This window comes from Alnus glutinosa, chromosome 12 (assembly GCF_958979055.1).
Source record: "Alnus glutinosa chromosome 12, dhAlnGlut1.1, whole genome shotgun sequence".
NCBI lineage: Eukaryota > Viridiplantae > Streptophyta > Magnoliopsida > Fagales > Betulaceae > Alnus > Alnus glutinosa.
Genome location: NC_084897.1, coordinates 15,945,965 through 16,003,484, shown reverse-complemented (window position 1 = coordinate 16,003,484; position 57,520 = coordinate 15,945,965). Strand labels below are relative to the sequence as shown.

General features: G+C 36.9%; 6 protein-coding genes across 6 annotated transcripts; 3 read left to right on the top strand and 3 right to left on the bottom strand.

Annotated features, from left to right (window-relative positions):
* The first annotated feature begins 3,195 nt into the window (after positions 1-3,195).
* On the top strand, positions 3,196-10,926 carry LOC133852589 (ABC transporter B family member 27-like). Its single transcript, XM_062289361.1, has 5 exons — positions 3,196-3,340; positions 6,920-6,994; positions 7,098-7,133; positions 7,220-7,294; positions 10,891-10,926. Exons 1-5 carry the CDS (start codon positions 3,257-3,259, stop codon positions 10,924-10,926), a joined length of 306 nt encoding a protein of 101 aa, XP_062145345.1. The 5' UTR covers positions 3,196-3,256.
* An 854-nt stretch (positions 10,927-11,780) lies between these two features.
* LOC133852588 (uncharacterized) lies at positions 11,781-15,042 on the bottom strand. Its single transcript, XM_062289360.1, has 4 exons — positions 14,839-15,042; positions 14,657-14,730; positions 14,215-14,460; positions 11,781-12,264 (listed from the first exon to the last, which is right to left on the bottom strand). The coding sequence occupies exons 1-4, from the start codon at positions 15,040-15,042 to the stop codon at positions 11,781-11,783; spliced, it is 1,008 nt and encodes a 335-aa protein (XP_062145344.1).
* A 3,700-nt stretch (positions 15,043-18,742) lies between these two features.
* LOC133852587 (ABC transporter B family member 27-like) lies at positions 18,743-23,756 on the top strand. Its single transcript, XM_062289359.1, has 13 exons — positions 18,743-18,767; positions 18,864-18,949; positions 19,340-19,511; positions 19,590-19,708; positions 20,181-20,291; positions 20,383-20,527; positions 20,802-20,934; positions 21,027-21,102; positions 21,532-21,597; positions 21,716-21,823; positions 22,327-22,434; positions 22,533-22,730; positions 23,515-23,756. The coding sequence occupies exons 1-13, from the start codon at positions 18,743-18,745 to the stop codon at positions 23,716-23,718; spliced, it is 1,551 nt and encodes a 516-aa protein (XP_062145343.1). The 3' UTR covers positions 23,719-23,756.
* A 3,597-nt stretch (positions 23,757-27,353) lies between these two features.
* LOC133851876 (rubisco accumulation factor 1.2, chloroplastic-like) lies at positions 27,354-29,005 on the top strand. The gene has a single exon (XM_062288482.1). The coding sequence runs from the start codon at positions 27,422-27,424 to the stop codon at positions 28,748-28,750; it is 1,329 nt and encodes a 442-aa protein (XP_062144466.1). The 5' UTR covers positions 27,354-27,421; the 3' UTR covers positions 28,751-29,005.
* Positions 29,006-38,224: 9,219 nt separating this feature from the next.
* Positions 38,225-39,694, bottom strand: LOC133852414 (peptidyl-prolyl cis-trans isomerase CYP19-3). Its single transcript, XM_062289171.1, has 2 exons — positions 39,561-39,694; positions 38,225-38,893 (listed from the first exon to the last, which is right to left on the bottom strand). Exon 2 carries the CDS (start codon positions 38,861-38,863, stop codon positions 38,336-38,338), a length of 528 nt encoding a protein of 175 aa, XP_062145155.1. The 5' UTR covers positions 38,864-38,893; positions 39,561-39,694; the 3' UTR covers positions 38,225-38,335.
* Positions 39,695-40,804: 1,110 nt separating this feature from the next.
* Positions 40,805-49,572, bottom strand: LOC133851949 (uncharacterized). Its single transcript, XM_062288585.1, has 5 exons — positions 49,257-49,572; positions 46,977-47,266; positions 46,775-46,864; positions 41,360-41,730; positions 40,805-41,274 (listed from the first exon to the last, which is right to left on the bottom strand). Exons 1-5 carry the CDS (start codon positions 49,465-49,467, stop codon positions 41,010-41,012), a joined length of 1,227 nt encoding a protein of 408 aa, XP_062144569.1. The 5' UTR covers positions 49,468-49,572; the 3' UTR covers positions 40,805-41,009.
* Positions 49,573-57,520: the final 7,948 nt, after the last annotated feature.

The following is a 57,520-nucleotide window of genomic DNA, read 5'->3' as shown; positions in this document are numbered from 1 at the left end:
AAATATTTTAAACTACTCTATTATATAGATGGAAAGATTTGAATCTCTTATAATTTTTGTAGAAAACATTGGAGGGGACCAAGAGAGAGCCCTCCGCACGAGCAAGATTTGGTACCCAAACAAGTTGCGCAGGTGAATTGGAGGAGAGTGAGGTAAATGCGTGGGAATGCAGCAAAAAGAGTGTAGTTAGTTATGTACACTTATTTACACTATGTAATTAACAACCTTATTTTTCTGAATCCATGAGGTCACCCCAGGAGACAAATCGCTAGCTTATAAGGGGAAGCGGGAAAAGGAAGAAACAAAAAACAGAAGGAGAAGGAGCTAAGATTTCAAGATGGTCTCAGAAAAGCCCCACATATATAGTTCATACTTGTAAATAGATGCGAGTACCCTTGTATATAATTAGGGGACAAAATTAGAATTCTCATTTTAGGAGGCCAATGAGGGGCCAAGCTTAATTTTTAAACAAAAAGTGCACATATATTTTAAGTTAATCAATTTTTTTTGCCCCCCTTAATTGTCTTACTTATGTGGTTTTGTCTTTGGCTGGAACAACACTGTGGTGTCAAAATTTCATGTGATTTTTTTTTTTTTTGGATGAATAATTTCATGTGATTTTTCCACATGAAATATTTCCATCATGGCTATTAATTTCTACACCCTAGGGCACGCCATTCTTAAGCAAAGTCATGAAATATCTCCATCATGGCTATTTCTACACCCTAGGGCCACTACAAAAATACTGACAATTGGACTCGTGTCTACAGTACCGGTTACTGTAGACACGCGTCCAATTTGACACGTGTCTTATGAGACACGTGTCTAATTGTACAGCCGCCACAATTGGACACGTGTATGTAATACACGTGTCCAATTGGACACGCGTATGTAATACGCGTGTCCAATTGGACACGCGTATTTAATACGCGTGTCCAATTGGACACGTGTATTAAATACACGCGTCCAATTTGACACGTGTATTTAATACGCGTGTCCAATTAGACACGTGTATTAAATACACGTGTCAAACTGTTATTTTTTTAAATATAATTTTTTTTTATTAAATAGAATTTCAACAATTGGACACGCGTATTAAATACGCGTGTCCAATTGGACGCGTATATTAAATACACGTGTCAAAATGTTATTTTTTTTCAAATATAATTTTTTTTTTAATTAAATAGAATTTTAACAATTGGACACGCGTATTTAATACGCGTGTTCAATTGGACACGTGTATTAAATACACATGTCAAAATGTTATTTTTTTTAAATATAATTTTTTTAATTAAATAAAATTTTAACAATTGGGGACGTGTATTTAAATACACGTCCCGGAATGGTGTAGGTAGGCGCGCGGGAGTTATCCCGCGCCCACCTGATGAGCATTCAAAAAGAATTTTTTTTTTTTTTTTTTGTTTTATACAGTACTCTCGTTCGCTCTCTCTCTCTCTCTCTGCGCGCTCTCACCTCTCTCTCTCGCCTCTCTGTCTCTGTCTCTCGCGGGGTCACGCCGGAGGGCCGGCTGGGTCGCGGTTCTGGTATCCTCTCCTCACGGGTTTCGCTGGAAGATCACTGGAGCTGCCGGAAGTCAGTCGGGTTCCGTCGGACTGCAGCGTACCTGCTGGGTGGTTTCACTCGGAGGCAGTTCTGTAGGGCCCGGAACGGCTTTGCGCCGTTCCTGGAGTGGAACTCGGCGAGGTGGGGGCAGGGCTGGGTTCCCCTGAGCTCACTGAGCCGATCAGCCCTCCCTCTCACGCAGGTTCACAGCCACTCCAACCCACTCTCGATCTCTCACTCTCTCGCTCTCTGTCTCTCGCTCTCCGTCACTCTCTCTGTCTCTGTCTCTCGCTCTCTCTCACTCTCTCGCTCTCTCTCACTCTCTCGCTCTCTGTCTCTCGCTCTCTCGCTCTCTATCTCTCGCCTCTCTGTCTCTGTCTCTCGCTCTCTCTCACTCTCTCGCTCTCTGTCTCTCGCTCTCCGTACGTCAACACTGTCTCTCGCTCTATCTCTCTCTCTCTCGCCCTCTCTGTCTCTCGCTCTCTCTCTCTCTCTCTCGTCAATACCGGACCACCGGCCAGTTCTAAGTGAACCAGTTTCGAAACTGGTTATTTTAAAATATTGCTAAAATATTGCTATTTAAAATATTGCTATTTAAAAGAAAATTGTTATTTAAAATATTGTTATTTAAATATTCTGCATGTGTCAATTTTCTTTTTTTTAAAGCAATACATTTAGCCACGTGTATGTATACACGTGGCTAACAATTTAGAATTTTTTTTTTAAAAAAAAAGCAATTTGACACGTGTATTAGAATACACGTGTCAAACCGTTTTGACACGAGTATTTTCATACACGTGTCAAACCGTTTGACACGTGTATTCTAATACACGTGTCAAATTGTGCAGTTCGTGACATGCACATTTGACACGCGTATCACGCGTGTCAAAATGCACGTGTCTAACTGTTTGACACGTGTACGACACTGTACACGTGTCAAACTGCACGTGGCTATTTGCATGCATTTTTGTAGTGGGCACGCCATTCTTAAGCACAGTCATGTCGTTGCCAGATGAAGACATGTGGTTTTTGTGCATATATGGAATATCTCCATTATGGCTATTTCTACACCCTGGGGCACGGCATTCTTCAGCATAGTAACATCTAGCTAGATGAAGATATGGTTACACATAATAAGTCAATTAAAATAAAACACGTCAATCGATGTAAACTTAGTGTAAAAATCTAGTGCTTTGCTAGAGCGTGGGCAGGTACAATTTCCAAGCTATTGATTTCCACAAAACACGTGGTTGTGCACGATAGGTACAATGTGTGACGGATGAGTAAAAGACAAACAATTTTGATTGTCGAAATAATAATATTTATAAAATATAATTAAAACAAAGTGCTACGTATGACTTTGTGTTCAAAGTGAGTTATATATATATATATATATATATATATATATATATATATATATTAAAAAGGAAAAAGGACCACGTGTAGAATATAGTAGCAGCCGGAGTTTCATAGCTAGGGTGATCAGGTGCTGGTGTGGGTGTCACTTGACTTGGTCTTCTCAAAGTTAATTTAGAAAAAGAAAAAGCATTCTCATTATATTATAAATTTATTTATCATTATTAATGCGTTTGAGTTCTGAGAGGCTAATTTAAAACATTTGGCCGTTGAAGACTTGCCAACGACTTTCTGACCCACTCCATTTCCCGCGAAACGTACACAGCTTTCTCCATTGATGGCCAAGAAGCAGCACTTGGATTCGACCTCCAACTCCGTTGCTTCCTCTGGGAGTGAGAGAGTCTCTCTCTTGAATAAGGAGGTTTGCTTTCTTTCTTCTGGTTTCTGACTTTCTTTCTTTCTTTCTTTCTTCTTCATCTTAGTTTGTTGTTATTTAAGATTTATTTATATGGGTCATGTGACTCATGTTTGTTCAATATTCTGTAACATGCGTGTTTGTATAGTTTTCGGTATAGCGTGAACACAACACGTTTCTTCTTGATTCTTCGAGCTTTTTCCAAGAATTCTACAAAATGAGCAAAGCTAAGAAACACTTCCGGGAATCCTCTCCGATGCTTAAGTTAGCATTTGCTAGAAGAATCAGCTTAACTGCAAAAATTCAATCCTCTCTTTTTATCTAGAGCCTGAACTTATTTATAGGCTTTCTGATGTGGTTGGAGAGTGTCGAGGATCACGGATCTCTTGGGATCCACGTTCTTCTTCTTATCCTCCAAGTGTGACTCTTCCGAAGATCTGAGACTTATCTTCAATCCGGGAATTTCAGGGGTAAGCCACGATTTCTGAGCCATGACTTTAGATCGTGGCTAACTAATGGAAATATTCCCAACAGTTACCCTCCAATTCTCTTATCCGAGGCTTCGGGTAACGATAATTTTGTGTCTCGGAATATCCAAGCCTTGGCACCTTCAAAAAAACCTGTTATCTCCTTGATTTTAATTGGGTTGTCTCCTCGCCTTCTTGTTTCCCAAGATAGGACTACCCGGGAGCCTAGCTTGCAAGAATCCTTCTTGTTTTTTCTTCAGGGTAAAATTTGACCAGGGATAAAATCTGAACCGAGGGTAAAATTTGACCGAGGTTAAATTTGAATTGAGGGTAAAATCCGATCCGAGGGTTAAATTTGATGAAGGTTAAATATGAACTTAAGGTAAAATTTGACTGAGGTTAAATCCAAACTGAGGGTAAAATCCGGCCCGAGGGTAAAATTTGATCGAGGGTAAAATCCAACCCCCCAAACCTTTTTGTTTTTTGTTCAGGGTTGTCTCCTTGGCTCTTGGTGTAGGACTAACCGAGAGTTTTGCCTTCTGAAAACCTACAATTAAATCCGAACTGAGGGTAAAATCCGACCCTCGAACCTTCTTTTTTTTTTCTTCAGGGTTGTCTCCTTGGCTCTTGGTGTAGGACTAACCAAGAGTCTTTCCTTATGCCTTGTTCTCTCTGCAAGTTTGTCTCCCTAGCTCTTAGTGTAGGACTAACTGAGAGACTTTCCTTTTGCCTTGTTTTTTTTGTAGGGTAGTGTAGGGTTGTCTCCATGGCTCTCGGTGTAGGACTAACCAAGAGACTTTCCTTCTACCTTGTTTTCTCTGCAGGGTTGTCTCTCTGGCTCCTGGTGTAGGACTAATTGAGAACTTACGTTATCTCGACATTCAGAGGTGTAAAGTTGTAATCTTTGAGCTTCCTTACCTGTCTCTGATCTTCTCCTATAGCCTTCATGAAACCTTTATTTTTCCTTCCCAGGGACCTATCTCGGGATGGTCTTGAACTGGCCATTACCTTTTGCGTCTTTTCTTGATGGATGTATTCCTCTACCTTATCCATTAAGCCTTGTAAACTATTCGATTGCTTCCGAGCCAACTTCCTCATTAGAGGCTCCTCGAGTGAAATGCCCTGATAGAGGGCGGCATAAACTATGTCCTCGGTTGGATTTTCAACCGCCATCTTCTCTAGGTTGAACCGAGCCACGAACCCCTTATGATTTTCGCTGCTGGCTGGTGCAGTCTTAACAAGTATCTGGAGGGCTTCTTTCTTGTCCGAAAAGTTAGGAATTCCATTAGGAACATCTTGCTCAACTCCTTAAAGTTGTCCACTGAGTTGGGGGGCAGTCTTCTGAACTAGTCTCGGGCATTCCCTGAAAGAGTCAGAGGGAAGGCCCGGCATGCTACTTCATTCGATGTCCGGTGAAGGTCTAGGTGGGCTTGGAAATTCTCCAGATGATCAAATGGATCTTCGTCTCCAGTATAACTCATGATTTGAGGTACCTTAAACTGCTCGGGTAGTCGGTAGTTTGCTACCCGGATGGTGAAAGGCGAGTCAATGCCCGACAGAAGCCTGTCCACCGCTAAGGACTTGCTCTTATCCTTCTTTTTCATCTCCATATGAGTGCATCTTCTATCTAGCTCGGCTAGAACTCTGCTTTGGCCTCCTGCATCCTCTTCTCGGCCTCCAGGACGTTAGAGCCTTCCATTTTTTAATCCCCGGGGATGACCTTCCCATAAATTGTCTTCCTAGCGGTCGTCTTCTTGACGATCCTCCTCTCGGTAACCTTGGCCATTGACTTGGTTGTTACGGTCTTCTTCCTCATGCTCATCCTAATTCATCTCGGGATGGGGCTGTCACATATTTCTGAGCAACAACTCTGTGTTTTGTCTCGTCAGGGCTTCTATATGAGCTTCCAACTCTACTATGCGATCTTGTTCTCCTTCTCTCGAGGGAGGAAATGGTGAAGGCTGCTGATTGCTTTGAATGATCGGCTCTGGTTGGATAGGTTGTCGGTCATTCTGGCTTCCAGAACGTGTGTTCATCACCATTATGGATTTCTTCTTTTTATGAGAAATTGGCTTTTCCACAAATGGCGCCAAACTGTTTGTACAATTTTCAGTACAGCATTAACACGACACGTTCTTTCTTGATTCTTCGAGCTTTCTCCAAAAATTCTGCAAAATGAGCAAACCTAAGAGACCCTTCCTAGGATCATCTCCGATACTTAAGTTAGCCTTTGCTAAAAGAATCTGCTTAATTGCCAAAATTAAGTCACTCTTTTTACCAGGAGCGTGGGCCTATTTATAAGCTTTCTAATGTGGATCCACGTTCTCCTTCTTATCTTCTAAGCGTGACTCTTCCAAAGATCCTGGACTTGTCTTCAATCCTGAATTTTCAGGAGCAAGCCACGATCTCTGAGCCGTGACTTTAGATTGTGGCTAACTAATGGAAATATTCCCAATGATGCCCATATCAAGAACTTGGTCATATTCAATTGCTGTATTTAGTGATGTCATCTTTTCTTTTTCCTAGTATCTGTTCAACCAATTGAGATTTGCCTATTGTATTTGTATGTGCTGTTATATAAATTCTTCTTATTATAGGTTCTTGGTGATCACATGGTTAGGTTGCTTGCTACATGCTTAAAAAGAAGGGTTTTTTTTTTTTTTTTTTTTTTTTTTTTTTTTTTTTTTTTATATATTATCAAAATCTCGTGGTTTAGTTCCTCTTTAACTTGTTCTTTGTATTCATTAATTTTCCTCTCTCTTAAATCCTTAACTCCCATGAGTTGATTGGTTTATTTATTGTTTATTATTTATATTTTAGGGGGGGTATATATTTTCCTTTCTACAGCATTTGTTCGCCGAGAAACTGAAAATCCCAGTATTTTGGTTTGGATTTGATTAATAACAACTATGCTGATATCGTTTGATTAGGGAACCAGTTTTCTCAATTCCTAATTCATGAAAAATCCAGTTCTTCCATTTTTCAGTTCTTCCTTGTTAGTGTCTGTTTATTTTGAAAAGGAAAATATTAAATCTTTGATTGGAAGAAGACGTACTATTAAGGTCCCTTTTAATTGGTCATGAAAAAAGAGGAAGTCAAATTGCTTTGATCCATGCAGGAAAAGAGGAAAGCAGTTGAAGACCAATCGGCTGATGGAGTTGCAATAGACCTTGAGCATGGGGATGCAGTAGAGGTGACGACTAGTCATCCTAAGCAAGCTTACAAATTTTGTTCATCTCGATCTAATTCAAAGCTTTTTTTAGCAAAAAGTTATAATTGTGTTTTGGCAAATGCAGGCAGCAAATGTTGGATTTTCTAGAGTATTTTCACTGGTAAATGGGAAATTTGTGATGGGTTCTGATCATGTAGTAGTAAATGCTGAAATATGTCTAATTGTTTAAATCCTCCTATTTCACAGGCAAAACCTGATGCAGGGAAGCTAGTTGTTGGCACCATTGCACTCTTGATAGCATCCACATCAAGACTTCTAATTGTATGTCAATTTTCCTATCGGTGGCCATGCATGCACGTTCTCTTTTTCTATCATTTTTCTCTCCTTTGCTTAATTATCATCTAACACTAAATAGTGAATAGGATATTGAATTAACGGATTGTTAATTTAACTGCAAAGCTCCTTTTACGATTGCTGTTGGCTCACTGTCTCCGATCAACGAATACAATCGGACAAACGTACGTAAATATGTAAACAAATTGAATTACAACAAGTTTTAGCTAGGGTTGACCTGATGATATACAAAATAACATGTCGTGTAGCTGTATTACTATAGCCAAGATATCTAGCAGTATACTTCTCAACTCCACCAAGAAAATCTTTTTCTTTCTATTTTGAGATGAGCCTTGTACATCATCATTTGAAGATAATCCTCCACTGCCCTTTTTCATCCATCTTGTTTCCAATATGCTCTTCTGACATATTGAAGGTTAATTACTATGAATAGTACAACCTCCAAGGTCATTTGGATCTCTCTACAAACTCAACTTCTGCTTTTACACAAGCCAAAGGGCACATAAATTCCTCTCTCGGGGTTTTCTCCCATCAATATCTGAAATATAGATTGCAATGCTACTTAATTATTTTAGCAAAATTGCAAAACAGCAGCTTGTAATACTAACAAATGATCAATGTTGGTTAAATTAACAAACCTGAAGAATTCTCACCATAAACTAAGGTGGATATTGTACACTAATTAGCTTCGGAAGTTTCCTTAATTTGCTCTTACTCATGTTTGAAAGATGAGCACCAAGTTCAGTCTTCAGATGATCGAGGGCTTGATCGATATGATATGTTTAGACACCACTTAATCTAAAAGGTTAAGTTTATAAGTTTGGGCTTAACAATATTAAATTAACTACATACTATTTATTCAATACTAGCTCATAACCTACTCTATGCGCGGGATTTTTCATTATAATTTAATTTCAGAATTTAAACACATTCTCATCATACTTTTAATTATAGGTTAAAAAATGTGTGTAAAAAAAACTATCAAGAATCTATGATATTGTTAGTTTTATACCTATTATATTTAAATACAAATAAAACCCATGTAATTCTAAACATTTAAAATAATACTGAATAATTTTATGAATACAAAATAAAACAAAATCTTTCATTAAACATTTAACACAATCAAATAAATCGTCACATCATGTTCAATGCTTAATATCTCTTTGGTATTTTGAAAGTATTGATTTTCTTTTTATGCATAACAATCAAATAAATTTTTGCATTTTTTTGCTTTCAAAAGCATAAAAACACTTTCAAAAAATGGCTGAAAATGATCGAAGTAAATCACATAAATGAAAAGAAAAAAAAAATTCTGGAAAACATTAAAGTCTTTATCTCAGTATAATCCTTATTCATTAAAATATGTTTAAATCTTTTTTCCCATAGGTATACATGATTTAAAATGAAAAGTATAAAGGAAAAAAATATATTAAGAAGAATACATAGCTTAATCCAAATATCAAAGCATTAATACAAAATTAGTAGGAATCTCTTAGTATGATACCTATTATATTTCAATACAAATAAAACACAAATAATTCTGAATATTAGGAAAAAAAATACAAAAAAAAAAAAAAAAAACATTTTTTTTATGAAAGTTTACTTCTATAGGTAAACATTGTTGAAAACGGAAAGTGTAAAGAAAAAAAATAGCAGAAAGAATATATGGATTCGAATTTTAAAAATGTATAAAACAAAAGGATACAAACAAACAACAAAGTTTTTTATTAAATAAAACACTAGATTGAATCAATGTCAAATTCAACCTCCACAAAACCAAAAAAGAAAAAAAGAAAAAAGAAAGAAAGCAAAGTCCTTAAAAAGAAACAAAACAAAACAAAATTATATACTTCAACAGTCTGATCTTCTCTTGAATGTCGCCATTGGATGTTCATGATTTCACAATTCAAGATGTTTCAAAACCTAAAGAGAGGGAGAAATGTATAAATAACCAATTTAATAGAATAATACGACTTTTCAATTTAAATTTTTTAAAAAATTAATGCATGCAATAACTATATGGTCAATTAGGGTAGATAATGTAATACGTTTTTAATTTAAAATTTTGTCTCTCTATAGATTTTAATAGTAGTAAATTCTAAAGCCATAATATTGTACATAATTTTTGAACTTAATGAAATTCCGTAAGGAAAATTTTTGAAAAAAAAAATCTCACCACTTAGAATCAATGTGTGCAACACCTATTGGTCGAATATGAGTAATGAATGCAATGTGTTTTTAACTTTAATTTTTTTTTCTAAATCTCACCACTTAATGCAGCTATAATGACATTTTTTGGTCTTATGAAGATTCACACCCATGATCTTTTCATTAAAGCACAACAAATTTATTAAAATCATGACAAAACTGGTTTAACATTTAAAATTCATCGATTTTTTTACTAAAGAGACCGGTTTAGTGTTTAAAAATTATGAGTTCATTCCACGTGTCATAATTCTATGCCAATTCAAAATTTAAACACATTTTCATCATACTTTTTATTATAGGTTAAAAAATGTGTGTAAAAAAAAAACTATCACACAACTTTCAGTAAAAAGACATTAAAGGTCAAGACCCTTAAACTAACACACATCCTCTCATATCACGTTCAATGCTTAATCAAATCAAAATTTTGCCTTATTTTGCTTAATCAACACTTCCAAAAAAAAATTGAGTGAATCATACGAAAAAAAAAAAAATACCATTAAACATTCAAAAGAATTAAAAAATAAGGCCCTTAATTTTATTTTAATCCATATAAATTAAATAAAATTAAAATCTTTTTTTTTTTGCATATCAGTAGTTTAAAATGAAATGAAGTATAAATAAAAAAACAAGAAGAAGAAAACCTGTATTAAAGCATTAATAAAAAATTAGCAGGAGTCTCTGATATTATTGGTGTGATACATATTACATTTCGATACAAATAAAACCCATATAATTCTAAACATTCTAAAAAAATACATAGCAAACTAAACAACGTAATTTTTTATGAATACAAAATAAACAAATTAAATCTTTCACTAAACAAACGCAATCAAATAAACCTTACAAAATTTTGGAGAGAAAAAAATCTCACCACTTAATGCGGCTATAACGACACTTAATGCTATAATGTGAAAAAAGTTCTTATTTTGGTATGAGATATGATACATTACCACCCCAAGACACAACTACTGACTACATTTGCCCACGTGGCAACTTTTACTTTTTTCTTTTTTTTTTAAAAAAAAAACCTTAAAGCTAGCTAGGGGACCACCTTGCCACATGGGCAAGGTAGGTAAGGTGGTCAAGAGTTGTGTCTTGGGGTGGAAAAATATCATCTATTTTGGTCTCATAAAGATTCACACTCATGATCTTTTCATTAAAGCACAATAAATTTATTAAAATCACGACAAAACCAGTTTAACTTAAAAAAGACCAGTTCAGTGTTTAAAAATTATGGGTTCATGCCACGTGTCATAATTCTATACCAATTCTAAGTTGAAACTCATAATTTGGTTTGTTCTTACTGCAACATCTGTCTTTATAAAGATTACATTATTATTCTTGTTGTGCAGCCAAACTATGGTGGTATGATAATAGACATTGTATAAAGAGAAATCAAAACTCCTGAACAGCAATCAGAAGCTCTAGATGCCATCAGGAGCACCATATTGGATATTGTGCTGATAGTTGTAATTGGGTATGATATACTCTCTCGTATTTACTGCTATGAGGAAAAATAGTTTCTATTGACTCTTAAGGTATAAGAATGATTTGGACTCCAAGGGCTAGTTCAATCGGCTAAGAACCCCGATATACAATTTTCAATAAGTCAAAGCATGCTTTGGCCAGAACAGAAGAATTAAGAGCACCAAAGATTTTACCCTTTTCTTTTCGGTTGGGAAACACCCCCAAGTATCAAATAATCAAAACATCAAAACATCAAAACAAGGAAGCCCTTATTTTTATTCATCAAAAAAGAAAAAAGAAAAAAAGGTAGCCTTATTTCAGTAAACCCTTAACCGAAGTAGAAACTTGTAGGCAAGAATGTCAATTTCTTCCAACTAGAAACAAAAAAGGCAAGAATTCTTGTAACTTTTATTAACCTAACTTTGCTTTCCTAATGTCCCTGCTCACTGCACTATAATTTAGAGCTTCACATCACAAAATGCAAACATATATTGTCCCAATGACCCACGATTTTACAAGATCTCTATTTCTGATGTGTATTCTTTGTACAATGAAGTGGCCTATTTATAGTTGAATGAGGCCAAAGAATAAGGAAAATACCTTAATTACATATTTATACAATAATCGTATTTACAATAATATTAAATAATACTGTAATTGATGGGAGAATATCGTAATATGCTGAGAATATTACGAAAATATATGGCAAGTATCGTATTCTAACATCCCCTCTCAAACTTTAGGAGGCATAGCCAACTAGAGTTTGGAGATAAGATCACGTAGTCGTCCTGGTGGATGAGATTTTGGTAAAGATGTCAGCAAGTTGATCTTCAGGGGAGACTAAGTGGAGATGTAAAGTGCCATCTTGAAGATGATGTTTGATGAAGTGACAGTCAATCTCGATATGTTTAGTGCGCTCATGAAAAACATCATTGTGAGCAATCTGAATAGCACTCCGATTATTACAATGGATGGGAGAATAGCCAGACGGAGAGATACCCATATCAAACAAGAGCCAGCGCAACCAAAGAAGTTCAAAAGTAGTGTCAACAAGTGTACGATATTTAGCTTCAGTATTGGATCGAGCAACAATAGGTTGTTTCTTGTTCCACCATGAAATTAAAGAAGTCCCAAGTAAGAAACAATAACCTGTGGTGGAGCGGCAATCCGTAGGATCACTAGCCCAATCGGCATCAGAGTAGGCTCGAAGCTCAAGAGATGAATGAAAGGAGAAGTGAAGACCTTGAAATAAAGTGCCCCTTGACATAACGCAGGATGAGAAGAACAACAACATAATGAGTGGAGCGAGGGGCAGTCATAAATTGACTCACCCAATGGACGACATAAGAAATATCGGGCCGCGTAACTGTGAGATAAATGAGACTACTCACTAACTGTTTGTAGAGAGTAGCATTTGATAAGGGCTCACCATCCGTAGCAAGAAGCTTAATATTGGTCTCAAGAGGACTAGTAGCTATTTTACTGTATATCAAACTAGCTCAAGATAGTAGGTCAGACGCATATTTGGTTTGAGAGAGATAATACCCATCTGCATTCAAAGTAACCTCTAGGCCAAGAAAATAGCTCAGTGGTCCCAAATCCTTCATTCAATGTTTTGACTAAGGAAAGATTGGAGATCACGTATACCTTAAATGTCATCACCAGTAATAATCATATCATCAACATAAAGAAGGATAAAAATAGTACCTGTATTAGTAGTCCGAAGAAAAAGAGCTGAGTCATATGCACTAGGGACAAAGCCTTGTTGAGCAACCACCGAACTAAACTTGGTGAACCAAGCACGAGGAGTAGGGGTGGGTATCGGGGGAATCGGTAACGGTAGAAGGGTTTTCGCTTGCCGTCCCGATGTTGTTGGTGAAGTCAGTAATTTCACCGACTTCTTTCCGACAACATATATTTCGTCCGATATTGTTATCGGCACATCGGTGACGGCAACAGCCAGTAATCGGTTAGAAAGAGAAATCTAAGATTCAGACTCGGAGAGAAAGAGAGTTTATTTTCGCCGATCATACAAGGTACGCTAGCCTAAAAAAAAGAAGGATAAGCTTTAGACTCAAAGAGAAATAGAGTTTTGAATATGGTAGGTAAGCTTCAGACAAAGAGAGCTTGGCTATTCTGATTTCACCGAAGATGCAAGTTGATATGTTCTCTATATCACTTACCCATTTTCGCTGTTGTATACTAGGTGACTTGCAGTAGAGTTCAATAAAAAGAAAAATGAAGAATGAAAAAAAAAAAAAAGAGTAAAAAGGGAAGAAGAAGAAGACGACGACAGAGAAAGTAATGAAGAAGAAGAAAGAGTAAAAAAGAAAATAGGCGTTGTGTACTGGGTGACTTGCAGGAGAGTTTAATATAAAAAAAAAAAAAAAAAAAAGAGTAAAAAAAGAAGAACAAGTTGTAAAACAATAAACAAATATTTGAATATTTGAATAAAACAATAAATAAACAATTTGTAAACAATTTGAATATTTGAAAATAGGCGTTGTGTACTGTATGATGCAGTATTACAGTACAACACACCTCACAATGCATTACAGCTCACTTCACAACGCACGCCAACCAACGACTTCAAATATGTGCACAATTAGTAAACAAGTAAGGCAGAGAGAGAGAATAGTGCGTCTGTTCTTAGAATAGCAACAACAAGTGAGGCTTGTTAGGTTTCAAGTTAGGTTTTTAACTTAGTCAGGTAGCCCTTGTGAATATACTGACACACGCATACTGATTGATCGATAAGACATTTGCTTTCTTGGTTTTTAATGTTTGTTTCCCAAGTTTTAACATTGACACACGGTTTGCTTTACAATATGATGGACAATGCACAATAGTATATATATATATATATATATATTACTGTTGAGCTCTCAAAGGACGTGACACTGAATCTTCGTTACTTTCTCTGTCTTTTTCTTCTTCTTCTTCTTTTACTCTTTTTTTTTTTCTTTTCTTTTTTTTTTCTTTTTATTGAACTCTACTGCAACTCTTTTTCTTTGAAAAATGTCCACAAACCGCCTCACTTCAGAGCTTCCAAAAACACTTTGGTCGACTCAATTACAACAAATGTGAAATATGGCCAAATACGAGCCGACTCAACTACAAAAATGTCGGTTTGGTTCGGTGCGAATCTTGACTCCTAGAAAATTGTTTCCCCTACCGATTGAACTGACGTCGGTAGGCAAAATCTGTACCGCCTACCGGCCGCTGGATGTCGGTTGCAGTTCGACGTCGGTGTGGTGACGGCCAATAGGCGGCTGGTGGGCAACAGGCGGCCGATCTGCACAGTGCTAACAAGGAGCCGGCTTGAAACCATAAAGTGCACCACGAAGTCGACAAACCTTGTATGGCGAATGGTGAAATCCAGCTGGAGGATGCATATAGACTTCTTCCGCAAGATCACCATTGAGGAAGGCATTTTTAACATCCATCTAAAATAACTGCTAATGACAAACAGCAGCAACTACAAGTAATGATCTAACAAAGGTCAATCTAGCGACAGGGGCAAAAGTCACCTCGTAGTCTACACAATACTCCTGAGCAAAACCTTTTGCGACAAGGCGAGCCTTATAGTGTTACACAAATCCATCTGCACGAGTCTTGATTTTATAAACCCCCTTACAACCTACTGCATACTTTCCTAGAGGCAAATCCACCAAGTCCCATGTATGGGTTTGGGAAAGGGCATCTAGTTCATCAGACATAGCTTTCTACCAAATAGGGTCAGCGCTAGCCTCACGATAAAAGTGAGGTTCGTGAAGAGTAACAAGAGCAGAAAAAGAATGATAATCATGGAGATGAACAAGATGTGTTCTTACTCTACTAGAACGACGGGGTTCCTGTGAAGACTCAAGGATGTGTGATGTAGCAGGAGGATCATCAATTGAATCAGACAAATTGGAAGCCGCTGGAGAAGGTTCGTCCAATGAGCTTAATATGTCTGCAGAAGAGTCAAGGAACAAGGTAATGGAGGGGTCAGTGAAAACAGGTGCATGAGTAGAGGAGGAAGGCGAAAACGGCATTTTGCTGGTAAACATTTTATGTTCCCAGAACTCCACATAACGAGAGATCCGAAGTCATCGAGTGACAGGATCATAGCAGCGATAACCCTTTTGAGTAATACCATAACCAAGAAAGCAACACAAGCGGGAGCGCGGTTCAAGTTTGGTACGTTCATGGGTAGGAAGAGTGACAAAACAAATACAACCAAATATTCAAAGCAAAGAGTAGTTAGGGGTGCTCCCATATAGGCGCTCATAAGGAGTTTGGTTGTGGATAGTGGGTGAAGGAACACGATTAATCGTGTAAATAGCAGTGAGATCAGCTTCACCCCAAAAATGTTTAAGGAGTGAGGCAGAGATGAGGAGAGCTTTGACGGTGTCTAAAATGTGATGATGTTTGCATTTTGGAGGCCCATTTTGCTGAGAAGTGTAAGGCCGACATGAACGATGAGAAAGGGGCCCTTGTTGTTTTAAAAAATTTAGAAAAATTTATCATTATATTCCCTAGCATTATCTGAATGAAAAATTTTGATGGTACGAGAAAATTGGATTTGTACCATTTTATGAAAATCTTGATAAACTTGGGTGAGTTCAAAACGATATTTTAATAAAAATATGCAAGTATAACGAGAATAATCATCAATAAAAATAACAAAATAACGAGATCCCCCCTCAGTGAAAACAGGGGCAGGATCCCAAATATCAGAGTGAACCAAATCAAAAGGTGCAGAAGAAAAAGACGCACTTTGAGTATAAGATAAATGTGTTTGTTTTCCAAGCTGACAAGAAACACAATCAAAAGTTTTGGAATCAACTGATCCTAGATGACCCTGAGATGCTAAAAGTTGGACTTGCGGTAGAGAGGCATGGCCTAAACGAGAGTGCCATAAGCTGGAAGAGGCAGTGACAGCAGCTGGCAAGTGAGTGGGAGTTTGCAGAAACAAAAGCTCAAAAAGACGTCCAATCATATGGCCGGTCCTAATTAACTGACCCGTCTGTGGATCATGCACATCAACACCTTTGTTAGAAAATTTCAACTCTAGACCTAGTTCACAAAAAAGTTGGCCAACGGAAAGAAGATTTAAGGACAACTTGGGAACTAGATATGCATTATCAACAGATAAATGAGGCGAAGAGATGGAACCGGTGTTATTGACAGGTAACTGAGAACCATCAGCAGTATAAATGATAGGATTGGGAGAACTGGCATATTTTTGAGAAAAGATCGAAGGTGGGATCAAGGGTCATATGGTTACAACAAGCAGAGTCTAGAAACCATGAATGTTTACCTGAGGTGATAGATAAGGCTGTAGAGGAGCGAGACAGAACCTGGTGAATCATTGCCTCAACATCAAATGTAGTAAGAGCAGAAGACTGAGGTGTAGACTCAAGTGTAGAAGAACTAGATAAAGTAACTGCGACTGTCCGTTGGAAAGGAGCTCGTGACTAATTTTTGTTTTTGAGCTTGTAGCAATTATAAGTAGAGTGGCCAACCTGTTTGCAATAGTTGCAAATGATCTTCTTAAAAGATGATGGAGCTGTGGATTGTACATGAGGAAATTTTGGGGCACTTTGAGGGGCAATAGCTACGACCATATTGGGAGATTGCATTTCCATATTAGAATGTCGAGTCTCTTTGGAAATAAGTTCTGCTACAGTAGCATTCAGTTTGGGAAGAGGAGTGCGGTGTAGGAGAGAAGCTTGTATGGGTTCAAAATCCACACGAAGAGCCATCATGAAATGCATAAACTTCCGACGATCCTGATAGCTTGTGAATAATTCCACATCTTCACGACACTTCAATTGAGGCTCTGCAGGGGATAATTGTTCCCAAAGATTATTAACTTAGGAATAAAAATCAGCAATAGACTGACCTGGCTCCTGGCGCATCTGATAGAGTTTAATTTCAAGCTGAAATTGTAGTGAGACATCATGAGTACAATTGCATCTCTTTGCCAGAAAGTCCTAAGGAGTTTTTGCATCCCCAAGCCTAGGAAGTAGACTGTGAATTGGAGGAACTGAGGTGTTGATGAACCAAGAAATAATCTTACAATTGATGCTCTCCCAATCTTCAAGACGAAGGAAAAATTTGTCATCCTTCTAACCTTCTAGTTTTGTGGGTGTAGCAATATCTCCATAAACATATCGCCATAATTTTCTCCCTCTCAAGAAAACGTCCATATTTTGAGCCCACATACATATTATAATTAGAACCATCCAAAATATTGTCAATATATGGGGTGAACAAATATTATCAACATTGGAAGACATTTTCTTTTCCTTTTGGACTGGTTGGCTGTGCCGAAGGAGAAAAAAAAAAATACAACCAGGTAAGTTTCCAGGAAAAATTGGAGGGGTCACAATGGTCCCACTTAAAACCCAGTCTCCTTAGACAACAATGTTATCAGGTGACAGAACTTTCCTAGACACTGTATTTTATTTGAATAATACCTTAACACAAACACAAAAAGAAAAAAAAAAAAAAAAAAGACAGAAACACTTAAAATACAACCAGGTAAGTTCTCAAGAAAAACTGGAGGGTTCACAATGGTCCCACTTAAAACCCAATCTCCTTAGACAACAATGTTGTCGTTTGACAGAATTTCCCTAGATTTGTATTTTATTTGAATAATACCGTAAACATAAATAAAAAGAAAAAAAATGGAAAAGAAAAGTACTAAAAATAAAAGAAAATAAAACCTATGGGAATAATCCGGTGAGACGCAACACACCAAAAGAATAGTGTACCTACAGGCTGAAATCTGGTGAGACGCAGCACACTCAAGCACCCATGCACCATCGAGGGAGTAATCTAGTGTGCCACACGCACCACAAGAACGGTGCACCTGCAGCCTAAAATCCGGTGAGACACAACACACTCAAGCACCCATGCACCCTCGGGGGAGTAATCTAGTGTATCACAAGGTTAGGTACAGCCGAGGCAAGGATCCAGTGTAACGCAGCAGCAGCAGATCCGGTGCGCGCGCATGGATCTAACGCACGGGAGAGAGTGACGGTTCGTGGCAACGGAAACCTGACCTGTTGGTAGCGCGTGGAGGCGCATGAAATGTTTGTTGGAGATTATTTTTCACAAGAATGACGATCTGAGGCTGATCTGCCGATTTTGAAGATCAGTTTGGTAGAAACTGGTGGTGCATGGGCGCATGATGACGGTGTCAGCAAATAGTGGTGGCGTGTGTGGCAACGGATGGACTCCAAATTTTTGCTACGTGCAAAACAAGTTCAACGAAGTGTTCGGTGTACTATAGTCACAATGAAAAACACCAAAAAGAAACGCTCAAAGAGAAACTGCACAAACAATAAATGGAGATTTTAAGAGAGGCACCAGAATAACAGTGGCTTTCATACCATGAAGAAAAAGATAACGAAAAATAATTGCGGGAGAAACTTGTATTTTTTATGTGTATTTTTTGTACAATGAAGTGACCTATTTATAGTTGAATGACGCCAAAGAATAAGGAAAATATCGTAGTTACATATTTATACAATAATCGTATTTTCAATAATATTAAATAATACCGTAATTGATGGGAGAATATTTTCGTAATATACTAAGAATATTACGAAAATATATGGCAAGTATCGTATTCTAACAAAATGCATTTTTGCTTGCATTGAGTTGGTTGTAAGACGGCCTAAGAAGGATATTAATAGTGCATTTGAGATAGAACTATCTAAATTAAAGGATAAGTTTACCTGTATGTGTAGGTCTGGTGATTATGTTGGTATATTTGTCTTGTTTCATATTTTTAGAGCCCATATTAGGTTCTGCGTTGTTTGCTGTCAATTGACCATAGTTTTTTTCAGTTCTCTGTCCACAGGACTTCGAGAATGGTTGTTTTCTTATGCAAGCGAAAGGGTTGTAGCTCGTTTGAGAAAGGACTTATTCAGTCACCTTCTCCATCAGGTTAGACACATTAATTCTCAGAATTAAAAAATCTGGAGCAGCCATCTTTGAGATACAAAAGTACTAAAAACACACAAAATTTGTTTTTCCAAACCATGCACTGTTTTCCTAAAAAACACACACACAAATGTACGTATACCAATTTCTAAACCACTGTACATGGTGGTTTGTTCCGTTCTTAATCAATCTATCATGCTGTCAAGATTTTCAAACTGTCAATAACATCTTCAGTGTGAGATTCAAGTGTGGCAGGTTGAGCAGTATTAGAAACAATGGAAGTCAATATATATTTTAGATAATTATTACCAACTAATTCTATCATTCTCACACTGGTATTGATGTGAAACTCTGAATACCATTTTTCATGGTTGATCCTGCATCGTTCAACAGGAAATAGCATTTTTTGATGTTACTCGAACAGGGGAACTCCTAAGCAGGCTGTCTGAAGACACACAGATCATAAAGAATGCTGCAACTACCAATCTTTCTTGGGCACTTGGAAGTCTAACAACTGCATTTATTGGCATTGGCTTCATGTTCTCATCTTCACGGAAGTTAACATGTAATTGATTTTATTCACTTACAGTAATGTTCATTACTCTAGTCCAATTTTGCTTATTGTATGTTTCATCCTGCTTAGTGTTAGCTTTGGCCGTAGTGCCAGTCATTTCCATTGCTGTTCAAAAATCTGGGCGCTATCTTCGTGAACTTTCACACTCAACTCAAGCTGCAGCTGCAATGGCTGCCTCAATTGCGGAGGTTTGTGAGCAAAATATGAATTTTATATTGGAATTTATTTATTTTGAAATGCTCAATTCATGGTATTGGGAACCATGCATTTTCGACATTACTAACTTTTTTGTTGCATAAATCATTGTATTTGGAAAAATCGAAGTGCCAAAAAGAAATTCTAAAAGGCAGTTTAAGAGGCTAGATTTAAGATTATGATGAGTTTTATGCATGGCAAAGATGGGGTGCATGCAGGACAGGGAGAAGGATATTTAAAAAAAAAAATAGGAAAGATGAAAAAAAACAAAAAAAAATTAGTAACTCAAATGTAGTTCTGTACTGATTTGTGCATGTGTTCCTCTTGCTTCTGGTATCCTAGGTCAATTTATTGACGTTAATGGTTCTAGACAAGTAGAACAGCCAAGACATTATTAATTAAGAATGTTAGTCAATTTTTTAATTCAGAAAGTTAACCTTTTTTCTGAGCAATATTGCTTTTTAGGAATCTATTGGGGCTATTCGAACAGTCAGATCTTTTGCTCAAGAAGCTTATGCGATTTCAAAGTACTCGGAAAATGTTGATGAGACATTGAAGCTTGGCCTCAGAGAAGCTGTGAGTTTCTTGACAAATCACACTTGGAAGCTGTGAGTTCATATATTTGAGAGAATTTCTGAGCTTTTAAGGTTTGCTTTTTCTGCCACAGAGAGTAGAAGGCCTATTTTTTGGAGGACTAAATGCAGCATCCACATTATCTGTCATCGTAGTGGTGGTTTATGGAGCTTATTTGACAATAACAGGCTCCATGACTGCAGGCGCTCTTATATCCTTCGTTCTTTATAGCCAAACAGGTACTTTCCTCATTGTTTACTGCCTTGGGAAAATCATGTTCCAGTTTAGCTTTCATCTTAGACATAATCACAAGACACTCATAAAATTTCTAGGAAACTTGGCCAATATTATAGATTTTATGTTGTAATAGAATATTCTGAATAATAATAAAATAATAAAATAAAAAAAGAATATGTTCAAAGTATACGTGATAGGTTTCTGTCTTTCATTGTTTGTTTGAAAGCTTTATAGCTACTAAAACTTTACAAAACTAATAAATTTCTCCGTCTGCAGTTGGGTCCTCAATATCCTCTTTATCAGGAATGTATACAATAGCAATGAAAGCTACAGGAGCAAGCAGGAGAGTTTTTCAGCTCCTGGATCGCGTCTCATCCATGCCAAGATCGGGAGATAAGTGCCCTATTGGGTCAGTTAGTTGCACCACCTCCTACTTTTATCCTCTTATACATTGAGATTGAAGTAATCTTGCTCTGAGTAATATTGAAGCCTTGATGGCAGAAATCCTGATGGAGATGTGGAATTGGATGATGTCTGGTTTGCTTACCCTTCTCGCCCAAGTCATACGGTACTTAAGGTAATAATGAGAATTCGTTTCTTGTGAACAAGATGATTGCATCATTAATTTGCATATATATATTTTGACAGTGGAATCAGCTTTATTGATCTAACCCTTTCATGCATCAGGATTAGGACACTATAAACTGAAAGAAGAATAGTAAATTAAACATGAAGGAAATGAAACATTACTTCTAAGATTCAATTGAGTCTGCTCTGTTGCCCAGTAATCCTACTTCGGATTGAATTATTGAAAGAATCCAAATCAAGTTTATCATACTTCGAGCATTCTTAATGGCTTAGCTATTTTTATCTTTACGCTAAAATAGCTAGCTTATTCACTAAAAAGTCACTCCATCCGATTGTGCAAATCAAATGTAAAATGCATTTGTGATGTTAGCTCCGCCGCTGCATGTGACTCCATCTACGACCACTTTTTTAATTGCAGGGAATAACATTAAAACTGAGGCCCGGTTCAAAAGTTGCTCTTGTCGGTCCAAGTGGTGGTGGAAAAGTAATAATATTATCCTTACCTTTTCATTTTCATTTTCATTTCCTCTTGTATCATTTTTTTCCTTCATGTGAAATGGGACTTTTTTTGAATGTTAGAATTATTTATTTGTGTATTGCAGACGACAATAGCCCACTTAATTGAGAGGTTCTATGACCCTCTCAAGGGAAAGATTTTGCTAAATGGGGTTCCACTAGTGGAAATATCACATGATTATCTCCATAGAAAGGTAATTTAATTTGTTTTTGGATATTTTTCTGCTCGATCATGCATGTAATTTAGGGTTCAGTAGAGTGTCTTTGCTTGTCTATTATCTGCAAATTAAGAAAATTGTAGCTATATCAGAGATGAGGGCTGCATTCTGTATACAGCCAGCACAGAAGTTATAAGCATGCCCATGAACTGCTCTCAATCATCTACGATCAATATTATTTGCAACAATATCATTTCACCTCTGAAAGCAAAATCATGGGAAATAGGCAAGACAATGAACAAATGTGAATGGTTCAAATTTGACTTTTGTGACAAAAGTGAATGGTTCTCATTAGTATTGCGCTAATGTTGTCTTCCCTCTCTAATACATGCAAAAGATGTACTTAATCCTTGGTAGGGTAAATATTAATACATTTCCCATTTATTCAATCTGCTCTCTTCATTTATGATGTCTAACCACAATTTATAATATTAGAATCGTGAGATTCTGCGGCACCTTACATTTCTATATTTGTACAGATAAGTATAGTGAGCCAGGAGCCTGTTCTTTTCAATTGTTCTGTGGAAGAAAACATTGCCTATGGGTTCAATGGAAAAGCAAGATCTACTGATATACAAACTGTAGCTGTGAGTTTAATCCTTCCCCTACCTTTTCCTTCGGACAAATGAGCGTCTTCAACTTTTACTTTTCTCCATTTATACTGATAAAGAGATAAATGTTTCAGAAAATGGCTAATGCCCATGAATTCATAGAAAAGCTTCCAGAAAAGTATCAAACTATCGTTGGAGAACGTGGGTTGAGGCTTTCAGGAGGCCAGAAACAACGAGTAGCAATTGCGAGAGCACTACTATTGAACCCAAGAGTTTTATTATTGGATGAAGCCACTAGTGCTCTAGATGCCGAGAGTGAATACCTTGTTCAGGTAAGATTGGCAGATCTTAGTAATTCACGGATTTGAAAAGTACCAAGTGTGTGTCATATATAAGATTATAAGCTGATGACATACTGGACCAGCACTTTCTAACTTAATTAATATTCATATCTAACTTTAATTTGTTTGTAAAAGAATCCATATATCGTTTTTGCCCTTTATGTAATTCTTTGAAGTTTGAGTATAGATTCAAAGTCTCATCTAGCTAGCCTTCCCCTCCATAGGACCTTCAAATATTTCTTCCTACCCAATCATTTGTCATTCTTGTTCTTCTTCTTCTTTCTTTTCAATAATAAATAATAGAGTATAACTTGTGTCGTATGTGCACAGGACGCAAGCTGAGTGTGTCACGTCAATAATTGATGATGTGTAACATCCCCAGCTTGCGTCGTGTGTGCATAAGTACGAGACACAAACCAAAGCCTAAATAATAAGCTGTCTACTTTTGGTCTGGTCATTGGACCTGCAGGTGGAGCTGCTCAACTTTCTTGTATGAATGTTTACTAGTCTCTCTGCTGCCCCACTTAACACTTTCTTGGTCACCCATAGCTTATTCCTTTCCAGCCCCAAAACGATCAGAAAAGAAAAGAAAAGAAAATGTGCATCTTTATTTTTATGCATCAGGAGCTACATCCTTCCCTTGAAATGCTTTATTAACATGACACTGCTGGCAACCACGCCTTTTCCAATCCATGTACGTACTCTTAGAAGAAATTTTATTTTGTTCATTTATGAGACGGATCAATTAACCAATTCCAATGCTATGTATATATAGGATGCCATGGATTCTCTGATGAGGGGCAGGACTGTTCTTGTCATAGCACACAGGCTTTCAACTGTCAAAAGTGCAGATACTGTTGCGGTTATAGCAGACGGTCAGGTAGCGGAAAGCGGCAGCCACGAAGAGCTACTCAGCCAGGATGGAATTTACACTGCATTGGTGAAGAGACAGTTACAAGCCACAAAGACTGAACTCTAGTTTAAAATGATTTATAGCCAAATCTATGAATCACAATGACTAGTGAAATTACAATGCTGGCTTTTCCTACTTCACATTGCAGGATGTATACAAACCTTGTGACTTCTCAAATCTTATGGAAGTAAATAAATAAAAGCGTGCTTGAAGTTATTTTCAATAAATGGCTTTGAATTAGTCCTGGCCCAAGCGTCTCTTCATCCTCCGCTGATAGTTTGTTTCGACGAAAAATGTTTTTCGTCATAAAATATTTTCAACGAAATTACATTTTTTTTAAAAAAAATTTAATTTTTCTAAAAATATTTTATGGCATTTGGCTCATATGGAAAAATACTAACGGAGAAAAACCACCAGTAATGAGATTCTGTCACTGGCCAGTAGGATTCTAGCTACTTTCACCGGATTCCGGGGACAATGTCCAGATTCCAGCCAATTTTGCCATAATAATTTTAAGTTTAATTTATTTATTTTAATAGATTTATATTTTTATATTGTAATAGACACGTGTCGATTTCTTATTGGATATGACACAGCTAACTAACGGATTATGTTAACTTGGTAGACAGAAAACGTGTTCAGGGAGTGATTCGTAATTATAATTTTTTCACAATGACCCTCAATGAATTTTTTGTACCACATGGAATGATTTGTAATTTAGCCCAACCCCAAGGACTAGTGGTGCAATTATTCATGATAAAATAGAGATGAGTTTTTACATTGCTAGCAGTTCAAACAATTAATTACTATATTCAAATTTCATATAATTTTAACAATTCGAATAGCTAATTACTATATTCAGGTTTCATATATTTTTAGCAATTGATAGAATTTTATTTAGAAATTCTATCTTCTCACTTCTTACTCTTAATTTTTTCCAAACGACATGTAGATTTTATTTGTGTTATGTTGATGTATACATTTTGCTCCCAAAAAGTTACCCACACAAGTCTCTAGCGACAATTCCCATACCAATGCACTCATCTGGTAATCGCCGCATCTCAGTTTACCTTGATAAAACCTATTGGTGGAGGCTGCCAATTAAGCTCTACTGTGAGGAATACAACTGTCAACCTCTTGTATAGAAACATTTGGATCTGCATATGACATTTTTTAAACTCATCAAGTGCATCAACAGCCCCTTTGAATACAATATTTGGATGGATAAAAGTACCTTCAAAGACTAATGTATTTCTCCTCAACCAGATCCAGCGGGCCAAAGTTGCCAATAAATCTAATTCATCATTGCTGCAGCACATGAGAAAAGAAGCAAAAGTGGAAAGGAAGCCAGTCCCACACGAACAACTCTTAATTCTGAAAAATTAATGGACTGGATCCCCACACATCTTGAGCTGCTGGACAACTCCAAATTAAAGGGCATGAATGACAGATTCTTCCTCCCTCCAATAGTATGGACACAGATTATCCACCACAACCCCTTGGCGGAATAAGTTGAGATTAGAAGGCAGAAGATTATTGCATGCTTTCCACATAAAAGGCTTAAGAGAATTATGGACTTTAAGACTCCACAATGCTTTCCACACATCCATGCCTTTGTCTGTGTTTGAACATTCACCCCGGCTTCTTTGTTGGATATCCTTCCCCAAGTGATAGGCACTGCACACTGAGAAAATCCCATCGATGGTTTCATTCCAAATCAGCCGGTCTTGTGGTGGCCGAAGAGGGACTAAGTGGTATATTAGTTATCACCTTTGCTTCCTCCGCATTGAAAATCTCCTTAATTAGAGCCACATTCCAGCCCCTTCGGTCATGATCAATTAGAGCTGCAACCCTTGTATCTCCTGGCAGTATGCTTACAGTTACAGGGGACTGCACTGTGGAAGTTGTAGGTATGGGCAGCCACCGATCGATCCCCCCATACTTTGATATATATGAGACGATAATATACAAGAAGCGAAATTTCGAATAGGTCGTTGAGGATTTTTATTGTATAATGCACCAAACGAAATCGGTATTTTTCTTGGATGGACAACCGTAAATTGTCAAGTCTGATGCCAGTTGTTGGCCATTCTTTATGATTTACTGCGAAGCCTCGAAGAAGGTGATGAGGCGACAGGACATTATGACTCATTTCGCTAGAATTTCCCAACACCACAACGTACCTCAGTCCCACATGGCTAAGAACGAACAAACTTCTGCGATTTATAAGGCTCTAGCGTGATATGAAAGCTTGCCGGGCTTAGTAACGCAAGCCTGTAACCTGTGTAGGGGCATTATTGTGATGGGACTCTGGCCCAGCCCAATTGGTCGGATTCTGGTTGCCATTTACTGGCCTGCCCATTCCAAGCCAAGAGTTGATCCCTGTGGTTTGAGCGAAAGTTCTGGGTCATTTGGTTCCTAGAGTGGAGGGTTCTGCGTGAGGCTGGTTTCACAGAGCAGCGTTTACCTCCCGCTCTTGGCAGTGGAAGGATAACGGGTCAGTGGCACCCAGATCCAACACGGCCCGTTGGGTTGACCCCAGTTGGACCATCACTTTTTTTTTATATATATTTTATTCAACTTGAAAACCATGATTTTTTGCTTAAAAAAATAAAATAAAATAAAATTAAGGTTAAAAAACATTTTAAGATTCTAATATGGTAAAAAAATTAATAAAATACTCTTTTTAACTAAGGGCCACATTTAATAATTCTATAATAAAAGTTATTTTGAAAACAAGTTTTAAAACTATAATGCGGTGAAATTTTAATAAATAGTTTCTAACTAAAAATAATTATAAATTGAAAGTCCATTATTCACATTCCCAAAAAAAATCTATAAATTCTTGAGAGTTCCACTTATTTACTATTTTTAAAAGCTCTATTTTTACATTAATAAAATTAGTTCAACGTGCATAATTTTTCCTCCGTTGTTTATTTGAATTGAATGTTTAAAAAAATATGAAAAATCTTCAAAGTGTATAAATTTTGATCGTTTACGTTATGCATAATAGATAGAATTACACATTCGGTGAGTCTTCAATGTCCAACAATTTTTCCGCCACTATGTTCTATTACAGAAAAATCTTTATATAACTTATTTCAATTTTTCTCTTTATTTTTTTTAAATCTTATTATTTCCTATATTTACATCAAGTGATAAGTCATTTTATAGCTAATAAGTTATTAAAAAAAAAAAGTTTTAAAATACATTTTACAAATAGAAGAAAGTGCTCTAATTGATATATTAAATGAAAAAAACAAAAACTAATATAAATATTAAAATAAATTAAAATATAAAAAATGGTCTCACTTAAACTTATTGTCTTGTGCCTCAAAATTTATCAAGCCGCTCCGAGTAAACTCTGTTTCTAAGTTCTTTTGAACTTAAGTAATGATTCACCGCCATTCAAAAATATTACTTTTTAATCACCTTGTTTGTTTGGTAAGATGGTCCTCCATTTAAAAATAAAATAAAAATAAAAATAATAATAATAATAGTGAAAGATCATCTTACATTCTTACCACATTAACAAAGTGATAAAAAATAATATTTTTGAACGGTGATTAATTATTACTCCTTCAACTTTTGTGTTATTTGAGAGTTACTTTTCCAAGTAATAATCTACAGGTAAAAAAGTGTGTCTACCTTTCCATGTCTGGTTAAAATATTAAAAGAAGAAAATCCAGGGACATAAGATAAGGCAGTGGCTGGCCTCCTCCCTCCTCTTCTCTTCCAGTTTCACCATCCACACTCCACAGTCCACACCATGCTCTCCGCCACAGTAAACACCCTCCGACCGCACTTCTCCTCCACCTTCCTCAGCCCCCACCCCACTCTAACCGTCCCTCTCCACCCTCCCCTTCCTAAACGCTCCCCTAAGCCCATCTCAGCCACTCTCACCCCCCCTTCCAACCCCCAACAGCAACAGCTCTACCAGCCCTTCAGGCCTCCACCCTCCACTCCTATACCCTCCAAGTTCAGCTCCCTCGACGCAGACCGCCGCCTCGAAATCCTCGCCAACCGCCTCGGCCTCTGGTACGAGTACGCACCGCTCATTCCCTCCCTACTGCGAGAAGGCTTCTCCCCTTCTTCCATCGAAGAATCCACTGGAATCTCCGGCGTCGAGCAGAACCGCCTCGTGGTTGCTGCCCAAGTCCGGGACTCCCTCCTTCAATCCATCACGGACCCAGAACTCGCCTCCTCGTTCGACACCGGCGGTGCCGAGTTATTGTACGAAATTCGGCTCCTGAGCGCCCAGCAACGCGCCGCCGCTGCCCGTTTCATCGTTGAGAACAGGCTCGACGCCAAGGGCGCCCAGGATCTCGCCCGCGCCTTGAAGGATTTTCCTCGCAGGCGTGGGGATAAAGGGTGGGAGAGGTTTGATTATACTCTCCCTGGAGATTGTCTCTCCTTTATGTATTATAGGCAGAGTAGAGAGCATAAGAACCCGTCAGAGCAGAGGACTGCTGCTCTAGAGCAGGCACTGAAAGCTGCGGAAACTGAGAAAGCAAGAAGCAGGGTGTTGGAGGAGTTGGAGGGGACCAGTGAGGGGAAAGGAGAGAAAGAAGGGGATAGGGATTCCGCGGCTCGGGTTCTGGTGGTGAGGTTGAGGCTTGGAGAGGTAGCGGAGGCGAGTAGCGTGGTAGTATTGCCGGTTTGTAGAGCTGAGGAGAGGGAGCAGGAGGTTTTGGCAGCGCCGTGGAAGTGTAGGAGCGAGGGTGAGTTTGGTGTGGTGGTGGCGGAGAAGGGGTGGGAGAGGTGGGTGGTGTTGCCGGCGTGGGAGCCTGTGATGGAGTTAGGAAAAGGGGGAGTTGCGGTGGCCTTTCGGGATGCGAGGGTCTTGCCTTGGAAGGCAAATAGGTGGTACAAGGAGGAGCCTATCTTGGTGGTGGCTGACAGGGGCAGGAAGGAGGTGGCCGCCGATGACGGTTTTTATTTGGTGGCTGGTGGTGGTGATGGTGGGGACTTGAAAGTTGAAAGAGGGTTGGCATTGAAGGAAATGGGTGTGGAGGATAGCTTAGGGACTGTGGTGTTGGTGGTTCGGCCGCCGAGAGAAGAGACTGACGATCAATTGGCCGATGAAGATTGGGAGTGAAAATAATCGAGGTAGAGTAATACCATGTCAATCGGTATTACAAGTGGAGATTGACTGAGAGAATTCAAGTAGAATTTTTGTTAATGGTGGAAGCTCGAAGTTCAATCAGATGGACTTCAAATCAATGACCTTTTTGAAGGATTTGTTTGTTTTCTTTTATCTTTTGTTTTCAAAGATGGCTCTTTATTTGAGTACAAATCTTGTTATAATTTTGTATTATATTCTTCAATAGGGGAATCTTAGCATTTATATCCTTGCCTAATCTCCTTACTTACACTACGATCGATATAACATATATTCACTACATTTGTTTCCCTTTTACATAATTTGTTGCAAATGTACTTGTTTGTTATCTGATGCTGTCTTAAGTTTCCAAAATCAACAGTTGTGCTTACCTATTATTGTTGCTTGTGGGTGGATTATTGTCATAGATATCATCCTGTGGTTATTCTCAGGGCACCTTTGAACTACAGTTAGTGTTCTTGGGAAATTTACAAATCTATTGGGTGTCCTGAGATGATTACTTCTTTTCAAGTTTGAATAGATAAATTACAGCATACCTTGACCAATTCACGCATAGTTTGGTTGTTGTATTCAATTATGAAAAGGAGTTTGATGTAGGAGGTCATTCAGTATGTACTCTTTCAGCTTTCCTTCACCTCCCTCCCCTTCCAGTGTTTGTTGTCATATCCTAGGATCGAAAGCATTGTAGGACAGCTTGTCTGCCCATTCAGAAAGTTTTCTGCAGCGCCCTTCCTGTTGGTCTTTCCTCCATGGGAGGGAAGCTTCATGCTTCCCTCCCTACGGATTCAACCCTTCCCATCATCCCCTTCCCATACACCTATCATCCCCCTCACAAAAACCCATCATACAACTTCCTTAACCATCTCCTCCCAAAACTTTCTCTGGCCAGCATCAGAGCTTATCTCCACCCGCTGCATCAACGGTGATGGCCTCTCCATCTTCAGATCGGTCTCTCCTTCCTTCTCCCGTTCTACGCTATGGTTCCCCCGGTATCTTGAAATTTTTAGATCTGATTTTTTTCAAATTAGATCTACTAATTTCAGGTGGCCTTTTCACTCATTCCTCCACACCACTAGGTTCCATGGCCTCCCAGCTTCGATCCATTGCTTGCGGCTTCTCAAACGGACCTCTCCACGATGGAGCGTGTGCCCCACGCGCCGGACAGTTTGCCCCACCCGCCGGAGCGTCTCCTCCACGTGCTGCTGTCTATTTGTGAAGCAGCGGCTCTCCCCCAACCTCCTCCGCCTAGGCCTACTTCCGATGGTGGTTTGGCTGCCTTCTCTGATGTATTTTGAGGGTTTTATCATCTTTTATCAGCTGTTTTTTTGTCATCTTTTAACTGTTTTCTGTCTTTATAATTTCTGTGGTTGGATTTTGGTCTCTCTTGCAGACCCTTTCTCTAGAGCTTTTGCTTTGATATTAGTTGTGCTTGCTTTTCTCTACCCCTTGCATAGGGGCTGTTACTCCCTTTACCGAATCAGTGCCCGCCCAATCCTTTCATTAGGATTGTTTTGGACTGGGTGGAAGGCCTTTAATCGAGTCATGCCCCTGTTCTTCATTGGTTTGGTCTTTAGTCCAACTTGTTTGGACAATTCCTTAGCTTTTTCCAAGGTTGATAGGGCCGGGACATTTTTGGTTCTTTTAGAATTGGAAAAACACCCATTCCCTCCTCCCTGTGATAGGCACAACTGTATCAGATTTGGGTTATTGTTGGGGTATCCCACCCCTCTGTTTTCATTGCTTGTAACCTGCTCTTGTTGAATGAAAGTGGTATTTACAAAAAAAAAAAACAAAAAAAACAAAAAAAAAAAAAAAAAAAAAAAAAAAAACCCAAATTTCTACATCAACAGTAAAGACTCATCCCTAGTGTTCTACACAAATCTATCAACAGGAGAAAAAAAAAAAAAAAAAAAAAAAAAAAAAAAAAAAAAAAAAAAAAGGGCAAATGGGTTAGAGAATGTTTCATCATCCATACAAAATCCTCGAGCAAACCAGAGATATTACATCAAGAGGAAGCTATTAGAAGATGATAATGATTTCGCACAGCTTTTGAGCTCAACGGGCTTTCATAAAAGCACCCGCAAGCCTTCGATGTGTGCTTCTTTTGCAGAAAAAAATGCACACTAGTGTGCGACAACAGATGTGAAATGAAACTGAAAGAGGTTGTCTCCGTACCTGTTGTTGTGAGTGAAGATCGGCGTGAGAGATTCGAGGTTTTGCTGTGTGTATTTATAGCGGCGCGTCACGGTTCCACTACCACCACAGCGACGGCGCAAGAGCGGCAACAGGGAAGAGAACCACCAACAGAGAGGGAAAATAAAAAATTGTAGCCAATAGCCCAAGGACGAACGCTATGATACCAAATGACTAAAGAGAAACTAAAGAAATAGGAGAAATGAGAAAGAAGATATCACTTCGAGTCTTCGAGGGATCGGCCTCCGATATTTGCTTCAAGCAAAGGTAATTCTTGAATGTCCTTGCCATACGGCATCTCCAACTTTATATAGGAAAACAGCCTGAATTGAGTTTAATGAGAACATTGTACCTTGCAGAAATTACTGAAACAGTACCTTCTTCATTAATGAAATGGATTTCAAAGATCTATTAAAAAAAAAAAAAAAAAAAGAAATGCATTTCAAAGGGGTTACACTTGACCAAAAGGAAATACAAATACAAAGCATATATACCCGAAGGCGAAGAACACTGCCCGAAGGCCATTGTAGTGACTAGAGATAAAGAAACTCTACCCACTAAGCCAGAAAACAACCTGACTTGAAGCAGCTACCAGACAGTAGACTGTGACCAAAAACAAGAATCTACAACCAAATACAAACAGAAAACCCCTGGAAACAAGCATCGGAAAAACCATCGCCGGAGCCGGTGCATGTAGAGCACGCCCTTTCTCTGGGAACCCCCTTTCGTCGGACGACCTTTAGGATTCCAAATCATCACCTTCCAAGACCGGAGAAGCAAACGGTGACCCACACGTGCAAGACCAGGGAGGAAAAACCCCCGACGCGTGCTAGTCACGCACCGAACAAGAGTGAACCACACGGACTCATTGAATGATCACCATGACCGGAGAAGGCCGGTGACCGCAACAGTAAGGTCCTTATCGAAGAAATTCCAGCTGAGTCTTGTAAATCTAGCTTTGACAACATCTCTGCCGGAAATCACCAACACCCGCCGTTTTCCACGGACCTGGACCAGAAAATCTCCTGTTAGAACCAACACACAACAACAAAAACAAGGAAAAACCAACAACCACCATCGGATCTAACTCCGGGGAGACCAACAGCTACACAGCCCTAATGGTTGGGAGAAAAAATCACCACTGGAAATAAGCCAGGAGGACAAAAGCCACCCTAGCCCACAAAGGCTAGGGGGAAAAACTAGCGCTGGGAGGGAAAGGCGTGAGGCCTCCCCTTCCGGCGTAATCGTCTCACACTAAGCTCTCTCTCTCTCTCTCTCTAAAAACTATTTGTTGTGGGAATCTCCAATTGTTTTTGTGACGTCACACATCGCCTGTGAATGAGGATGTGCTTATATGTATAAAATGCACCATTTACGACACAACGCATTTTAAAGCCGTGATGACAATGAACCTATCAGAACTTCACAGTTAAGCGTGCTTCTGCGAGAGCAATCCCAGGATGGGTGACCTCTTGGGAAGTCTGGTTTGGGGAGCCAAAGCGGACAATATTGTGTCATTGGGGGTAGGTCGTTACAAATGGTATCAGAGCATTGCCCAGCGTGAGATGGTGGGAGCGTGCACAAGCCCAATGAGAGACGCCAGCGGGGACGCTGGGTCCAAAGAGGGGGTGATTGTGACGTCCCACATCTCCTAGGAATGAGGATGTGCTTATATGTATAAAATGCATCATTTATGACATAGCGCGTTTTAAAGCCGTGATGACAATGAACCTATCAGAACTCCGCAGTTAAGCGTGCTTTTGCGAGAGCAATCCCAAGATGGGTGACCTCCTGGGATGTCTGGTTTGGGGAGCCAAAAGCGGACAATATTATGTCATTGGGGGTGAGTCGTTACAGTTTTTGTATTTATATGTATGGAGGCAGTCTTGAGTATTGGTTTTCTCCAATATTAGTATTCCTATATTTCAATTTACACGAAGGTGTCAAAGTTTTTTTGTCTTTGTCATGTCATTTGTGTTAAAAAAATTTATAAAAAAAAATATGACAAAGAATCTGGTTGAAAAACATTGAAAATCACAAAACTTATGCTTCGTTTGTTTCAACGTAAAATATTTTTCGTTGTAATATTTTCAACGAAATCATTTTTAGGAAAAAAAAAAATGATTTTCATGAAAATATTTTCTAGCGTTTGGCTCGTACAAGAAAATCACCAACAGTGAAAAACCACCGGTGACAATATTCCGTCACTGGCCAGCACGATTCCGGCTTCCATCATTGGAATCCATCAACAATTACCAGATTCTGGCCAGTTTTGCCGGACTCTGTGTTACCAAATTCCGGCGATGGTCACCAGAACGTGGTGCTTTATCGAATGTATGATGCGGGGAACGCTCATAATATATGATAAAATATATTACAGGATTTGATTTGATTTTAGTATTGATTGTAATCAAATCAAACTAGATTTAAATACATTTAAATTTGTTTTTATTTACAAAAAAAAAAAAAAAAAAAAACCAGTTTAACAGTGGCTGGCCGACCACCCATTGGCATAGGGTCATAACTGCAACCGCAACTGTGGTACCCAATTATTTCCATTTTAATAATCGCAACGAGACTGGTTGCAGTTTTTACCAACCGCTGATTATCTAGTTATTAACCGGTTAATTGGTTTTTTTTTTTTTTTTGAATAATTATCACGGAGGTTCATTTCTCATTTTTATAAATTGGAGGTCAGATGCCAATTTTATGAATCTTGTTATTGATTTTTAGTTTTTTCATTTGTAAGCTATATATACATGGTTCTTACATGTATCACTGAATCCTTTGTTCTGTCTTACACCCTTTCTTCAGTGGAACAGGATCCTCTCTCCATTTACTTATAAAGGAGGGTAAAAAGACAACTATGCCCCTACTTTATAACTAAACGAAGAGAAATGGAGAGGATCCAAATTCTTCTACAGTGGGATTCAGCTTTAATTCAGGAGCCATAAATTTGTTTCTAGTTAATCCACCTGTAGAAGTAAGTATCTGGATACATTTTATGAAGTCAACTTATAATCTAACAGTGTAGTTAGATATTTTTAAAAGTAGCTTTGGATGGTTTTAAATCCATAATGGTTAGGCAATTGCCTTTGGAGTCCAAATTGTCCCAATGGCGAAAATGGAATTTTGAGACCAGAGAATTGAATGACTTTTCTATGAAGTATGGAAGTTTTTTTTTTATATAGATACTTTGAAACAAAACATACAGGGAAGCAAGAAAACTAGGTGGAAAGACTCCTACCATCACTAAGGATGGAGGGTGGGTCTTTACCACTTACAATAGGAAATGAAGAAAAAGGAAAGGGAGAACTGGGAATGCTACCAGAAAAAGATCTGGTTGCGGCCCAACGTGCCACATGGTGGGCACAGAAGTTTGTACTTCTTGAGATTTTGTGAGCTTTCCAATAGGAAGAAGCTGAGATGGAGCCAACTGTGTTCATGATGAGAGAAGAAATCCTCCAATCTTGAGTGATAGACGGATTATGTAAAGCAGAAATGACAACTTGTGAATCACCTTCCAAAATGAAAAGATTGAGATGATGAGATGAAGCCATCGAGACAGCTAACTTGGCAGCAAGGGCTTCTCCATAATTTGGTTGACAAGGAGGGGAGAGCAAAGAAGCCATATGAATAATTTTTCCTTGTGAATTGCGACATACCGCAGCTTGAACTGAGAAGGAGCCTCTGATAGCTGTATCAAAATTAATTTTCACCCAGGGATGTGGAGGAGGCTGCCATTTCTCCATAACAATGGGAAGAGAAGGATGCCAAGCATTGTAGTGCTCCATAGTAACCTTATTGATATGCTGAGAGATAAGGCGAACATCAATGCTGAGTCCTTCATGATAAGATTTATTTCTGTAAAACCACAGGAGATCACAAGCCACTGCTGCAAAGATCTGAAATTTATGATGATCTGTTGAAGGAATATGCAGAGAAGTCCCTGGAGAAATAATCTGTTGAACCCAATGTGCCATAGTGCTAAAGTTGAAGGCTGAAGAATCTAGAGGCCAAAAGGAATTTCGCCACACAAAGCGGGCAATAATACAGTTGAAAAATAAGTGATATAGAGAATCATCACCTATTTTACAAAGTGAACAAACTGGTAATCTATTAGGGAAAGGTAAAATGGAATTAATTCTGGAGGTTGTGGGAAGAATATTCCAGGCAACTTTCCACAAGAAAAGTTTCAGCCTATCATTTAGTTTTAATTTCCAAAGATGTTTCCAAAAGGGTTGGGAAGAAATGACAATTAACTCAGGATGATTAGTAGTGAGGATAGAAAGATATGCTGAGCTAATTGAAAATTTCCCTGAAGTAGCAGGAGTCCAGATATAATTAGATGCAGAAGAAGAAGATATATGAATTTTGAGAATTTCTTGTGCCGAAAGATCATCAAAGAGGGACAGGATTTTAGAAACATTCCATACAGATGATCCTAGTAAGAAAAGATCGGAAATAAACAAAGAAGGTTGCTCCCTATTACCTGAAAATTTCGGGCTAGGTCTAAAATTGGGTAAGGTAGGAATCCAAGGAGTGGTCCATATAGGGAAGTGAGAATTGATAGAAACCTGTAGACATGCTCCAGAGGTGAGGAGTGACTTGCAATGAAGAATACCTTTCCATAACCAAGAAGCATTAGACACCACTGGCGAAGATAAGAAAGTTCCATAAAAAATATATTTCTCCCGAAGCTGATTAACCCAAAGACAATCAAGATTGGATAAAAGCTTCCAACCAAGTTTTGTAACCAGAGCTAGATTGACATCATACATATTGCGAATACCCAAGCCTCCAAGATGACGAGGAATGCAAATAGAGTGCCAAGATTTAAGCGAGAGATTACGAGACTTCCCTTTAGGAAATCCCCACCAAAAATCTTTGAAAGATTTATCCAAAGCTGTACAGAAAGATTTGGGAAGAAGGAAGGTACTCATTGTGTATGAAGGGATGGAAGAAGCAGTAGCTTTGATGAGAACAGTCCTACCGGCTTGAGATAAAGTTTTGGCACGCCAGCCTTCAATTTTACTGAGCACCCTTATCAAGATATCTTGAAAAGCTTCCTTTTTTGATTTCCCAATGAACAGAGGAAGTCCCAGATATTTAGCTGTTGCTGAAGTAGCTTTAAAAGGAAGAATGCCTTTGATACTGTTGATGGACGAAGTATGGAAGTTTGACTCATCACATACTCGAGGTTTCAGAGAATGCTGTTGACTGTTGAGTAAAATTAGTGAATATCCTCGGACCTCGGAGAAATGAAGAGAGATGAAATGGGTTTTCTGTATTTATCTGTGGGATTGTGTCGGGCCGGGGATGGGAGAGGGCTATAGTTGTTCCTCTTGATCTCTACCATCCAAGATGTTCGGACTCTCCTTACTTGAAATAGAGAGGTTTTTTTTTTCTTTTTAGATAAAGGAGAGAGCGTTAAAAAAAAATAAAAAATAAAAATAAAAATCGCTTCACGCAACGTTAAATCTTGACCATTTATTTTTCACTGCAGATATAGTATCATTTCTATTAGTTGATATATTGAGAAAGATAAATGTTAGGGATACTAAATTTTTTACTAAGAGATAGTTGATAAGATGATGTGAAGTTACGGATACTAATGAATAAGTATCACATCATCTTAATAATTATCTCTTAGTAAAAGATTTAATACTTTTAGTATTTCTTGTTGAAAAATGAACCTCCGTTTTTTTTTTGGTAATATAATTATAATTATATATAATAAAAAAAACCGGTTACCGGTTATTAACCGATTTAAAATGTTATAACCGATAACTGCAACCAGGTACCTGGTTATCCGATTGCGGTTATTTCTTGTTTTCCCGGTTAGCAGTTATTAACAGTTACCGATTATTTTTTATTAATAACCGCCTCGTTTGTACACCCTTAGCCGTTGTTTGGTCTCTGGGGTTGTTGCACCCACCCCCCAACCTTTTTGGTGGGTGGCTGACCACCTATTGGATTGGTCGGCCACCCACTAGTTTTCAATTTCTTTTTATTATTATTTTTAAATTGAGTTTTTTTTAGTAATTTTGATTGGATTCCAATTAAAATATATGAGTTGTTACCGAACTAAAGAGTAAGAATATCATTCATTTCCATTCTCTTTTAGGGCATCTCCAACAGAGTTGCTACTTTAGCCAAAATAGTCAAATTTGACTTTTTTTGCTCTTTTTTTCAATCCAGCAACTTTATTAAGCTTTTTTCCTTAACAGTGAACAGTGAATAGCCAACACTAGCTATTCACTATTCATCTGTTTACACTTTTTTTTTTATTATTTTTTCTCTCCCCCTCTCCGTCCCTCTCTACCGGCCATGAATAACCAACCAAAAATTATGAACCAACCAACCAAAATCGACCATGAACAACTAACCAAAATCATCAAAATCAACCATAAATATAGCTTTAGCCGTGATACACATAACCAAAACAGAGGAGACACATTCAAGCTTCAAAATCAGATGGGTTCAACTAAAAACCATCAACCAAAATCTACCTATTTTACCAGTCACCGAAAATCACTCATAATCACCGGAAATCACCTCTGACTCTGCCGGATCCGCGCCTAGCTCAACTGGAACTCGTCTCAGGCCACCGGAGCTCGACTCATGGAGGATCGGGTTGATGGGTTTTGTCGAGTTCAACGGTTCTCTCTCGGATCAGTCTTGGCCTCTCGGGTCTCTCCTTCTCTGGCTCTCCTCATGGGTCTCTCCCTAAATCCCTCGATCTCTCTCTCTCGGTGTGTTTCAGACGAAAAGAGAAAGGAAGAACAAGAAAGAGAGATCGGACAGAAGGGAAAATGAGGAGAAGAAAAGAATAATAAAAAAAGAATAGGAAATAATATTTAAATGTAAGTAGAGAGTTGAATAGTGAAACAACTGTTGAAGAGAATATAGGATAAACAGTAGAGAGTTGAACTTTTTCTATAGCTATTATAACTTTTATTGCTGAAGATGGCCTTATTCTTGATAAATAACTATTTCATTTTCCAATGAATTATTTATACCGCAAACCAAACGAGAATATATATGTCAACTCTAAGAGCATCTTCATTGGCCTCTTCAATTCAAAACTTTCACCAAATTTTGGTGAAAGTTCTCAAAAACACTCATGCATAAAGCTATTCAAAGTTTCCCTAAACTAGTTATTGTCAGAAACACTCACCAGATTTAATCCCCATTTTTCTCGCGCTATTCAGTATAAGCTCTATTCCATCTGATAAGCTCTATTCACATTTGAACTCAAACAAGCTAGATCCGTAGTTATTATTGCAGATAAAACAAGTTAGGACATTTATTTACAAGAACATTTACTAATTCTCATCAATCTGAATTAAACAACATCAGTCATCATCAATTCTCTGTAATCTGACCACAATCTTCAATAACAACCGGTTCCTTAGTAGTCCCGCTGTTGGATCCCACCTTCTCCATCTCCTTCACAACAGTGTAGCCTTCCACAACCTTACCAAAAACAACATGCTTTCCATCAAGCCATGAGGTCTTGTCGGTGCAGATGAAGAACTGAGAACCATTTGTGTTGGGTCCAGCATTAGCCATGGACAAAATTCCTGGACCTGTATGTTTCAGCTTGAAGTTCTCGTCCTCGAACTTGGAGCCATAAATCGACTCTCCTCCGGTCCCATTTCCCCTTGTGAAATCCCCGCCCTGGCACATGAAGTTGGGGATTATGCGGTGAAATGGCGAGCCCTTGTAGTGTAATGGCTTCCCGGAGCTCCCGATCCCCTTCTCCCCAGTGCAAAGGGCACGGAAATTCTCGGCAGTTTTAGGGGTGGCATCGGCAAATAGCTCCATCACCACTCGGCCAGCTTTCATCTTTCCAATCAGAATGTCAAAGAAAACCTTTGGGTTTTTTGACATCTTGTTCACCAAATTGAAAGCAGTTGATCTCTGTACAAATCGCAAATGTATGAGCATTTTCACCTTGAAGATGTGTAAAACCATAAAGGAAGATGAATGCTTCAATCAAACTAACTTCTTCCATTCATCTTCTCACACATTGAAGAGAAAGATTTATTATTAAAGAAAAGTTAAAACTCTATTATTGTTCCCAATACTTCAAGAAATTTCAACTTCCAATCCAAATCTATATGAAAACACTCACACAGAGGGAGAGAGAGAGAGAGAGAGAGAGAGAGAGAGAGAGAGAGAGAGAGTATTCCATTAGATCAAGCGAGCAAAAGATCAACCTCATACAAACCCAAAACAACCGAAATTTCTACATCAACAGTAAAGACTCATCACTAGTGTTCTACACAAATCAATCAACAGGGAAAAAAAAAATGCATCTCTTCAAAGGAAATTAATGTAAAAACCGAATGCCAATATAAGGGCAAATGGGTTAGAGAATGTTTCATCATCCATACAAAATCCTCGAGCAAACCAGAGATGTTACATCAAGAGGATGCTATTAGAAGATGATAATGATTTCGCACAGCTTTTGAGCTCAACGGGCTTTCATAAAAGCACCCGCAAGCCTTCGATATGTGCTTCTTTTGCAGAAAAAAAATAAATGCACAGAAATGAAAGTTGAAACCGAGAGAGGATGTCTCTGTACCTGTGGCTGTGGGTGAAGAGATAGGCGTGAGAGATTCGGAGTTTTGCTGTGTGGATTTATAGCGGCGCAAGTATGTGGATTAGGGTTTAGGGTTTTGGTTTGTGGTTTTTTTGCTAAGAAGTCCCTTTTTTTTGGAATATAATATTCTTCGGTTCGACCCAATTGTTTTTGTATTTATATGTATCGAGGCAGTATATTCAGTATTGAATATTGGTTTTCTCGAGTATATTAAGTTTCTATTAAGTGTTGGTAAAAAAAAAAATGAGATAGTTTTTAAAATTATTATATGATCAATTATATGTCTAATGATAATTTTAAAATCTACCTCATTTTTTTTAGAAACATTTAATGAATACTTGTACATGTAAAATTACTCGGTTTTCTCTGATATTAGCATTCCTATATTCCAATTTATGCGAATGTGTCAGTTTTTTTTTTTTTTGCCACGTCATTTGTGTTAAAAAAATTTATAAAAAAAAATGACAGAATCTGGTTGAAAAATATTGAAAATCACAAAACTTAATTGAAAAAATTAGAAACCAATGCTGCGATTTTAGGACAGATAAACACGAGTAATTACTTGTAATTTACCATACTCTCATGTTTAGAGTTGTAAATGAATAGAGTCGCTTGCGAACAAATTTGCGCTCGGTTTAGATTAGCTTGATTCGAGAGTGGTTTATTTATTAAACAAATAAAATTTCAGACAAGCTAAACTCGTATAATTTCATTTTTATTATATTTTAGTATTATTTTTTAATTTTGAAATAGAGTATTTAAAAAGATTAAAATGAAATTATCTTCGTATTGTATTAGATATAGCTAAAATTAATGTAATTGGAAGCCTTGATATAGATATATATATATATATATATATATATATATATGTATGTATGTATAATGAACATGTATTCATACATATAAGACAAACGTATAGACTCGAGAATAGATTGTTTTAGATTTGAGTTGATGTATCTTATTAACTTAAATAATTAAATCTTAACAATAATTAATTAACAATTAGTATAGATTTATGAAAAATATATAAACATAACGGTTTTATAATTACCATTGGATTTAGAATAAATTACTATTAAATTTTGATCTAATGATAATTTTAAAAGTCACATCACATTTGAAGATACAAAAATCTTTTTTCTAGCATTACTCCTTAAAAAACAAAAGTACAAAATATAAATCACTAAAACACGTTATGTCAACCGGTGTAACGTAAGTATGATAAATGTGGAAAATGTAACATTACTCTTACTATATATATATATGCAATGAGTAAATTAATTTAATAGCCTGTGAACAAAGTCGAATTTGTTCGAAAAAGAAATGAACAGATTATTTAATTTAGAGATACATCGAGCTCGATCCGTGTTCCAACCGAACTTAAACATTCAATACCCAGCTCAATAAAATCCGTACCAATGTATATATACATCAACCAAGCCACTGCTGAGCACGACGATCTCCACTAGCTCCAACAGAGTGCCGAATGCTGATCTTCTCAGTGGAATATTTTTGCTGGAGCCATTCGAAAGCATTTACATCAAGTTTCCCAGTTACTGATTTCCCCTGCTTCCTACGAGCATGCTGCTCCCGTATAGAAGCCCAAAGCTTCTCAATCGCATCTCTTTGAAGAGATGTGAACCTTCCAACGTTGTCAAAGGCCTGCTTTACTAGGATGTCTATAACTGTTTGGCACCTGAGAAGAAAAAGGAAAGAAATTGAAGAATTCAACAAAAAAGTCGAGAAATTCTTCAGAAAGTGGCATTGATGGTTTACTTTACCATGGAGTTTTATAACGCCGAGCAGCAATCTCTAAACATATAATCAAGGCTTCCCTTTGTGACTTGATGAATCTCTTGTTCTCTCCTACTTCCTCCTTGATCCTGGCTGCTGCATCTTTCTTTCCCTTCGTTTTTCCACTTTTATTAACCGAACTAGACATGAAAGCATCAAGCCCAAATGGGTCAGACTCTTCTTCCTCTTCATTTTCTTCAGATGGAGCAACAGAAGACATTTCCTGCTTTGTTTGACCATCTTCATCTGTCAACTCTGATTCATCTTTCAGAGCCGCTGCTTCCTCTCTGTCATCATCCTCAGCTGCAATGGGGAGATTAGATATGGCTTCTTTGATCCGTCCAGCTGTTTTTGAAAACTATAGGAACACCATAAGCACGGGCGGAAAATAAATAAACAAAACAAAAACAAAGTCAGCCATGGTTTAAGAAAACAAAGCATATAAACTAAAATCATTATCACATATTAATACACTATAACATGTCAGCCGTTATCGATCCTTGGGCTAATAAGCTATACCACGACTTTAAGATAAGATAAAAAGCATAATCTGTCCTTTGAGTTTCCTAACATAATAAAATAATACAAATGATGCAGCAAAAATGAAGATAAAATCATCCAAGCGGCATCAGAAACGCACCATAAGCTAGCAAAACATAGAAGTTGATGCCTAAATCTGGATTGTGGTGAATTCTTCTGTTGTCGGTTTGGTCAAAATGATGGGTAGATCTTGTCAATTTGATCAATTTGTTGAAAATGTGGAATCCCTTTTCATTTCTGATATTTCCATCATTTTCATCCAATCCCAGAGTCGGTGCAATCTAACCATGGGTAGACGTTTGTCAATTGGGACAGTGACAAATTCTTCTGCAGTTAATAGATTTACTGTCACACCAATCCTAATACTTGATCCTTTCCATCCAAATAAGGTGCAACATCTGAAAAGGATTAATTCTTTACATGTGTGTATGAGTGTGCGCGCGTTGAGTGCATGTAAGCATGCAAATGTGGGATTTCAGTTCTAGCCATTCATCTTGGGGCAAGTAAAAAAAGAAAAAGATGCCAACCATGACAGAGCCAAGGTAACAACAGATTTTTTTTTTTTTCCAGAAAAAAGAAACAAATCCACTAATGGTTCTAATTGTGCTCATGTCCAACCCAGCCAACATTCTAATTGTGACAAGCATATAACCAAAGATAAAAAGGGACCTACCTCTTTTATGACAAGCTTTAGCCTTTAGACCAAATTAAAAGAAAGCAGCCATTTTATAGAGATAATTAAGCGTTTATGTAGTCTGAAAAAAGAAAAAGTTTTCCTATTGAGAAAAGACACCATACAAAAAATAAAAGAAACTACAGTGTCTCAATTACAAGTCTACGACTATCAAGGATAGCAATATGAACCTCTTCCACCACTCTCCTCCATTGGCTCTAAAAACCCGAACACAATTATAATTAAACATAAATGCTTATGCCAAAAATCAATTACCAGAAATAGAGGGCCCAAGGTAGTCAAAGGCAAACAGTGCCCTCATGGCACTACATCCCTAGATTGCCTAGCTCTAGGTGCTAAAAAGGCATTCACTCAAGCAGCTATGCACTGAGAAGGTGCTCTCCCCATCGCTCGCCTGATTGAGGTAATCGCCAATTGATAAAATTCATAAATTAATACAAAGGAAATTGTAGTATGCTGATATCTATTGGAATGAATTTAACCAATATAAGCACATTTAAAACAATGAAGATAAAAAGAAACTACAAAAATCCCATTCAAGTAAATGAGAGGTATAGGGACAGCAAAAAAGAAAAGAGGAGCAGGAGATAAATGGTAAGGATGAAAAGATGCTGATAATTAGAGAGATGCGAGAGTAAAGCATATGGATTAGATCTTGTTCTAGCTAAATGCAAACCCCGAATTCATAAGAGTTTTTAAGTTTAGAAGGAAAAGAACTTCGGTGCACCAAAGTATAAGAGAAGTCTCAAAAGAGAACTTTATTGAAATATGAATAATTGTATTTTCATTTTACGTCTTGCAGGCCTGTTTATGGGCTCTAGAAAACTTAACGTGCAAGTAATAACATTCCTAAATTACCCAACTTACAAAGTATACTATAAGGACTTGAGTTTGATCATAGAAACCCCTATTTTAAAATAAGGAAATAAAGTCCCAAAATCTAAATTCAGAGAATTACATAATATCAACAATTCTTTTTTCATCAAATGATAAAAAATGAAACCCAAATGTTGTACCACATGAGAGAGAGAGAGAGAGAGAGAGAGAGAGCAAAAGTACTTGCTATCCTCACAATGCTTTAATAGACAAGTGAATTCGCATTTTATTTGTAATAGGAAAGTTGAATATCATTCAGGAATTTCAGGTAAGGGGTAAATGTCTATAAATGATATAGCCATGGACTAAATGTGGGTCATTTAGGTTAATTTAACAATAAAGCCATTAGCTCAATGAGCAGATCGAGGTGAGAAAGGTGAGCACCTCAGTAAACTAACACTGACTCAGCAGTCCTGAAGAGTTACATAGCACCTTCCCTCGCGCAAGTGCCAAGCCTGCCTTTGACAACTCTAGGAGACTCTAGTATCCTTTCAAGACATCAAGTAGTATCAAATAAAAACAGAGAGAGAGAGAGAGAGAGAGAGAGAGAGAGAGAGAGAGGAAATATTAGTGAAGCCCAATAAGAGTGCTTCGTCACTATTTATTACTGATTGTACTTTAAAAGATTAAAGGTCACACAGCCCAATAATGAAAAACGACTCTTTAGAGCTTGACTATAAACACCCAATCTCAATTAATACTAATCAATTTTTTTTTTCCTAATAAGAAGATAAATCCAGAACAATACCATAACCTGGTATAACATGTGAACTACTTTTACTAACTCATCATGATGTAAGCCCACCCTTATCTAATAAATAACCACCCAAAAAAAAAAAAGCTAGTAAAATGATTGCCAAAATAACAATACCTTCTCCCTAGTTTTATTGTTTCATGTAATGTTCTCTACCAAAAAGGTACAGCCAAGTGAGATTATTCTATTTAATAATATTTTGTTTTGTTATCTCCCAGTTTCCACAATTTGCTATTAGCAGATTCAAGCAAGATTTCTTACACAAAATGTCAAGACACTAATTTGAGGGGAATTGGAGTTTCATGAACCCTTCAACCCTATAGTAATCTGGAAATGGCCTTCTATTTCTTTCCTAAATCACTCTTCTGGAAAAGCACTAAGCAAAAGAAAAGGAAAAGTCCATGGATTATGAAGTTTTCATGCAAAAGAAACAACAGTTATAAAAATTCTAACTTATAACATCATGTATCATTCTAGTTTCTAAGTACGAAGTTACAGATGAGCATGCATTGTTTCCTATCCTGATCTCTTGATTATAACAATCTACATTATACATTTTTTTTTTTTTTTGATAAGTAAGAATTTCATTAAAAAAGCGTAAGGCGCCCCTAAGTACACAGGATGTATACACAGAAGCAACTCAGCTAGCCCACATAAAAAACCCAATAAAACCACAAGGAACCCACAAGAAAACCCCTAACAAGCATAATAGAAACCTTCACAAAACAAAAGAATCCCCAATAGTAACACCCGAATACAAAAAAAAACCCTAAAAGCACCCAAACCAACCCCAAAAACCCCCCAACAAGACCCCCTAAACCCAAAAGAAAAAAAACCCTAGAACCCGAGTACATTATACATAATAAGTCAATCCTTCTGTTCAATTTTGTTTTTGGAATCGATGGTGTAATTTCTGTATTTATATGGCTTCCTGTGTCAGCATCTCAGCAAACTTGATTCATGGATTCTACGTATACCTAAGTGCAGTAGCTTCATGTGGTATTCTTCTGCCAAAATATAAAGGCTTTACATCACAAGGCACCCCATGCTACCTGAACCAACTGGCCCTGTGCCATGTGTTTAGGGAGCACTTTCTCAAACAAGAAAGAGAGAGAAAGATAAATCTCCCTTGACTCAATGTTTACAAGTCGAATCTACCAACAAGAAGAATTTCAAATAAAAATCTGCATATGGAAACTGTAACTTATTTAGATATATTTACATAAATACACTATTATCATTTTTTGAATAAGTAAAGAATCCATTTATTAAAAAGATACATACAAGAGCTACTCCTAAACAATTTACAATCTCCAAGTTCAAAAGATCGGCAAATATCTAGACTAGAAGTGGACTAGACCCTGCATAAGCATTCCTCCACTCATAAACCAAATTCAGCTCAATCCCTTCAAATGTCCATTTATTCCTTTCCCTCCAAATTATCCACATAAGACACAAAGGAATACTTTTCCAAATTTCACTACTTTCTTGGCGACTAAATTTTCCTTGCCAACAGGCAAACAACAAATAATGACTCATATCCTATAAACATTATCCAGAAAGGGGCCTAAAGCTCGAACATAAACTCAACTCAACTATGCCTTAATGCAATAAGTAAATGGTTGTTTGAATAGTTTTCCTTTTGTCTATATTTTTTTTCATTTACATAGTTTTCATTGTATGGTTATCTGAACACCAATGGTATCGCATAGAAAACCACATATAGAATTGATATGTTTGAATTTGGTAGTATTTACTAACAAGATACCAAACAACACAGCAATACGTATGATACACATAAAATTTCATCAGCACTCATCAAAGACAAATACTATCAATAATCTCAAAGAAATTAAATTTTTTTCATTGCCTTCAAGATACTTACCTAGAAGCTGTACGGACTGAAAGAAAACAAATAAAGGGTTATGTTTAATTCTTTAAAAATAAACATTTTACAGCCCTATTTCACAAGAAAACCAAACCACTATTCTCAAAAGTAGACCTCATTAGTTTCTACCTTCATCCACACTAATAAGAAACCACTTAAATAAAATGACTTATTGTCATGTATATTGATGTTATATACCATAAATATCATCTTCCAATCACTCCTTTTATACGTGTTACCCTATCAATGTCCCCACAAACTTATCAAATAAGACTAATAAATGATCTTAATTAAAGTTACAAATAAAAATTTCAAATATATTTTCTATATCCAAGAACCCGATAAATAAATTTTCAAACAGATTTTCTCCATTCCTCCATATCTACAAAATTAAAGCATCATAGATGAGGAGGGGAGGAAATTTATGCACATACTGACAAGCTTACTGTTACCATACAATAAACGGACAATAGCCTTGTATATGACTTTAATAACAAAAATCATTTGCTGGTAAATCAACTATGGCATACTAAATACTTGACATATCTTGTTGTAAACCCCAATATCCTTCTCATTTACTCAAATGTGTAGAAAATTGTTTAATGATCAGTACTGAGTATAATGAGAAAGAGTAAATATAAAGTTCATACCACAAAGCTGTCATCAGTGTATAAATCATTTGCATCCACAGCCCTGATCATCCAGGTAGTTAATTGATTCTTTTGCTTCTTATTGAGGCACTACAATCAGTACAGAAGGTTAGACAATCCTCAAGGAAGATGTTTTCCTCTAACGACAAATTGAAAACTAATTAAAATATTAATGTATGCAAAAAAGAAAACCATAACCTACTTCTCGGGCATCCTGTGCTGCCGAGAATAACGCATGATAATCTGCTCGCACTGAAGGATCCGTACAAGAAGTGGATGAAGACATTGCAGCTTCTAGTATGGCAAAGAAGTGATCACCAGTTCCTGGCTTCACACTTCCTGCCTGAATCAGCTGTATGGCAAGCTTTGAAGCCTTACCAAACTTTGCAGGGTTCTTGATATGTGAAGCTATCTTCTGCATGGCCTCTATAACTTGCTTCTCTGAGGCATCGGTTGTGGTTTTAAACCTCAAGCGTTTTTCAGGCACACTGGCTGAGAATTACACAGAACATTTCAGCTTCACTCAAAAGACTAATATTTCAGAGGAAATGCAAGATAAAGAGATTTATCTTTTATAGCTGAAAGGTAAGATTAAGATATAAACAGGGTTTAAATGCAATACAAGTTCAGAAGCAATAAAAACCTGACATTGTAGGGATATTCTTTCATCACTGAGAATATTTAGGAGAAAAAAAAAAAAATTTCTCCACTACCATTTTCAACTTGTTAGCTAGGAATTTGGCAACAATTTTGTAAACTCCACACACTAAGCTAATAGGATGAAAATCATAATATCAACAGCCCCAAGTTTCTTTGGAATACGAGTGATAAAGTTGGCATTGAAGCATTTTTCAAACAAACCTCTAGCGTGAAAATCATGGAAAACATTCATGATATCTACCTTTAGAAAATCCCAACAAGCTTACAAGAATGCCATAGTAAAACTATCATGGCCCGAGGCCTTATCAGTTATCACTAGTCGAGGCTTTCGCCACCTCAAAGACCTCATCTTCCTCAAAAGCTCTCTCCAACTAGATGGCTTCATCCTCACCAATGGAATCAAAAGTAAGACAATCCAGCCTAGGCCTCCAACTATGTCATTCGGTAAACAAGCTATTGTAGAACTGCACAATGTGTTCTCTTATCTCAAACAGATTTGAAGAGACTGTACCATAAACCACCAAGTGTTCAATGGAGTTATTCCTCCTATTCGAATTGGCCACTCAATGGAAGAACTTTGTGCACTTGTCACCCCCTCTTAACCACAATGCAGTTGATTTCTACCTCCAACTCACCTCCTCCAGAAGTGTTATTCTCTCCAAAACATTAATCATTGTAGCCTTCCTCAATTTCTCCTCCTCACTTAAAACTCTTCCTTCTTCCATACCCTCAAAACTTGTAAATCCTCCAAAAGAAGCTTTTTCTTTCTCTCTACACCGCCAAATACCTCCGCATTCCATACTCATAAATCAACTTTCAAAGCCTTAAGTTTGCGAGCCAAAATGTAACTCGGAGAACCTTGAAAGTGATAAGATGTCCACCACTATTTCACCCTATCTATAAAACCCTCTGATTTTAACCAAATGTTCTTGAATTTAAAATACCTTATACTTCCATGAGACCTTCACAATCAACAAGCATAGGGAAATGATCCAAACACAGTCTAGGCAGCCTCTTATAGGTGAAGTCAAGAAACTGGGCTTCCAAGTTAGGGGAAACAAAAAATCTATCAACTCTAGACCAAGAGGGAGGGTATCTATAGTTTGACCGCGTAAAAGAACCTCCTACAAGGGGAATATCCATAAGCCCCTACTCAAAAATGAAATCTGAAAACTCCACTATGGCCAGACTGGATCGGGCTTCACCCAATCTTTCACTAGGAATACGAGAAACACGTTGAAGTCCCCCCAATGCACTAGGGCAAGTTCGACCAGCTAAGCAAACCAGGCAATTCATCCTGTAAAAGGATTCAATAACCATCAATAGTAGGGCCATAAACACCCGCAAAAGCCAAAGAAAATTAATTTTCAATGTTTCTAAAAGAACAGGCACCCAAAACTCCCCCATACACTCTTCAACTTTTTCCACCACCCTCCTATCCCACGTAATCCAGAAGCCCCCCCTTAATCTAAAAACACCAATCTAAATGACTGCATCCCCACAACCTACACACAAAAACCCAAAAACACTCTTCTTCTTCTTTTTCTTTCCGTTTCTCAGCAACGAAATAGAATATAGAAGTGAAATTAAACACAGAAAAACGAAAAGCGCAAGAAAACTTCAAAATCACGAAACCCTTTTTTCATCAAGTACTTTTCTCACTTACTTAGAGATTAATTCAACCCAAATTTCGCTTTCGAACTAAGGATAGTAATTCAAAAACACAAACCAAGCAAATTTCTAAAACGCAGAAATTAAAATAAGAGATTAACCCATATAGGCGAAAGAATCAAGGGTTTCTTCGAAGAGAGAACGGTCGCACCTTCTGGTTTTGATTCGGTGGGCTCGGAGCGCTTGAGGGCGCTTTTGAGCGCTGGCTTCGGAGCCGGAACTGGAGAAGAAGAAGAAGAAGAGCCGCAGCCTGTAGTAGCGGTTTTAGAGCGTTGGTGCTGTTGTTCTTGCTCTTGTTCTCGTTCTCGTTCTTCTTTTTGTTGGGAAGGAGGAGGCAAGCCTTCGAAGAGGTTGTCAGCCATGCTCTCTGTCTGTCTCTCTCAATCACTCTAGCTATGTCTGTAGATTACTGCGCGCAACAAATTTGACCAATTGAAGACCATAAAAGGGATGTCTTTTCCATTTGGTTCTGTTGAAGCCACTGTGCTCCCAACAAAATTTGAAGGGAATTGATTCTTGTAATACACCATCACAACAATTGTACAACAATCATTCACATGAGAATGGACCCCAATGCTTGTATTGGTGTTGTAAATTTAACATTTTTCAAATTGAAACCCCATTGTGATATGAGAAATGATATTTACACTTATTGTGCACAATAACTACACTCACACAAGATGCATTAGAGTGGATCCCACTCCAATGTGTCTTATGTGAGTGAAGTTGTTGTGAAGGTGATGTGTAAATATCATTTCACTTGTGGTATATTTACACACAAATAAAATTGGCGCATGTGTGAAAATAAATAATAAATAATAATAATTAATTTTAAGTTTTTTTATCACTAGAATTAAACCTGTACAATTTTTTTATTTTTTTTAGATGAATCAAAACCTTTATAAAACAAACCCAACATTCTACAACTCACTCTAGTGAATTCCGAATGCAAAGAATCCTTAACAAAGGAAAAACTCAACCCTGCCTAGAAAAAAACCCGAACAACAACACAGAAAAAACCAGACAAAATTACAAGTTCCACATATGAACAAGTTGAGTATTTTAGCCTGTCTTCGTAAATCCTCCTTTAGCCATGACCCGATCGAGACCCAACCTCCCACTTGATTTGCTTCACCATAGCATATTCCGTTCGAGGAGTATTGTCATGCCATAAGTCATTTCGCAGCCTCCACAAATGGTAAACTGTGGCACCCAAACAAAGTCTACACAAGTTCGCCCACAAACTCATGCTGGTGAGATGAGTCACACTCCAGCTCACCACGTCTTCCCACTCAACAGCAGGATTGATCACCTTATAATCAACCAAAACAGCCCTCCACACACGCCTATTAAAACTACAATGAAAAAAGCAAATGTTCCAAACTCTCTTGTTTTGCAAAACAAAATCTATAGAGGATGTCCCTGCCATAACTCCAACTACAAAGCTTGACTTTCGTGACAAGTACCCCTCTAAACACCAACTAGATCGAGCATAAAGGAATGTCAAGGAATCGCCATTGAGAACCAAACAACTTTAAACCATGGTATAACTGGTTTTTTCTCCCTTAATCTTTCCCAGGTTTCAGCACAAGAGTAGATTTCCTTCTTTGAATTCCAGATGGCTTGATCAAAATCACAAATAAGGGCCTACGGAAGCCGACTTTCAATTTTAACAATCTTATCTGACCTTGCAACTGGCCAATACCAATCCCTATCTCTAATGATAGAGGATACCTGAGTTCTAATATTACTACCTGCATCATGCATTGCCCAAAAGCCATATATAGGTATCCAATTAACACCCATCCAAATGCCATGGATCACACCAAAGAAAAACCCTACTCTCCTTACCAATTTGGAATCTGATAAACTGCTTAGCAATATCTTTAAGCTTGAGCAGTTTCTTCCAGCTTCAAGAACAGGAGCTAGGAATTGGGATATGCCAAAAACTTCTCCCCTTAAGCCAGGTAGAATCCACCCAAACCACCTACAAAGAACCAGCTCAAACAAACAAGCTCCAAATATGATGTAACATGGCAGCCTTATTCCAAACCTTAAGCTATTTTATCCCCAAACCACCTTTCTTCCTTCTTAGGAAAACAGACATTAGTCCAAGAATCCTTAGCCTTAGCATCCCTTCCACACCACAAAAACCTCTTGTCTTGGACATTGGTACAATTTTTCTTTTTATCGCATCTAAACCAAATCCAAATTATATATACATATATAGTTATGTGTGTGAATACTTCTGTTATTTTGATTGAATGATTTCAGCTATTTCAAATTATTCTCTCTTTTTTTCTTTTCTTTTTTCTAAGCAAAAAGGGATAGGAGGGGTGCGATGGGGCGCTCCTTCAAGTCAGTTCAGTCATAACATGATTCAGCATCACCGAACTAATGAACACTTAGCTGATGAAGAGAAAATAATCTCTAGCGCTTCCCAGAATTCAACCCTTAATCATCCTTATTTTAAATTTTGTTTTCTATTCATAATAATTTGGAATTGTTATTATAATAGATGTCAGAATTTATTGTTAAATCAAATTTAGTCTTGTGATTCAATTGTATCAATAACTGTTATGTGAAATCATTGTAACTCAGTAAATGTGTTTTAGTGAAAAGTAAATAATGGACAGATGTTGGACATGGTCTTATGTCAAAATAATGCATGTGTGTCAAAAGTGCCTCTAAATTTGATGTGAAAAGATTTCGAGAAATGTTGATTGCTGCAATTGTTATGCATGTTCTACCTTTTTGATTTGTTGAGTGTGCTGGTATTGTTCAGAAATATTGTTCTAGAAATATTGTTCAGGGTAATTTATCTTGAATATTAAGAAAACCCTTGTTTGTGGTGATGGGTTCTTTCATCTTCGTTGTTGTACTCATCCTCAATTTGATTGTACATCATGTTAAAAGTATTTGATAGGATTATCCAAAAAGTTGTGAAGGCATTATGTATGTTAAAGGGTTAAAAAAACAAAAAAACAAAAAACAAAAATCCTTAAATTTAAAATCAATTGTATTTGAATAGTAAGAAGGGTTTAAGACAAGATGTTCGTACTAGATAAAATTCTACATTTCTTATGCTTGAAAGTGCTATTTTTTATCGACATGGTTTTTGTCATATAGAGTTTACTGATTTTAAGAATTATAAGCATTGCCTTTTCTTGCTGTTTTTTATAATGTCACTTGTGTTTTTTCTAATACCAAGTATCACGTAGCTAATTTATACTTTCAATTGGTACGGTTTTCATGATTTATTTGACTTTGAAGCAACAAAATAAGAGTGAAGATCAGTACATGACTAAAATGAAAAATCAAATACTTGCTAAATTTGAGGAATATTGATTAGAATTCAACTTAGTGTTGGCTATAGCAATTATCTTGTATCATCGTTACAAGCTTCAATTTGTAGATATCTACCATACGAAGCTTTATGGAGTTATAGTGGTTCCAAATATATGACACTTGCATGTTCGTGTGAGATTAGTCTCTCTTTTTATACAATATAGTGGTATTACTTCTAAAACTTCAAGCCCATCTGTTGAAAAAAATGGTGATAAAGTTGTTCGTGAAACCTAATTCAAATCTTTTAGCAAGGAGAGGGAAGTGATAATGGTAAAATAATGTGTTATTTTAGTGGATTATGTTACATTGTTGCTATATATATTTGTTAGTTTGGAGTGAAACTTTTTGTGTTTTTTCATGTAGAAGTTTTGATTAATTTGAAATTGATGATCTTACTGCCTGTCCACAACAAATTCAATTGGAATTATATATTTAGATGAACCTAGGGTGGATTGGAATGTAAACTTGGGACATTTCTCACATTTTGGAAAAGACATTAATTTCCTTATCCTGAACTAGCTTTTATAACTAATGATATTTTGAGTAATCTTGTTTCTACAGTTACCTCAAAATTCACTTTTAGTGTCGTTAGGCGTGTCATTGATCAACTTAGAAGTGTACTCAAGCCTGATATTGCTGAGTCACTAACTTGTATTAGAAATTGGCTGTATCGCGAGCACGCTAATCTTATTCCTATTATTAGTTACTTCAATAATTAATTTTTCTTATTACCTTGATGAAAGGTGTTGAAGTTCATATTTTCTTTATTATGGTCTATGTCATAAGTTTTGTTCACTCTCTATGTCAAGTGACACTTGTATAATTTTGTGACTACACTTTATATAATAACACTAAATGCCTCTATCTTTTGATATAGAACTTATACAAATGAAATTGGATGACCTTGTTGAAGATATAATGGCGATGGATGTCAACATGAATTCCAAGGATGAACTCCTACTCCCTTTGCTTTCAATTCTATTAATAACTAATGTTAATGCTTAGTGGGGAGGCTTTATCATATTATTTGTTGGATATGCACTAAAAAGTTGGGTTATGTTTATTAATTATGATTATGGATATCAATTATCAAATTGATTTTGTTATGAGTCTAATTGTGAATGCATATAATTTATGCTTATATGATATAAAATTGTGTTAATCATGTCAAATTAAGTATTTGTGTAAATTCAACCCGTTTATATTAAACATGTTTATTAGGTACTTTACTTGGCTAATTCGGTGATCAAAGTATTTTTTATGTAAAGCATATGTTTGAACTTGAATATTGTTGAATTAAGTTTTTGGTTTGCTGACTCGTTCAATATTAGTTTGGACAGCTTGGACATGTAAGAAGTGCCAGTGTTGCTCAGTTGGAAGGTCATTCATTGAGGAATTCGGTCAAGACACTTAAAGGCTATCAAAGTAATGCTTAGTCGAAAGTCATAATTTAAGTTACTTGTAAACTTGAATCTTCAATAGTGGACTGATTTATTAGGTCTAAGTTTAGCTCGGCTTTCGAATTCGAGCTTGACTATTTAGGCTCGACTCATAAACGAGTCAGTCTTAAAATCTTTAAACTCGACTCACATCGGCTCGATTACATTCTTAGGACTAACTGCCACCTAATTTTTTTTTTTTTTTTTAAAAAAAAAAAACACTTTTTAGAGTTTTTCAAAATGTTTTATTTCGTAACCAAAATGTGTGTGCTTTTTGATTTATGCTGTATTTGATTTTGGCATTCTGTTGTATATTGAATTACATTGTGGTTATTGTAGATTATAAGTTTGAATTGCTTTTAAATTGTGTCAAACACTTACTCACCCATCTCTAGGTGTTGTTTGGGGTTTAAACGTTGAAATGGATTGTGTTTATGTCGACCTACGATTTGTTTAGTGAGTTGGGTCATGCTATCTGTTTAGTTAAATATGTAGTATTAGGATTGAGAAAATTGACACGATTAATTAAATGAGTCGTGTCTGTGTCGACCACTATAGTCATATATCCAAGACTTAACATGACACGAATTCGAATCGGCACTTACTTCTAGTCCTCTAACCACCTAATTACTCCGTTATTCTTCAATTGCTATTTGATATTTTCAGTTTTTTCTTTTCTGATTTGTTGTTTCAATATAAAATTTGTATTTGACTGCCATTAAAGTTTGGACCTAATAGATTGATATCTCCCTTTCTTTTTCTTTCCTTTCTCTTCCCATCTAGATGCCAGATTACTTTTCTTTCTTTCTTTTTTTTCTTTTTTAATTATCAAGGATACGTTTGCTCGATGACAAAATGAAGAAATAAATAAATTCTTTTTAATCTTCTTAATCTTCAAGTTCCATTTTGTTCCTTTTCATCTTTGTTGTTTTGTTTTTTTTTTTTTTTTCAATTTTTTTTATTATTTAAATCAATTTTCTTATTCTTTTTTGAATTTGACATCTCCCTCCTTATGTTTTTTCTTAATTATTTTCATTAAAACAATGCTCACATACCAATTAACAACGGAAAATATGGAGTATCACATTGATTATAAGAAAATTTGCACAATTGGTCTCTATGGTTGGATTAAATTACAAATCCTTCATTCTGATATCAAAATTAATTTAGATATCCTTGTGGTTGGCTTAATTTACAAATCGCTCCTTGAAGTCAAATTCCATTAAAAAATTTAATAGATTACGTTATACGTCATGCTAGCACGTGTCAATCAGAATAAAAAAAAAAAATTATAAATATAAATAAATAATACTTTAAAATGGCCGAGGGTGGCACGCGACCACCCTTAGATGCCTCACAGGCCACCCGCAAAGATTCGGCAGTCACTCATTTTCTATTTTTTATTTTTTCAAAGTTTTATTTATTTATTTTTTTCAAATATTTATTTATTTTTTTTATTCTGATCGATATATGTCGCCATCTTATTAGCACTAACGTGGCGCCTAACAAAATCTGTCAAATTTTTTAACTGAATTTGACTTCAGGGAGCGATTTATGAATTAAGCTAGCCATATAGATCTCCGAATTAATTTTGATACTAAATGGAACGATTTGTAATTTAGGTCAACCACATATATTAATGATGCAATTTTTTCTTGATTAAAATATGAAAGTTTCCGTACACAATTGACCAAGTAAATTGATAACAAAATGTAGAGGAGTAAAAAAAGAAAAAACAGAAATTATATTTTAACCATATCTTTTTTAAGCAAATCATATTTTTGAAACAACGAAAATCTCACTTGACTATTAAAAAAAAAAAAAAAAAAAAATCATATTTTAACCAAGAAAAAGAAAACTAAACCTACTCTAGTGGCTGCTCATCGGGAAAACGGTAAACCCAACCTTGAATTAATGCTTAAATTGCGAGCCGGCCCAAGCCCGGCGAGGCCCAAATATGAGATCTAGACTGGACCTTACAAAAAGAATCAAGTCTGTTTGGGCCTGCCAACAATTTTTCCTTCTTTACTAGTTCTTCAATTTTCTTGTCCCAAACCATGCAGAAAAAGACCCATATATCATCCAATCTTTCTCAAGAAAACCCAACAAAATACAGAGTCCTAAAGTGTGATGTAGCACAAAATATGGGATCAATTTTTCTTGTTAGTTTATTTGTGATATTTTTATATATAATTTTCAAACTCTTAAGCTCTCTCTTTTTCTTTTTCTTTTTTTTTTTAATTGATGATTTTAGGGGTTTTATGGTCAAATTCAAAGTAATGGAAGGATTCTCTATAAAGGTTGAGAATGTTATTGCTTGCTGTTTAATTAAGTTCTTTAGCGGCTGTAGCAAGGCATGCAATATGTGAAAAAAATAAAAATAAAAAATAATAAAAAATAAAAAATAAAAAAAGAAAGAAGAAGAAAAAGAAGAAGAAGAAGAAGAAGAAGAAAAAGAAAAAGTAATGTAATAAAAATAATGTAATTCATGCTTCAATGAAATTGTATTTTTTATTTTATGGTGCAGTAGATTCTACTGAATTCAAGGAACCTTCTATAAATTTTAAGGGCTGAGTTTAATTGAAAAAAGATCTAACCATAGGATACTTTCGGTTATGCCTCAATTGGTATCAAAACTTGTTGACATCCTAATATGACAGAAGGCTGCAAAGATGTAGACTACAATCCTACTGTTGACGGATAGGGTGTAGACCCGATTTATAATTAAGGGTTAAATACTTTTGATTCCTATCTCGCTTAAATTTTAATTTGTATTCTAGATGGTATCTCGCTTGTGACTAAAAATGAAGACGGTACTTCTGTTTTCATGATGGAAGTCAACATCAATACCTTTCAAAAACTGACACTTGTCACTATGGCTAATTAAAAATAACAAATAGAGAAGAAAAAAAATAGAAAACTTAAAATACCCGAAAAATTAAAAATTAAAAAAGAAAAAGAAGAAGAGGGGTGGCTGGCATGGCCGGTCTGGGGGTGTTTCAGCCACCCCATACGGCCAGTCTAGGGTAGCCGAACTACCCCCATAGCCCTTGGACACTCCTTTCTCGCCCCATGCTCCGCGAACAGCTTGATGGGCTCTCCACTAACACTAGTCTCGCCATCATCATCCTTCACAAAACACGAATTTGGTTGACAATGACACTCATTAGCAATGGCTAATAAGGGTGAAAATGCGAATGCGGTTATTAGCAATATCCGTATCCGCATCCGCATAATTTTGTTATCACTTTTATGTATTGATGTAGTCGTGAGCGTATCAATATCAAAATAAACCACTCGCAATAGAATGAGCCTTTGCTAGATATGGTCTATGTGAGGGTGTCGAACTTTAAGGACTGCTGGTTTGGTTGTTAAGTTACTAAGATTAACTCTAATCTAATTAAAAAAAGAAGTTTATTTTATTTTTTATTTTTTAGTTGAAACTAAATAAAAACATAAAAGTAAAGGTAAAATAAGTTGGAGAAGATATAAGAGATTGATTTCACCACTAATCGTATAATATAATAGTAAATTGGATTCACTACAAAAAAAAAAAAAAAAAAAAAAAAAAAAAAAAACACTTGTGTTTTGAGCCTTTTTTTGGAGCCATTTTAAGGCCTTAAAACGG

Coding starts and splice junctions, on each gene's coding strand:
- LOC133851876 (XM_062288482.1), top strand. CDS start 27,422: ATGCTCTCCGCCACAGTAAACACCCTCCGACCGCACTTCTCCTCCACC.
- LOC133852589 (XM_062289361.1), top strand. CDS start 3,257: ATGGCCAAGAAGCAGCACTTGGATTCGACCTCCAACTCCGTTGCTTCC. Junction 3,341..6,919: donor TCTCTCTCTTGAATAAGGAG/GTTTGCTTTCTT, acceptor TGATCCATGCAG/GAAAAGAGGAAAGCAGTTGA. Junction 7,134..7,219: donor TTTCTAGAGTATTTTCACTG/GTAAATGGGAAA, acceptor CCTATTTCACAG/GCAAAACCTGATGCAGGGAA.
- LOC133852587 (XM_062289359.1), top strand. CDS start 18,743: ATGTGTAGGTCTGGTGATTATGTTG. Junction 20,935..21,026: donor GGAGATAAGTGCCCTATTGG/GTCAGTTAGTTG, acceptor CCTTGATGGCAG/AAATCCTGATGGAGATGTGG. Junction 22,731..23,514: donor AGAGTGAATACCTTGTTCAG/GTAAGATTGGCA, acceptor ATGTATATATAG/GATGCCATGGATTCTCTGAT.
- LOC133852588 (XM_062289360.1), bottom strand. CDS start 15,042: ATGCCGTTTTCGCCTTCCTCCTCTACTCATGCACCTGTTTTCACTGAC. Junction 14,731..14,838: donor AACCCCGTCGTTCTAGTAGA/GTAAGAACACAT, acceptor CCTATTTGGTAG/AAAGCTATGTCTGATGAACT. Junction 12,265..14,214: donor CATCCAGCGGCCGGTAGGCG/GTACAGATTTTG, acceptor CGTTATGTCAAG/GGGCACTTTATTTCAAGGTC.
- LOC133852414 (XM_062289171.1), bottom strand. CDS start 38,863: ATGTCAAAAAACCCAAAGGTTTTCTTTGACATTCTGATTGGAAAGATG.
- LOC133851949 (XM_062288585.1), bottom strand. CDS start 49,467: ATGGCTGACAACCTCTTCGAAGGCTTGCCTCCTCCTTCCCAACAAAAA. Junction 41,731..46,774: donor ACACTGATGACAGCTTTGTG/GTATGAACTTTA, acceptor GTGTTCCTATAG/TTTTCAAAAACAGCTGGACG. Junction 41,275..41,359: donor CGGCGTTATAAAACTCCATG/GTAAAGTAAACC, acceptor TTTTCTTCTCAG/GTGCCAAACAGTTATAGACA.